The sequence below is a fragment of the Nycticebus coucang genome, chromosome 15 (genome assembly GCF_027406575.1).
Source record: "Nycticebus coucang isolate mNycCou1 chromosome 15, mNycCou1.pri, whole genome shotgun sequence".
In the NCBI taxonomy this organism is placed as follows: domain Eukaryota; kingdom Metazoa; phylum Chordata; class Mammalia; order Primates; family Lorisidae; genus Nycticebus; species Nycticebus coucang.
In genome coordinates this window covers 8,222,775-8,294,863 of record NC_069794.1, presented here as the reverse complement: position 1 = coordinate 8,294,863, position 72,089 = coordinate 8,222,775, and the positions used below count along the sequence as shown (strand labels likewise).

At 39.0% G+C, this 72,089-nt stretch overlaps 1 pseudogene; it reads right to left on the bottom strand.

The window, feature by feature from the left end:
* Positions 1-48,471: 48,471 nt before the first annotated feature.
* LOC128566409 (probable E3 ubiquitin-protein ligase MARCHF10) lies at positions 48,472-55,307 on the bottom strand (annotated as a pseudogene).
* Positions 55,308-72,089: the final 16,782 nt, after the last annotated feature.

Genomic DNA, 72,089 nt, shown 5'->3' with positions numbered 1-72,089 from the left:
ATTAGATCCTATTTTATTAATTTTTAAATTTCAGTATTTTATGCCAATTTAAAATTTCAGTTGGTGATATATGTTGATGTTTTGTTACTTTAGAAGTTGAAGAGTTTGGCAAATAGGCATGCAAATGTTGTGTATTTACATATTCTGTTATTTTCTTCATTTGCCAAAACCTTTTAGGTTTAAATTCAATGGAACGGGAAAGGCATATTTGAAGAATGGAGCAATTTTTATGAATTTTGAAATTTGGCCCATAGGAAATAAGCGGCAGCTGCAGTAGAGAAAAAGAGCTGCATATGTTTTTTGCTTGCTGTGTTTTGTCCATTGTTATTATATTTTTAAAAACTTAATTGTCTTTTGGTGACTGTGCTAGAGAGATTCATATAACTTTCAACAAATAATTAAAAATAAATGATAAATTTATCCCAAAAGTAATATTCATAATTCTTTATGAATTTTTTAAAGCTGTAATAATTTTAAAAAATAATGATAAAAATTTTACCCCAAAATATCCTCCATATTTTGAGTTTCCTGGTAGTTGGGAGTTCTGTGACAAGTTAGAGTCTTGCCTTCATATTTATCCAAATAAATGTACAGAAATATTATGCATTTAAATTTATATTTATTTATGTTATTTGCCATTTAAACTTACATAACTATAACTATAGACAAATATACAAAGGAAGAAGTTCTACAAATTTGATAAATTCCATATAAAAACTACTCAATAGATATGCACAACTTTCTCTTGTTTTTTTGTGTTTTTCTTTATAGCAGTCTACCACAGCTGAGGCCTTTCTCTATTTTTTTCTTCTCTTTTCTTTTCTTTTTTATAACTCAAAGTAACTGCTACATTTTCTCCTGGTACATTTGTTGCTTATCCCGTCTACACCCAAGTAAGGGTTATGAATTTCCGTTTTGTTTTGTTTACTTGTTTGTTTTCTCCTCTGATTTCTTTTTAGCCAACTTAGCATGGTAAGTAATCAGTGCTGAGTGACAGATATGATCAGTGACACTGCAGATGCGGCAGCCTCCCCACTCCACCCCCTGCTCACACCAACACAAGCACAGGGATGGAAACTCTACTGACTCTTCCATGAACAAGGTTTCACCATCACTGCTCTACTAACTTCCTTTTGCTTCTGTAACAAATTACCACAAACTCAGTGGTTTAAAACTACAAACATTTATTCTTTTACCTACCCTTCTGGAGGTAAGGAGTCTAAAATGCATCAGCAGAATTACTTTCTGGAATCTACAGGGGTTAATTATGTTCTTGCCATTTCCAGCTTCTATTCCTGGCTCACTGCCCCTCCTCACTCTGACCCCTGGGTCCACAGTCACGCCTTCTCCCCTGATAGAATTCTCTTATCTCAAGGATAAGGACCCTTGTGATTTCATTGGTCTGGTCAAGAAAATTCAGGAAAATTTCCTCAGATCAAGGTCCTTCTATTTAATTACTCTTACAAAGTTTCTTTTGTCTGGACCCCTACACACAGGTTCTGGGGATGGGAGACAGACTTTGAGGACATTTATGCCACCTGTCACACTGACCCATGTAATGAAGTCCAAAATTAATAAAATAACACTCAGCACCCATTGTTATCAAACGATGATCTCCCTTATTCACCGTATCTTCTCCTAATTCTTCACCAGCATTTTAGACTAAAGCCATGTCAAATGATTTGTGGTTCTCTGAAGCCACCTTGTTCTTGTAGAGTTTTCTAATGTCTTTTCTTCTTTCTGCCTGCAAAGCATTTCAGTCCTTTTCTACCAGAATAATTCCTACTCATCCGTGTTTTATTTTAATTACAAACCACTTTAAACATATGGGAAGTTACAGAAAATAACAGAGCAGACCCCTGGACTCCAACCCCCACGATTAAACAGATGTTAGATTATTCTGTATTTGTTTCAAGTTTCTAATTTTTAAAAAAAAAAATCATTAGCAATACAACTCCATCCCCTACATCTCTGAAACTCACCAACCTCCCAAGATGAACAACTAAGCTGATGTTTATTGTTCATAAAATGCATACATTATACTTTTGATTTTTATTATCATAAAATCATGAATTAATACACATCTTGAGTTATAATTTGTTTTCTATTTAACTCTCATGGAGAATATTGTACTGCATAAATGACATTTACCCAAATTTATTTACCTCAAATCCGTCTAGAATTAATTAAGAAATGTCTTTATTTTTTCTGTTTAAATGGTGCTCCAGTGACCACTACTGTGAAAATTCCCCTTTTCTCCTAGTTTTCCCAGGGTAGTTCCTAGAAGTCCATTTCCTACTCTAGTTGATACTTTCAAATTGTTTCTAGTGTCATTGGTCTAATTTATATTCCCTCATCCTACCAAAATTTGTTCTTATCCAATTATTTAAAATAATTGAATTGTTATGAAAATGTATAGTTTCGTTTTATGATTATAAAGGCCTCCACCTGGGGATAAAAATGTTTTCATTTATTGATGTGATATTCAGTTTCCTTGCTCTGTAAATTGACACCTGTTTGGACAGTTTTTCCTTTCATTTTCTCTGTGTGTGTATGTTTGAGCCTTGTTTAAGAAATTCTTGAGTGAAATCAAATAAAGATACTCTGTGAACTTTTCTTCTCAATGTTATATAGATTTGTTATTCACATGCAGCATTTTTATTTAAAAAATATGTACCTGTATTTAATTTGAGGTAAAATCTAAAGAGTTAAAATATATAAAAAGAGACATGGTTGTCTTTTGTGGGCTTCCTATTTTGATCCGATTGTGTATTTGTTTTCCCATGTGCTACTATTGTACAATGTTATTTACTTGATCTTTGTATTATATTCTAATAGCTGAGAGTAAGTCTCTTTCTCTTCTTCATCGTCTTCTTTCTCCTCTGTAAACTCCTACATTAATGTTTTAGAGTCATTTTAATTTAGGTGTAAATGGGGGAAAGTACAGTGAACTCCTATATGAGCCCTGTACCCACTCATGCACGCCTCCGCCACTTAACCACATCTCACACCAGAGTGTACATTTGTTACAACCCGTGAACCTACATCAACACGTCATTATCACCTAAAGTCCACAGTTAACATGAGGCTTCATCTTGAGATTGTAAATTCTATGGTTTGAACCAAAATGCAATTTATGATGGTATGATTCCACCACTGGAGTACCGTACACAGTGGTTTCACTGCCCTGTTGAACAAACCCTACTTGAACAATCATGGGTCATGAAATCGGTGTGCTTTAGATAGCTGGGGGCACTGTTTTATCATAGAATTCACAAGACACAATTAGGAGGCTGTCCTTTCCTTGTCCTTTTCTTTGAGCTAGACTCTCCTAAGTCATTTTTTGCCTATTGGGAGGCAAATTTTACACAGAAACTCTGCACATCCATTTTCTTTATAACTAGTGATAATAGATACAATGAAATAAAACACAGTTATGTGGCTCTTTCCTCATGTTCATGCCAAACGTTCCAGGATATGTTCCCGTGGACACATGCATGTCCCATGTTGGGTGGGATGCAAGCAGTTAAAGACTGTCAGGTGTCATGGGCCCGCCAAGTCTCAGGGATGTGTGAGATCAGTCCCACCAAAACTAAGTGATCAGGGGGCTGAGCTACCCCAGGAACAACTTGTCAATTGCAAGAAGAGAAAGGGGTGGGGTGTAATTATCCCAGTACACTGGCTACCCTGTTATTCCTACTGACAAATTCTGTAATGGCTTCTCCGAGCTCTCTCTGCTCTCCACCTGAATGATGACTCTACAAAACTGATGAGATTTCTCTGCTAAGCTATTGGTCTGGATGTCACTCCTACTCTCTGTAAACACTTCAAGAACAGAAAATATTTATTTCTGTATGCTTGAAATCTCAGTTCTTAGCCAATCATTATTGTATTACGAAAGGTTGCAGAGAAAGGGGAGAGAAGAGAAAAGGAATAAGTAAAGTGAAAAGAATAAAAGAACCTGTATTCACCAAGGTTAAAAATCTTCCCAGTGTCATAGCAAGTTCACGATAGTATTGCCAGAAGTCAATTTCCATAAACGTCGTCTGCTGCACTTGCTAATGTCTGTGTATTCCTAAATGAAAACATAGGCACCTTTATAATGATGAGGACAATGCATAATGAAACTGGAAAATGAAATAAAAATATATTTCCATTTTATTTGAATAGCTCATGGAAATCACTAGTTTTAAGTAGGTTTTATAACTTTCAAATTTTATCGTTTGGTTTCGAGCTCCATCTCATGGCATGTCCCTTTTTTCTGCCTTCCTCTGGGCTCACTGTCAACTTCAGGTTTGTCTTCTTGGAGTAGCAACACGGCTGTGGGTGCCCTGAGCCCAGGCCCCTCACATCATAATGTTTCAATAAAGAGCAAGTGTTGTCTTCAATAGCTTCTGTGCACGTACAGGTTAGCTTGACTCTCAGAATCCCCAGTAACCACCCCATAGTACCGCAGTCATTGTCTGCGTGTCCCACTGTCTTATATAAACCAGCCCAAAAGCGTGCACCCTGCTGTTTCCCCTACCTCAGTCGGGGCCAGTGTAAGCTATCAATGTGGGGAGCACTCCAAAGCAAAGTGTGGCTCAAAATGTGAGGGTTTGTTTTCCAAAAGAAAATCAGAAATTTATTAACAGGAAAAACAAAAGCATGCTGGACAGTGATAGACAGAACCTCCAAGAAACACCCTTCCCCCAGTGGAGGAGAACAGTGGCTAACTGTCTATGTTTTGCCAACACACAACCCATTCTCCTATTTTGCATGTCCACTGCATAATTGGTGGCTGTTGCTGCTACTATTAATATTTTTGTGACAAGTCAGAACTTCTTTTTTTGTTAGTCTTTCTCTTCTGAAATCATGTTATTTTTACAGATTTGTTACAATCACTCCCATGAATCCCACATGATGGAGGCTGTATGTTTTGATTGCTGGATCTAATGATATATTTAGCTTATAGCACAGAATATCCAGTTAATCAAGGTCTAGAACAATTAGCAAAGCTTCCTTTATATGTCTTTTATAGCTCTGAACATCCACCTTGTGTCCTTCCCTTGTTCACGTTCTTCCATACACACGTTGGACCCTCTTGAATTCTGCTTTTCCTTTCCTTGAATGCAGTGAGTCTGTTTTAACTATAATAGGGCTTTCTTGGTACACTGACTACTCCAGACCTTCTCTAAGATGAAGTAGTTAATAAACTTAAAACTCTGTCTCCCCTTTCGCTAGCTCCTGCTGAGCCAGTGTAAACTAAGACACTGTTTATGTCAACAGAGTAGGATCAGCAAAGGGATAATCCGCGTGCTGTTACCCAGAGTTCACTGTAACAGATTCATTTCTATACATAGTTTTGAAAACTTGTCAATACACAGCAGCCAAAGAATGTCTGAGCTTAACCAGATGAGAGAATCTGGCTGGCCCTTTTAGTCCCTGGGGAGTCCTCGGCTAAGTTTTCAAATCTTTGACCTTATTCTCACCCTTGAACAACAGAAGCAATAATCCAAAGTGTTTTATCTTTCTTGTATTTTGGCTCATGTTTTTCCATCTTTTAAATTTTCTTTCTGTACTTTTTCTCTCTGCTATCAACTTTTTTTTTTTCCTTGTACTTTGGTGAAGGAAGAGAAATGCTTTTTCTCCAATTCTTGAGAGAAAGTAGAATAGGAAGATAAGATGTCATCTTGGCAGGTTGAAATGAGTAAGGAAGTATGCATTATATATAACACCTTACAGATGTATGAAACTTCAGCCTGAAAATCTCTCTGGAGTGCATCAGCTCAAATCTCAGAAAGGCCAGTGGGATTGGAGGCTCAGAATTGGAAATAGCGTGTCTGATATCACAGGCGGTACAGGGATTTCCACAAGCACCTAGTGCCAATTCCAGCATCTTTCCGTAGCTGTCTCCCTGCATGGCTTACATTTGGTAGATCTTGTGGAATCAGGTGAAACCTGTGCTTTTATTCACTTATTTTTTTTATTTGCTGTTTCCATTTCTTTGATTTACTGTTATGTTTTCTGTACTTTGAACCAAAATGTTTTACTAAATAATTTTCTTCCATGTCCCAGTAATTTTGATAATCATAGTTCTAACTTCATTATAGACACATAATTAAGCAATTTGAGGAATATTCCAAATGCATCCTCTGAATCTGCTTGGCATAGGGTGTGGAGCCATTAGCATTAGCTACAACAGTTGGAGTTCAGGATCAGTGACCACCCTGGGTCGCGCCTGGAGAAGCCATTTTGAGGTAAGAAGACACAATCTCCACAGTCTCCACTTAGTTTGCAGAAGTGCATTGTGGTGATCCAGGAATTAGAAAAAAAATACAATGAATGAGTAGTGTTTTCTAGTTTAAAAATTGAAGTGCTCAAAGTGAAATCAGAGCTCGTAGCAAGAAATGTTTAGTTGCAATTGAATATTTCTGAGTCCAGAAACTTTGGGGCAGTAGTCTAGATAAATTGCATTGGCTCAGACAAGATGCCTTGCTGGAGTATGGGGGAGGATATATCTTACACATGGAATCCCTGGATTCCAACTTCTCCTGTGATAATAGCAACACATCAATGCCAGACAGACACTAGTCCTCAAGGCACTGAAGGGATCTTGTTGGTTTCAGCCAACAAGAGAGAGTCTGAAACATGTTTCATGAGAGTCTGAAACATCTAAGCCATTGGTTCAGCAGGGAGGACATTGAAGGTATCCTACAATATGCACAACGGTGGAGAATTAGCCCACCTCTTATTTAACATTTCTGCAGAACTACTTGGCAGAAAGGTGCTGCTTCATGTAATGAATATATAACCTCGACTTCTCTTAGAATACCAGTTATGCCATTTAGCATTCTCAGATGTAAGCTATATAAGGCATGGGTGACATATTTCAAGGTGCATGTTTACATCCATGACACAAGTTCAGCATGGCAGAATAAAATTGTAAATTTATTTCTATCCCCTCCAAAAACTCATTTAAATATCAATATGGGCCATGAACAGGGATGACTGACTGGCTATAAAACATCAATGTTTCCATCTCTTATCTCATATGCTCTTCACAATAGCGAATAGTAATTCAAATACACATTTCCCAGACTCTTGTGTGAACAGGTTTGGACATATAAACTGGTTCCAACTTAGTAGAGCATTGGAGTGAGTCGCACGCTCAGGTGGAGGGAGGGTAATCAGTGGGACCTCATCTATGGTGAGTATTGCAAGGGTACATGTCAAGTCTATTAAGAGTAGAGTATAAATGTCTTAACACAACAACTAAGCAAGTGAGGCAAAGGCTGTGTTAACCACTTTGATGTAAGTATTCCAAATTGTATATAAAATCAGCACATTCTGCCTCATAATGCATCGATGTACACAGTTACGATTTAATAAAGAAAAAGAAAAGAAAAACTGACAAAATAAGGATCAGCAATGAAAAGGCAATGTGCCAGTTATCCTCAGCCCTTGTTTTATTTATGGAAAGAGATGCCCACTCTGGCAGTCTGCTGGGTATGTCATCTTCTAATGCATTTTATACTTACAAGGCGAGCATGGCTGCCACCTGCCAGTTAGAATTCCAAAGGACGGCCCGGACACCTGGCGGCCTGGGTTTGCCTGGACACCTGGCGGTCTGGGTTTGCCTGGCTGCTGTTCACTGGCTTGTCTCAGAAAGAAAGTGGCTTCCAGCACCTGGGAAACACGATAGCTCTCATGCAGGGGATTAAAGCCAGTACCCTTTAGGAGGCTGATTTGGGGTGTGGCTTTTCAAGCTGGAAGAAGGGAGAAGCTCCAGGTTCCCACTGGCTCCAGGTGACCCAGGCTAAGCCCCACAGTGGATTTTACACAAGCCTGCCTTTTAGCTCATGACCTAGTGTACAGTCTTCAGATCAAACTTCCCTTAGGTGTAATAGATTAGACTTTGTTCAATATTCAGGGATTAGCTCTGTTCTAGGAATAAACATTTTCTTTTTTTAATTTAATTTTTGAAATTCTTGGGAGCAATTAATAGAAGTTAGGCAGTAATCCACCTTTAGTTCAACAAAAAATGTCTCTCAGAGTTACCATCTTCATTCCCTGGAGTAAAGTGAAAATTTTTGTTTTCTACCCATGAAGATATAATTGATCCAGAATGATTCCAGGAATCTTTGAAATAGCATGATTCTGAACACACAATGTAAAGATGTCAAGATTTGATTGGGCATTATGGAAGTATTAGCTTGGATAAAGTAATGATGATACTTCAAAAATATGCCCTTAATTTACGTAGATAATTTTTGTGTAATACTGTTGGAAAAGGTGCCCACGGACATGTGGGGAGTGAAATCAGTTGACCTGACAATATTACAAATATACTAAATACCCATTTTAATGCATCTCAATTAGTGAAATGTCGATAGTTTGTGAAGAAAATGAATTCCTACAGTTCTTCATGCACATTTACAGATTCTTCTAGTGCTTTCTTTCTTATTCTAATCTAATACTGGGATATGTCCAATGTGTCCGTGAGTTTCCGTTTCGGCATTACATCTATTCTTTTGCATTATTCTATTTAATGTATATGTTCATTGACGGGAAAGCAATACAAATAATTTTATAATTCATCATTTATTCTTATATTTATTATAAACATTGTGAGTACCCAAAAGATCATTAATATGCTTTCCAAGGCAGTCACGCAACTCAGAACCTAAATTAGAATGTATTTGATATAAAATGACACTGAGTCCTTTTACCTATGTATAGTCTTCCGAAGGGCACTTTTGTGGATTATACAAGCCATTTCTTTTACTTTAAGTTTTTTTTTTTTTTTAAATCATACATACAAATATAAATATACTCCTCCCTTTCTCCATCTCTTTTGCAAAGTCAGAAAATTTCAATTAGTGGAAAATGACATCAGAGGTGTGTATGATGCAAACTGGAGTTTATGTGTGTGTGGTGTGTGTGTGTGTGGTTTATGAGGCTGCTGTGTGGTATGTGTGGGGTGTGTATATGGGATGTGTGTCTATGTACCCTAATTCCCTCAGTTCCCTGGGCAGCAAATAGGTGAGCAGCACAGGTACAGGGCCAAAGGTATACGAAAATGGGTATCTGTACAATAAATTATTTAGTTCAAATTAAAGCTTCTGGGTACATTCAGGGGTGTTTTTAAAAGTACATTGTAAAGAGGTGACACATTTATAAATCCAGCTAATATATTTTAAAAACTATGTAATAATCAATTTAAAAGTCAATCAATATCAAAAAGTAAGATTGATATTTATGTCTGGTAGCAAATGTTTTTAAACATTTACATAGACATAAATATAAATATAATATTAATATATATGTGTATATATATATACATTATATATAATAGAAATATATATATACACATATACACACATATATACCAGATATACATGCATCCATATATAACATATATGTAGATTCTCTATGATTGCTATAAAATCAATATAATTTTATTAAATTATTTTGGTTTAAAATGATTAGTTTTTATTCAAAAATTCATATAACCAGAACATTTGTATTCCATAAACATTTTCTGTAAATAAACTTTAAATGCACACAATAAATTATAGTGAATTTCTTATTTTTCTTAATTCTCAAACAGTGATACTTGAAAACCACTAGTAATCTTTCATAAATCAAATAATATACCACTATGCACATTTTTAATTGCTATATATTAATTTACAAGAAGTTGTTCCAATTACTATTCTAAAGTATGACTTATTTGGATTAAAGAGAAATTTAAAATACAAACATAAAAGGCAATTTTCTTTTTTTAAAGATAACATCTCTCTATATATCTATTGTTCATATATCTTTATTACGAATGTATGTCTATACAATGAGTCTTAGAAATACTGTGGTTCATGGGAACGGTGGAGAAAGCCAGTTTAGCACCCACAGTGGTACAACTTAAATACTTCCCAAATAATGCTGATGGTAAGTGTGAAGCAGCTATAGATTCACAAAAGCCATTTCACATTTAAATATCCCAAAGTGTTGTTTTCTCATTTTCCCTGAGAGACAGTTCCTGCTGAAAGGCCTTAACTATCATTAAATTTTGGATGGCAGTCAACCTAAATTTTCTCTTTATTAACTTGGAGTGATTCAGGCTTTCTGATCTCAGCCTGAACATTTTTGCTCCAGCCTTGATATTTACATCCTGTAAGTACTTGTAAACAATTACCATAGCCCCTACTTAGTTGTCTGTTAGCCAAGCTAAACAGATTGAGCTCTTTTAATCTTTTCTCATAAATCAATCTCCGCACTCCCTTAATTACTCCTGATGTTCAGTTTTGAATGTATTCCAATATGCTCATCATATTTCTAATACCCAGTTTCTCAGAGCCGAAGTAGTTTTTAATGAATTCATGTTAAAATTGTGTTTATTCAGTTGAATAGCTGCAGCAGAAGATGCTTTCTACAGTATTCGGTTCTCTGCATGGGTACATGGAGCAGAGACTTCGCCATACGGTTCCTTATTATTAAATGTATTCCTTTTTCACTCTTTACAACCTCGTGCCAAACCGCAGGGCTAACAGATGAGAGGTGAAGGGTAATGGCTTTAAGATTGGATGGGATGGGCAAGAAGACTGTTGTCTAATTAAGGAAAAAAAGAAGATTCTGTTTCAAGACGTAAACAGGAGAATGAGTTCATTTTCACACTTTAGCTTGGCAAAGAAGTTCCCTGTACATATTGCAGGCTAAAACTTAGAGATCTCCCCACCCAATTGATTCATATCTAAGCTAAGACTATGCTTTTATTGTGTTGTTGTTCAAATAAATTCATTATCATTAACTGGGAGCCATGACTTAACTTTCAAACTAAGATCTTGTGAATTTGTCACAAACATTTATTATCATCAAAGGGAAAAATAAGAACTGGAGGATCTGACTGCAGGCAGGGTACTGGGAGTCCCGGAGTCTCTAAATCCTGTACCAGGGAAGGACAAGGCTGACGTAGGTGAAGCCCAAAATGAAGTTACATCACAAGAAGGGCTTTGGGCTTGCAGGGCAGCTTCCCAGCAAGAATATACAAAAGAGTAAAATTTTCCTATGGTTTCTTACAAGCATAACCATTTCACAAAGTCTTTAGTCTTTATCATTAAACTTGGCTTTAGAAATGGTTTGAAGTCCTAGAAAGAGAATGACATTCTATTTAAAGTTAATAGTACTCCAAGAAAATAATGAATGAAAGGGGAAATCTGTGACAGCAATATAGTGTATACAACTTTACAAATTGTAGGGGTTACATCAATATATCAACAACTCCCACTAATTATTTCTATAAGCGTGAAAAGGTGATCACATTAACTTATCTTCCCTGCTACTCTAAACATGCTGCATATTTTGCTAGAAGTTTGTGGCTTCCAAAGCATTTTCGGAGATTTCCGATCATATCCTTAACTAGTCAGTATTTATAGAATGCATGCTGAATGTTAATTATTATTCACAGGGCTTCATATAACTAGAAATACAAGCTAGGAGACAGGCAATAATAGCATCAGTTCCTCTCCAGAGTGGGAGGTGTTTATGGCAGCACATTTTGATGGCCTTTCTCAGCAGGGGGTTTTAAGGTTTGCAGGGCTTGTATCTTCACCTTCAGTTTATGACACTATTACACTTCTCACTGCTCTTGAATCTTTTAGTTTGCATCACACTGTAGACCCTGAGAGAAGGACTCACAAAAAGTCATAACTGATTTTAGAGACAAAGACCCAAATCAATAGATGATTTCAGAGATGGTCCGAGGAAACAGTAGGAAAGTTGGGGAGAAAGGCAGAGAAGGAAAAGAAGCCAACAGTGAAATTGGTTGCAGGTACTCCTGTTATCATAGTGGGCGGCAGGAGCTTTGAACCTTGTTATGGAATTTGGAAGCCAGTGTAAACATGCATTTCAGAGTTATCCCTGCCCCAGTGGTGAGAAAGAAGATCAGCCCTTAGAAAAGTGGAGCCCCACGGTGTCAAATCACCAACCCTTCTGTCTCAACATATGGACAGCCAAGTGGAGTCCAGAAGCCATAAAAACTCTCAGGAAAATAAATTTGAGTGTTGCCAACTGGAAGCTGGGTTGGTAGACACTGAAGTGGAAAATGGTCAAGGGACATGGCAGCACGGACCGTTTCGTGGCCATCACTCACTCTGTCTACGTCACTCGTGTGCCACATGAAGGTCGCTATACCCTGACATCGCTTCCTCAAAGAGGGGGTCTGTCACATAAGAAAAAATGGGAGAAAACACCTTTAGCAAGAAGTTTAGTGGGGCAAACCACAGCTTTGCTTCAGGTGTCAGTAAACACCCCTCTCTCTCCATCGCCAGCTCCAGAATCCCACCAGCACTCAGCATCCGCTGGTCTAGGTCACTTGTGGCTGCACCTTGTTAGGCTGAGAATGTGAGAGAATAATCGCACCAGCTGTCTGGCCCAGGTGAATGGAAACTGCTTCTGATTCTCCTCCCTGATAGAGATTAAGAAGAACACATTTGCCAAATCAATAGTGATGTCCAAAGTATCAGAAGGTGTGTGGCGTCAAGTAAGGAAAGCACATCCAGCTGGTTGCGGCGATTGAGCTACCACTTTAAGTTTATGGCTACGCACTGGCATCTGGTGTCGACAAGGGCCAGACAAGTAAACTAAACAGCCACATGGGGAAGCCATCACCTCTGAGGCCTGCAAGTCTCTGAACAGCTGTCTCTGCCGTCCCACTCAGGATGCAGTATTGATTCTGATTCCCTGTCCCGGCCAGGACTGAATCAGGGAAGGGGCACAGTTTCGGGGCTTCTGTGCGTCCATTCCTAGTATTATGGTTCTTATTTCCCAGGTAGAGGTGTCGGTGTGAGTGAGGACTTGACGGTGAGCACTGTAATATTTATCCTGTTCATGCAATCAGGGCTGAAGTTTAACATCTCCAGGGACTCACTCTAAACTCTTTGGACATGAGTGACATGGAAATGGCTTCAGTTCCATTTATGATCTGGCCCCCGCTCGAACCAGAGGACATGATCCAACTGTGAGTCCCCTGGAATGAGGGTCCCTTCAGACCCTGTATCCAACCTTCTAGAGACCTTCCTTGTTGTGCTGTTCTTCCCCCGGGGAACAGCTGCAGGAAGAAACGGAGGTGTTACTATTGTGCTCGTTCAGCATGCTGTTACAGGGCTGAGGAGTAGCTGCTTCCTCCTTCCCCTGATGGACTCTGAGCCTGAGAATTGTCTCAGGTCTGAAAACTAGTGGAAGAACAGTAAATTTCCCTGCAGTGGTGGGTGACATTAGCCACCAGCCCTCCTGCTCTGTTACTTTGTGTCACGTTGATCTTTCTAGTAGTGCAATGTATGTCCACCTGCCCTGCTTCTCAGAGATTACGGGAGGCCGGGGGGTCTCACCTGCCATTCTTGGATCATTGCTCATTTAAATTATGCACATACTGCCTTTAATGCTTAAGTGCAGACACCTGTCTCATCATGACCTTTCTGCAGCATGGACAGCCCTGTGGCATAGCGACATCTCCTACTACCCAGCCTGGTACACAGAGGAAGGTCTGGATGATGCCAGCGCCCCCCTCACTGCATGCTTCTTACAGACTGAGTAAAGGGATTGTTCTACAGACCATTCCAGGGAATAGGATCACCTGGTGGCTTCTAAAATATTTCATGCAGTAAGAATATTCTAGAATGCTTACTTCTTCTACTTGTTTGCTTCCTCCCACAATAGTCTTTCAAGAAAATTCCACCATCTCCCCATCACTTACCCAAGCTCTAAGCCATCTCTGTAGCACATTAAGGTTAGTTTCAAATGTCCTTTCCAAGATATTAAGCATGAGGTTGCAATAGGCTGTGTCCCTCCAAACTTCAGATGATTTTAACATCTAACCATCAAAGAGATAATACTAGGAGGTGGGGCATTTTGAAGGTGGTTGACTCATGATGGTGGAGCCCTCATGAAGGGGAATACTACTTTTATAAAAGAGACTCCAGAAAGCTTTCTCACCCCTGTTCTTTCATGTGGGGTGCAATGGGAAGGCAGCCATTGGCAACCCAGAAGAAGGCACTCTTGATTTTCGTGGCTGCCACTGTGATCTCAAACAGTGGGCAACACGTGTCTGTTGTTTATCTGCTTCACATCCTCCTGTCTCTCAATCCCGGTCCTTAAAGCTTCATCCAAGGCATTTTTTTCCCAGTCCTTGACTCCATGTATTAGCTAAAGCTGACATTCGTTTTAGTGAAAAAGCCCCTTCTTCTTGGAGCTGTGATAACACTTGGCCCTGAATCCCTGCTGAGCCTTCACACTGGTTATTGGCCTGAGCAATGAAGAGGCAGAAGGTCCAGAGGAAACGTAGGAGCAGATAATGGGAATGGAAAACATCACCTCAGAGGCGGCTGTCTCATGTTGGCTCTTTCAAGGTCTCTCCTTATGAGAAGTTCTTCTTTTCCAAGGAATGTAGCCAGCCACTTCTAAATCAGAGAGTTTGTGGGGATCTCAGTGTCCAGGGCTCTCAAGCACATCCACCCAGATGTCTACTCAATGGTTGCTGCCATTTCTTCCATATCAAGATGTCAACTTCGGTGCAGGCAGCTTGCTAGGCTTAAGAATTCAGCCTTCTGTGTAGTTATGTTCTTCTCACAGTCAAGCCCCGGAGCTGTTTTCCAAGTGTGCTCTGCCCTCTGGGAACAGGAGATAAAGTTCTTTAAATGCCATTATGGTAAACTCTGGATTTCACCTTGTTCTCCGAGTCCATATGCACATTGAGCCTGCAATTTCATTCATTCAGCACATTAATTGCATTTCACAACAAATAACTTCACAGTCCTTTGAAATACCATGGTCTCCATATGTCTTAAATGCTAAAGAGTCTGCGTAAGCCAGCAAATCCCATCCTGATTCCTCAAGATTAAATTTCTTCTTAGTTGTGTTGGTGAAACATGTTACTGTGTATCGAAACCTCCTCTTAACACCAGCAGAAGGGTGCTGCCATCTTGCCAACCAAGCAAACTCTTGAATCTCTTTCTGAGGATAAACTTCCTATACATTCCTCTGTCCCACTCCTGAAGAAGAACCTAAAACCAGGATTATAGTGCAAGTAGTTTATTCTGAAAGGGATTCCAAGAAACTTCAGCAGGGGAAATGGGAAACTGACACAGTGGTATAAAAGGAGCTAATAAAGTTTACTATCAAGCACTTTGTCACCGAGGGTGATAGGGGCTTTGTTCTCAAATGCTAAAGTTCAATCTCACCCCAGAATTATCCCACTGAAGTAACGTGGAGAACAAAGGAGGGGGCCGGAGGGGATGGGTAATGGCTACAATGGCTACAATGGCTACAATGCATACTTGCCAGGTAGGGGCTCACTTGACTCAAATTGTACAAAAGAAACGCATGAAACCAAAACATCTGTACCCTGAAAATATTCTGGGGGTGAAAAGAATGCATGTCAATTCTCATTTTTTTTTAAAGCTACTTTTGAAAGACACAAATTCCCTGGCACTTCAGGCATGAACTTAGGCTTCAGAGACCAGAGAAAGCCCACGGGCAAGGACAAGGAGGTGCTGACATTTGGAAGCTGCTGATGTACAAGAAAGTTGTAAGAACAAGGAGACTGGGCGGCCCCTGTGGCTCAAGGAGTAGGGCGCCGGTCCCATATGCCAGAGGTAGTGGGTTCAAACCCAGCCCTGGCCAAAAACCACACAAAAAAAAAAGAACAAGGAGACCTGGGTGGCACACTGGCTGTCAGCTACACCTGCAAAAAGGACAATCTACAAGGGAAAAACAGGGTGTTCTAACATTGTAACATCATAACCTTGAATATTAAATCACACTCTTCTGAAATATCTTTATCCATCCTGTTCTTATTGCTGGTGAAGATTCATTATAATCAACTCTTTTACTGGGAATATTAATAGTTACAAACTAGTTTTATAGATCTTATTTTCATTTGCATTGATCTGTTACAAAAACAATTTTAATTTAGAAAATGTCTACATTTATTGAAAGAATAATATCAAGTACAAAGATTATTTAAATCTAAACATGGTTGTTCATGGTTGTTCGATCCCAGCACTTTGGGAAGTCAAAATATTTGAGGCCAGGAGCTCCAGACAAGCCTGGCAACATAGCCAGACCACATCTGTACAATTTTTTTTTTTTTTTAATTATCTGAGCATGGTGATTCTAGCTACTCAGGAGGCTTAGATAGGAGGATCCCCTGAAACCAGAAATCTGAAGCTCCGGACACTGCTTTCCAATCTGAGTGGAAAAGCAAGACTTCATCCCAAGAAAAAAAAAAATTATATATTACTATATAGGATGCTATAAAATTTGCTATATAGGATGTTATAATAAGAGAAATCTTATGAAGACAGATGAACATAAAAGTGAAAACTTGAGTGGTAAGACCAGCCAGAAATTTGCACATGCTGGTGCACCTTTCTGAAAACACACACATACCTACACGTGGATAAATGTGTGTCTAGGTTTATATAATTATGTAAACATCAATTTTGTGTGAGAAGTTTACAATTCATCATCCACTGTTAAAAAAGAGACAAAGAGTATTACTTTAAGTTGGTGGTAACGGTGGAGATAACATTGATGCCATATAATGATTATACCCACATACACATAAACACTTATGTACACACATGTTCCAAAAAGGATGTAGTTTTCTGTTGTTAAGATGCATTCCTAAAAATATATTTGTATGCCTACATTTCAAAAATTATTTGTAGGGAGTTGTATAAGGATATGTTCCTAAAATTTTATGGATCTCTATGTTCCCTTATATAAATAAAATATAAATAAATAATTATATATGGTTATGTATATATTTATATCAAACTATATATAAGCACATAACTACATTAACTATGTATGATTACTTACTATTTTTCCTGCAAGTAGTAATTTTAGCCCTTGAAATTTATCGAATAAATTTGAAAGGACTTGGAGATTCTAATGCTGCATTTATATCCTATGACATAAGGACTACAAGGACCATTACTGGCATTACTGGCCCTCTTGTTCAAAAGACTTCCAAGTTCAATTCAGGCACCTGAATTTTATAAACCTTTCACATGTAGCCAACACTGTAGTGAACCATTGTTAGAGTAAAGGGGATTATCAAACAATATTACTTTCAATAGCTTGAAATTTTTGATGACGGGTTTGCATTTTAAAAGGGTGAATAAAACCTTACATTGGGGAAAATGTATTCTTATTCAATAAATAATGCTGGGAGAACTGGTTAATCCCATGTAAAAGACTGAAACTGGACCCACACTTCTTACTACTTACAAAAATGAACTCACAGTGGATGAAAAATTTAAACCTATGACCCAAAGGTACACAAACTCTAGAGGAAACTATGAGAAAAACTCTGAATTTTGTTGGTCTAGGAAAGAATTTATGGAGAAGACCACTGGTGATGGAAGCAACAACAAAAATAAATAAACAGCAGCCTTAAAAAAAGATGGAGACTTTACCTCTTTGATGTTTACATGGATGGAGCTGGAACATATTCTTCTTAGTAAAGTATCTCAAGAATGGGAAAAAAAGTATCCAATGTACTCAGTACTTTTATGAAACCAATTTATAATTACTCACACTTTCTGATGAAAGACAGATCACTACTATATCCCATGATGAAGGAGAGAAGTGGAGGGGAATGGGAGGAGTGGAGGAGGAGGTTTGATGGAGGGAGGGTAAACAGTGGGACCACACCTATGGAGCATATTGCAAGGGTACAAGTCAAATCTATCAAGTATAGAACATAAATGTCTTAACACAATAATTAAGTAAATTAATTATTTACTTGAAGGTGGAAGCTATATTAATTAGTTTGATGTAAGCACTCCAAATTGTATAAAAAATCCACACATTGTACCCCACAAATGCATAAATGTATTCCTGATCTATGTGCATATGACTTAATAAAAGGAAAAATAAATAGGACCTGATCAAATTTAAAGTTTCTGCACAGCTAAGGACACAGTCAACAAAACAAAGATACAACCTTCAGAAGGGGAGAAGATACTTGCATTCTGGGAATCTGACAAAGGGCTAATAACCAGAATACATAAAGAACTCAAGCAAATCAGTAAGAAAAGGGCAAACAACCCCATTAAAAATTGGGCATGGATAATCCTTCCTCATGAGAACAGACAAAGGATCAATAAACGCCCACGGATAAATGACACACTTCTTGGGTGAAGGACTCAACTCCAACTCAGTCTTAGGTATGCAAACAATGTAACCTAATCATATGTGCCCTCATATGAGTCTGAAATTAAAAAAAAATAATAAAAGGCTGAATCAGGTATAGAAACAATTCAGAATGGTCAATATAAAATATATATACATTGTCTTGAATGATTTGGAAACTTAGTGTCATGTGTTGGAAGAATTCATGCTATTAGATGATGTTATTTGGCTAAAAAAGCTGAGAAGGAGCATTGCAGAAGAATAAAATGTTAGCTGGAGGAGAGATCATAGAAAGCCCATGAAGGATCAATTTGGGGTGAGAGAAATGCTAATAACTGTGTAGAGTGTGATCAGAATTCTGGTCTTTAAGACCTATTTTCTTCTGGTTTTCAGCAAATATTTAGTGAAGGGCTACTTGCTAGTAGGTGTGCACAGTGTGAATCCATTCCAGTTCTCTATTTATATAAATAAGAGTTTTACATAAGGAAAAGATAAAGTGAATTATTTGAGACTCATTATTCATTAAATAGCTATAAAGTCACCAAACTTAAACTTAGGGCAGAAATCATCTAGAGAAAATACCAAAAGGTGAGCATGAAAATATATCAGAACAGGTATAATAAAGAAGAAAAATCAAAGAATTAGGGCAAGCTTTGTCTTTTCTAAATAATAAACTTAGGACATAGTGAAACCTTACTCTCTTGCTCTACATATATTAAAATAAGGAAATAAAACTCTAATTGAGCAGCTAGTGTTTGAAGAACAGACACTATTAAATGTAATCTTGAGGGCAGGATCAGTATGAGCGGGAACAGAACCTGTGCTTGCTTGACTGTAAGTCCAGTGACTATAGCACTAGGTGGTCTCAGGTATTAGAGAAGTGAAGTAAGCACAGAGATCAAGCTAAAATCTTCCTGAAAAACATTGGTCAAGGACAAGGATATAGAAATAATGGAAGAAAAGTCAAAGGAGATGTAAGATACACCAGGTGTTCTAAACTACATCAAACACAGTGGTTCTCAGCCAGACGAAGTTCAGCCTCGGAGACATTTGACTATGCCTGGAAACACGCCTGAGGTCATTACTAAAGGGTGAATGTAGCCACCGGCATCTCACAGGCAAAGACAGAGATGCTTCCGTATATCCTACAGAGTACAGGGCAGTTCTCAATGCAAAGAATCATTTGACCCAGAAGTCAATACTGTAGAGATTAAGAAACCATGCTAGCATAGCTGGGCATTGTGGTAGGTGCCTGCAGTCCCAGATACTAGGGAGGCTGAGGCAAGAGAATCATCTAAGCCCAAGATCTGGAGGTTGCTGTGAGCTTTGATGGTACAGCACTTTATCGAGGGCAACAAAGTGAGACTCTGTCTCTAAAAAAAAGAAAGAAAGAAACCATGCTAGCAATTCCAGAAGAAAAAATAAAATTTAAAAAGGAAGAGTAAGTGGTGAGAGTATTACAGGATCATTGGATGATGTTACAGTAAACCTCCAAATTTCAGTGGTTTAACAAAAGAGGAATGTACGTACTTATATAACCATTTAATGAAGGTGATTTTGGGTGGTAGAAATAAGGCTCTCCTCCCTGAAATGATTCAGGGAATCAGTCTTTGTCCTTTTTGTGGCAGTTCCATCAGGAACCTGAGGGAAAGAAGGAGTGATCACAGCCTTCCAGCTTGTTGAAAGCCCTGACCTGGAAGTGACACATGTCACTTGTCACAGGTATTTATGTGGACACCTGAATTGCAAAGAGACTGAGGAGAGTCACTTCCTAGATAAGAAGCTATGTCTCCATGATAATTCCATGCTGTAAAAAGAACATGGATTTTGTCAAGAATTAGCTTGTCTAGACTCCATCCACCACTCTGACCTTTCTCTCCACATTCCCCAGACTTTGTCTCTTCTAGACGAGCATTCACAATGTCCAAATCAGCTCACTCATCAGTCCTTGATGACCGATGCCCACACACCAAGTCCAAATGTAGAGTGACAGGGCCCTTGGTAATAGTAGGTAATACCCAAGAGTCAGTGAATTTCATCTCAATTCATCTCCTTCTCAATTTCATCTCTTCTTTCATTAAGGAAAGACCGTCATACACAATGGCATTCTAGCCTCATATCTTAGCCCTGTGTTCCAAGTTCACAACAGGCAGCTATAATAATGGGTCACCCCACACAAATTGGGACAAACCTTTATCTCCTCAGACCCTGTAGTCTGTTTCCTGACTGCCCATAACTTGATTATTAAAACAATATGGAGTGTTCTGGTTTTCTTGTGTATTTTCACCTTGAGACCTATGGAGTATTAAATAAGAAATAATAGTCACACCTAGACAAACTGTGGTATCATTCAGAATTTTGAACATTTAAAAATGCTACAAATTTTACAGAGGGAACAAAAATATGTCATAGTCATTGAGTATTTTCTACTTGATGGCCTATTTCTTTTAACTATGTAATTTAACTCTTGAAGTGACCCCGAAAGTAACCACTATTATTATTGTTATCTTATAGGCATGGACACTGAAAGACATGCAGTTAAAATAGCTCACTCCAGTAAGATGGATATATAGTAATGCTACATCCAAAATCCAAACATGTAATTGTTAACCTGCTCTATAATGATTTTATAGTACTTATAAAAGAGTAAGAATCAAATGAATAACATAATCTGTATCTATATTGAATGTAGGAAGACAGCTAAGAAATATTGTCAAAGTACCAAGACATGATAAATTTAATCCTATGTTTCCATACATGGATGAAGATAAATTTATGAGTGAGAACAAAATATTACTATTTTAGATATGTGAGGATTTAAAAAAATATTCCACAAAGATTGGTTTAAATATCAATATCTCTATGATTACATAGACTATACATAAGTGTAGGCTGTAAGATGATTAAATTATTGCCTCAAAATGCAAATATCGACAATATGGTACAGGGTATGGTTAGAATGGAGAACAAGATAAGGCACAAATATTTAGTATCTCAAACTACAGTTAATAAAAACTGAAAACTTAAATGTGAATTATAAGATAAGGGTAATTTCTGGGAAGTGAATGGGTATTAAATAACTACAGTAAATAAGTTAGTTAATAAGATAGATGCAAGCAAGAAAATTATCTTGAAGATGAAATTTAATAATTTTTTAATGTCTAAGTCTGTGTTGGTCAGGGGGGTTTATTATCCTTCAGAGCCCTACACATCAAGGGAATATGTACTCACCAAATTCTTACATATGTACCTTCACTGAATGTTAATGAGATGTATTGGTAGTAGAACGAGAGAACTGAGAGCGACCTCCATCCAGAAAATCTGAAGGCAGCTGATACTATTTCAGTGGTTGACATAGGTCTATTCAAAATTTCCATTTCTTTCTGGCTGAATCTAGGAAGGTGGCCTGCTTCCAGGTATTAGTCTATTTCCTCCAGATTTTCATATTTCTGAGAATAAAGTTTTTTTGTAGTAATCATTAAGGATTTTTTTTAATTTCTGAGGTATCTCTTGTTATTTCTCCTTTATTATTTCTGATTGATGATATTAGGGATTTTACTTTTCTGTTTCTGGTTAGGTTAGCCGAAGGTTTATCAATTTTGTTAATCTTTTCAAAGAGCCAACTTTTTGATTTGCTGATCTTCTAAATGATTCTTTTGTTTTCAATTTAATTTAATTCTGCTGTAATTTTGGTCATTTTTTTTCTTCTGCTGGGTTAAGGGTTGGCATGTTCTTCCTTTTCCAGTTGCTTGAGATGACCCATTAAGCTGTTGACTTACTCTCTTTCTCTTGAGGAAGGCTTTCCACATTATAAATTTCTCTCTTAGGACTGCCTTTGTGGTATCCCACTTGGGATATTATCAAAATCCCAAGGTTTTGATAATTTCTGTTTTCACTGTCATTTTGTTCCAAAAATTTGGTAATTTCTTTCTTAATCTCATCTTTGAGCCAGCTATCATTCAGCATAAGGTGATTTCATTTCCATGACTTTATTTGAGTGTGAAGATACCTGTTGTTGTTGAATTCAAATTTTATTCTGTGATTGTTGGAGAAAATAGAAGGAATTTCTATTCTTTTAAATTTGCTGAGGTTGGACTGTGACCTAAAATGTGAGCAATTTTCCAGGACGTTCCATGGTCTGATAAGAAGAATATATATTCAGGTTTATTAGGATGAAATAGTCTACAGATGTCTGTTCAGTACATTAAGTCCATTATTGTAGGGTCCAGTTTATGTCCAATATTTTTTTGTTTAGTTTTTTTCTTGGAGGATCTATTCAACACTGCCAAAAGGGTGTTAAGATCTCCAATTATTATAGTGCAGGGAGATAATCAAATTGTTCATGTCTGCTAGGATTTCCTTATAAATTGAAGAGCATTCTGGTAGGGTGCATAAATGTTAATAATTGAAGTCTCTTCATATGTGAGTGTTTCCCTTGACAAATATGAAGTGATCATTCTTATCTTTCCTTACCTTTGTTGGTTTAAAGCCTATTGTATCTGCGAATAAAATGGAGACTTTACCTCTTTTACATTTACACAGATGGAGATCAAACATAGTCTTCGTAGTAAAATATCTCAAGAATGGAATAAAAATTATACAATATACTCAGCACTATTATGAAACCAATATATAATCACCCACACTTTCATACGAATGATAAAACACAACCATAGTTCAGAATGAAGGAGGGAAGAGGAAGGTGAGGGGAGGGGAAAGGGAGGGTGGAGGCCAGGTGGAGGGAGGGTAATCAGTGGGAACTCACCTATGCTGCATATTGCAAGGATACATGTTAGATTTATTAAGAGTAGAGTGTAAATTTTTTAACACAACAATTAAGTAAATGAGGTGAAGGCTATGTTAACCAGTCAGATGTAAGCACTCCAAATTGTATATAAAATCAGCACATTGTACCACATAAATGCCTTAATGTACACAGCTATGATTTAATAAAAAACTAAAATAAATAAAAAGAGTCTAAAAAAATTAGGACACACGAAACAAAACAAAAAAAGACAATCCGAAGGCAGGACTGGGAACTGTGAAAGGTCCTTCAGAAACTCCAGGTTTTACACTGAGCATGTGCAGTGGCCACTGCTTTGCAGAAGAATGCACTTACCAAGAAACACTCCCAGAATGAGCCTCTGGGCCTTATGCACTGCAAGAGAACTCAGATACCCTCCCGGACACTAAACCCCAAGCTGTAATAAAGAGAAGGCCCTGAAATTAGCTTCAAAGTATATGAATTCAATCCACACAGTACTGAACGAAATTTAAAGCTACTCTAGAGTCCCCAGTTAGCTCAACTATAGACTAGCGAGGCTCACATCACCACTTTATTTAACTTCCTACTGTTATTTATTTAACTTCCTACTGTTCTTAAAACCATTTAATTAACAATCACAAGGCCCTTAAAGAAGAAAGAACAAATGAGCAAGATATTAGAATTATCAGCGAAATACTTTGAAATGACAACGCTAAATATTTGAAAAGATTGAGTGAAAAAAGATGGACAATATGTGTCAATTGATGGAAATTGTTAAGAAAATCTCTTTCATCATGCTGGATGTCGAATAAACACTTTGTAAATCATTGTTGATTATATTGAAAATCAAGATTAAATTTGTTACCCTTTGTAATTCTCTGATCTAAGCTGATATAATTATATGACAGGTAACTATCGAACATACAGAAAATACATTATTTTAAATGTAATCTAATTAAAATGATACATATGTATGCACACATATTTATCAACATATAGACAGAAATATAGGTACGGCCAAGGCTAGATTTTGTTTTATTCGAACTATTTTCATTTATAAAATAAGAGATAGGGAGAAAACATATAACCATTAGGTAATATTATAAGTATTAAAAAGGCAGAGACAAAAATTTTTCCAAAATATCAAGCCAATATATACCCCATATTCTTACTACTAAAAATTGAAATTCAAATATTGGGGTCTGTACAAGACTGCAATATTACCAGCTATTCTTTTCGCTAACAATCAAATTTTAAATGAAATGCATTGATTTATAACAGGGAAAAAAATATAAAGAAAAGGGAAATAATCCTAATAAACGAAGATTCAAAGATGTTATGTTAAAAATCAATGCGTCTTTATTGAAAGACAGCGAAGTCCTAATTAAACAAGAACTGTATTGTTTTGATGGATAGTAAAATGTTGGAGTGATGAAAGTTATTGAGTTAATCTCTAAATACTGTTTGAAATCAGTCTAAATGATATATGAATATTTTTAAATAAATTTGAAGTGCTTGTGTTGTGTAACAGAAATACGTGAAAAATAGATAATTTTGAAAAATAACAAAGAAGTTCATATGACTTAGGAAAGATATTAAAACATAAGATAATTCATTAAATATTATTTGGTGCCCTCAGGTATCAGTGAAAAGAAATACACTAATAGATTTCATGTAAGAATCATAAAAATACTGAAACTTATATAATAGGGCTACATTTTTAAATCACGAGAAAGGAGTGAATTAGTCAATGGATGCTAAAGCCACCAAAGATCTACATACACTGGATTTCCCAAGAAAAATAAATGACAGACTCTTAAACACTACATATTTGCAATGCATTTTTCTCATTATATAAAGTTTTTACTTGATAGTTATTGGTTCTTCAATTATTTTTGTTAAAATGCTCTCCTCCTTTCTTTAATTTTGAGCAAAGATTTCCCTCTCACAACAAACTTCTCAATTTATTGATGATTTTTTTGTGATTTTTAAATTAAACTTATTTTTAAATGTCTCTGATTACACCAGACTAAAAATTAGGCACCCACCTATTTTTTCACACACAATGAGTATTTTTATTTAGTTTCTAAGTTCTACTGCTATGCTCTCCAAATTCCTTAATTACTAAAATCTCTACTTTTTTTTTCCTTTGGATGCAGTAGTGTCTGTTTTTTGCTGCTTGAATTTTAATGTAACTTTTTTTTTTTCAGTTAATATTGCCAACGACAATTATGTGTGGTTTTGTTCCACTTGAATTTCCATTTGAAGCTCTAGTTTATCTTCTGTGAAATTGTTAAGGCCTTTACTTGACTTGATCTCTGTACATTTTTCAAGCTAATTCAAAAAAGCTTTTATTCAATTTAAAATAAGCACATTTTTATTTGGAATGGAGATGAAGTTTTGGAGAGAAAGCAACTGCGTTTTTACCTTGTTATTATTCATTAAATCTTTCACAAAGTTAGGTAAAACTCTGTAATCATTACTTTTCTAAGAACGCTTCTTCTTTTTGGCTTTTTAAATGTTATTTTTCCCATAATATGTAAATGTACTCCACCTTGTACATAAAGGACAGGCTAATCATAGGTTTCATACCTTTATATAAGGCTAGTAAAAAAACAATGTTAGATAACAACAATTTGTATTAACTTGTTGAAAATAGTTTTATTTAATATAGAAAGAATTTAAAGATGCAATATATTAATAAGATGAATTTAAACCACTCTAAACAAGGCATACGTTTTCACATAGGAAGGACCACAGTGCGTTGATCCTACCTCATATGTTCTCCTTTCCTATTTCTATTTGCTATTAAGACCCTTCCCCATGCTACTCTGGAATAAATGTTACCCAGACAGATTCTACAAGGAAGACACGCTGTTAATGTTAAGTTTCTCAAAAGACAATAAAAAATCAATATTTTAGAATAAGACTCTGTCTGAGATACTGCTTTGGTGATGAGCATAGTTTGAGTTTGTGCCTATGTGAATGTGTATGTGTGTGTGAAGACTTACTTTAAGGGGAATTTGAAAGGAAAGCTCCAAATAATTTTGCCATTAAGTAACTTAATTATTGAAAGAACATTCCAAGGTGATGATTTTCTACTTTCCAGTAGAAAGAGGACAAACTTCAGTTACTAAGTTACATGGAGTCAGATCCCTGTTGTACAGTAGACCAGTTGTTTGACTTTGCACATATGACGTAACCTCCTCATGCCTCAAATTCCACATTTACAGCATGAGAATCATGCTAATATAACATAATGTCTGGCATAGGGAGGAAGGTCCTTGGTAAATGTTAGGCCTTTTCCCTTTCCAGCCCAACTTTCACCTTTACAGTAATGGGGAAATCCTAGCAGGTTGGTTAAAAAATTTTGGTTCCAGTCATTTATTTCACTTTATAAAAATACTTAGATTCTTTCTGGCGCCTAAATTACTCAGTGAATAATAAGAAAGTACCGCTGAAGCTGACATTACATTTACAGTTCCTCAAAGTATATGAGCAGTACAGTTATATATTTATTTACAAAGATGCTATTACTCTGTTTCCCCCAAAATAAGACATCCTCCGAAAATAAGACCTACTGACAGGAAAGAAAAGACGTCCCCTGAAAATAAGACCTAGTGCATCTTTGGGGAAACAGGGTATTAACCTACTATAAATCAAGCTTGCAATGACTCATTCTCCACTGTACAATCTAACAGATCATGGGAAGAATTATTAAATTTTTTCTTACATTAAGATAGAAAGATCACATGGTTTGTTTTGGTTTTAACAGATGATATTGAGGGGTACTGGAATAAAATTCCACCCTTTTGCATGTGTACAAATCAGGACCTGGTGACACTGTCACCTGCTTTGATTGGGGGTCAGTCTAGCTACAGTACAGCCAAGTTAAACATAAGCCTTTTTAACTAAAAAAAAAAAAAAAGTTTTGAGAAGTGAGAGAAAACTTGGAGGTATGAAAAAATCTGACTTTACGTATAAAGATCTGGAGTCACAATAAGTAAAAAAGTATTATGGAAGGTAATTCCAGCAGGATCAGGTCTCAGACTCCTCCACACCGGGTATTGCTTTTTTCCTACTATATCATAAAGAAACATTCTCATTCTTTTTGTATTCTTCTGATTCTGTATGCTAGGGCTGCAGTTCCCAACCACTGGGCTGCAGGTCAGCACTGATCCCTGGCCTGTTAGGAACCAGGTCACACAGCAGGAGGTGTGAAGCTTCCCCTGAGTTCACAGTGGCTCCCATTTACTTTCATCACTGCCTGTCAGCTTAGTCAGGACACTGGATTTTCATAGGACTTGTACCCTACTGTCACCTCCACCTGTGAGGGATCCAGATGATGACTCCTTGTGAGAATCTGAAGCCTGATGATCTCAAGTGGAGCTGGGGCAGTGATGCCAGCACTGGGGAGTGGCTGCAAATGGACTATCTTCAGCAGAGAGGTTTGACTGCAAGGCGACTGTAAGAAGTCAATTGCTTCCAGACTAATATCAAAACTTGCCCCCATTCCTTGATCCACAAAAAAGTCCTGTTCCATGAAATTGGTCATTTGTTCCAGAAAGGGTGGGGGCCTGCTCCACTTAGGTGGATATCAGCACCAATTAATCTTCTCTGACTATAGAAAACTTGAACATTTGTATTTTTGTTCTGATCCATGGTTTAGCTCCATAATTGGGAATCATTATGGGCACTGTAATTCCTCTTACTCTGTAAAATATGTTTTATATGGTGAAAATTTCATACAAAAACTCCAAGTAGGGAATCAATAAAAATATGGCCTCTCAACTCTGAAATGGACCACAGATCAAATTATTACCTAATAACCAAATGCTCCCATAATTCCCCAAATTATTTTCATGCATTGGAAGTTATTGGCATTGACTCTCTCATGCCAAATGTGCCACTGGCAAGAGTTTGGAAGTCTTTGTTATATAGGGAGCTTTTTAATATTTGTTGTAATGGTATTTATAGACAGCAGTGTGCTTGTAGAATATTACTAGCTTTAGGCTTTCTTTACCCCCGAACAAACTCAATTCCCAAGCTCCCAGAGCAATTTTTAAGCAGAAAGGGAGAAGGAAGTTCTGAAGACAAATGTAGTAGTGATCCCGTACTAGGTGGAAATCAGAATTGAAGATAGTAAGGGCCAAACACAATTTCATAAATAGGGTGGCCCAATTTTCTGGCCACTGTTTCTCTGACATGCTAGGGTGGAAGGTAAGAAAGACCAGTTAGTGGAAAAGCATGCCGTCATTATGATGTGCTCCAAGCCAGACAGAGCTTACACCATAGCCATGTTAATAGTAAGAATACACAGTATTTATTAATCATTTACTATGTACCTTTTAATGGGGTAAGTGTCTTACATCTAGATTTTATTGAATCTTTGGAAGAATGTATTAGTTAATACTACTAATTTTCCCATTCTGCCCAATATAATATGACTGTTGATGGACAGATCTGAGTTAAAAACAGAATTATTTGAAACGTCACAGTATTAGCTTACATATCTTTCCTTATAAAGTCCTAGAAATTATTTACGATAATGTAAATATTGGAGAGAGAATCAAAAAGATCAATAATTAAACCTGCAAAGAATAATATTTAACACTAGCAAGTTGAGAATTTTTTATATTTCTAAACACATTATGAAGTTACATAACCTCTCATCACTGGCCTGTGTTCTATTTAGAGTGAATCTTATAAAACTCATAAAAATATTTGTTTTATGGAAGTATTGAGTGTAAGAAAATTTTGTTTTTTATTATGTTTTATAATCTAAAATATAATAAATGTTTAAAGTTATTTTAATTACCTACATTTTTCTGTGTTTTCTGAAAATGTGTTTTCATTACATTTTAAAAGCTTCCAGACATCACATTTAATGAGAGAGAGATGTTGAATTAAGTAATGAAATTTTGGAAAGATATTCATTCATTGAGAAAGCAGTTCCTTATTTCTCTGAGATTTCACAGGTCCCGTTTAAACTTCAGTCCTATAGTCCATGTCCATTTTATTTTCAATATTTAAGAGTTTTAATGGGATTAGCAGGTTAATAAAATCTGTTTTCCTCTAAATCTTTTAACCTTTGTCTTTTTATTGTGTGGTGCAGCGCCCACCGTTTTCACATAGAGGGCAGCTTCATCCCTCTGAATTGCAGAATCTCTACCATTTGTACAGCCTTCCCCACACAGACAAAACTGAGCAGAGTCCAAAACATTATAATAACATTTGTCTCCAATGTTGATGAGGGCCAACACATATTAATTTGTCATTTGCCACATATTTATCAACCAGATTGCAGACTATTTCCAGACCGAGGCAGTTAAAAGCCTTTATTAAAAATGACGCTTTTGAAATCTAATTTAGTTCAGCATGCATATATTTTTGTCTATTTTTTATGTTTATGTTTTACAAGCTAATAATGTTTCAAAAGTATCAAATAGGAATGTTAGACTTTCTACATCTATTATTCTTTATTAATTTGTTTTAGTACAATGTTACTTTAAATCCCATCTTTTGCTATTGAAGCTCTGAATATTTTAAGGAAACTATACCATTGGTGGTATGAGTACAGTGGCAGGTAGTAGTTACCATGACAATCATAAATTTAAGGAACTATTCTTCACACATTTATAGTGGGAAATTATCAAGCAGGTAGAATGCATAAAGCAATCAAGGTAAGTAGTCCACTAAATATTCGAAGAGAACTTTTCACATCCGACAAGTAGAAACTCAGGGTAAGAGTGAAGTTTGTGCTTACATATGTGGCTGTGCTAGTATCGACAATGACAATTCCTGCAATATTAAAAAATGTAGTCCTGTGGCTCAAGGAGTAGGGCGCTGGTCCCATATGCCAGAGGTGGAGGGTTCAAACCCAGCCCCGGCCTAAAAAAAAAAAAAATGTACAAAGGTTGTTTAAGGTTAAGTGTGTAGGTTGCAAAACACAATGCAGGCTCAGTCTTCCTAGATCTCCTCGGTCTACGTAGGAATTTAAAATAACATTATTGGAAGATCTTTGCTAAAAGAAGAAAAAAATAGATAAGAAAAAAGACCATTCTATATTAAAAGAAATAAAAAGAACTTTAAAAATTGAGGAGATGTGTATTTGACAAAACTTTTCATAACCAAATTATATGAGAACATCTTGATATGTTGCCCTGAGTTTATTGTGGGATGAATAACACATACCAGTGGTTTTTTATTGCCTTCGTAATAAGTATTCAGCCCTCAAAAGTTACACTTTGAAGTATGGTCTTTGTTGGATCTTTCTCAACTTTAAGGCATTGTTCCAAATGCTCTAGGAAATAGAAAGATTCAGAGCTATAGTCTTTGCCCAGTTTGAGCTTAAAACATAGTATGGAACTAATGCAAAAAGAAAAATGAATGGCAGTGTTAACATTGCCCAAATTGATGGTGCAAATAAGAATCAGATGAAATTATCAAAGTAGAATCTTCCAGGTAAGGGCATGACAAAATAGAAAGGTGTGCACGGGAACTGAGTGTGACTCCTGAGACGGCTGCGAATTATCATGGTGTCATTTGCAAAGGTCATTTTCCACTCTAAGCTTCACTTATGTATCAGAAAGTAACTCTGTTGTAGTTGTGGCGGGCGCCTGTAGTCCCAGCTACTTGGGAGGCTGAGGCTAGAGAATCGCTTAAGCCCAAGAGTCTGAAGTTGCTGTGAGGTCTGACACCCAAGCACTTTATCCAGGGGGACAGAGTGAGAGTCCATGAAAAATAAAAAAACAATTTTGTTGGTTTGTTGAGGTTTTTATAACAAAAACTAGGTAGATTACATAATAAAAATGTATTTTCTTATAATTCTGGAAGTTGGAAGTTTGAGATCAGCACGTCGGTGGCGCTGGTTTCTTCTTGGACCTCGCTTCTTGGCTCACATGTGGCCACCTGCTCCTCTCTCTGTCCTCATGTGCCTGCCCTCTGCATCTGTGCCCAATTTTTTCTTGTATAAGAATATAAGGCTTTTTTTTCAGTTAAAAAACCTCATTTTAACTTAAGTGCCTCTTTAAAGAGCTTATCGTCAAATACACTCACATCCTGTAGAACTGGGGGTTAGAGCTATAAGATATACGTTTTGGGGTGATCCAGCCCATAACAGCACCTCACGATACCCATGCCATATGCCTGCTTTATGTTACATCCTTCGTATTAACCTGGATGGACGTGGAAGATATTATTCTTAGTAAAGCATCACAAGAATGGAGAAGCATGAATCCTATGTACTCAATTTTGATATGAGGACAATTAATGACAATTATGGTTATGGGGGGGGAAACAGAAAGAGGGAAGGAGGGAGGTGGGTGGGGCCTTGGTGTGTGTCACACTTTATGGGGGCAAGACATGATTGCAAGAGGGACTTTACCTAACAATTGCAATCAGTGTAACCTGGCTTATTGTACCCTCAATGAATCCCCAACAATAAAAAAAAAAAATAAATAAAATATTCCCTGTGAAAGTACGTTGAAAATTGAAAATGACTAAGCAGAGTTAAAAGGTGATCTGATGCAGGGCATGTAACACCAACTGTTGAAACAAATACATCTCCTGGGTTTAAGACAAAACCAAAGCATGGAAACAAACTAAAGAAAAATCCAATAAACATGATCCCCATCTAGATGTGACAAATTGAAGGTAGAGATTAGTTTCATCATTTCATATGGTCTTAGTTCTCGTCACTGGATTCTGTGCGTTCAGCCCAGAGAAGAGTCTCCAGGAACAGAGATCAGGACTGGAAGGCGACCACCGCCCACACCTGCATTTCACAGATGAAGAACAGTCGCGCAGTCCTAACGAAATACAAAGAGGCTGGGAAACCTTGTCTAGTGAGCAAAGGAGGAAAAAAATGTAGATAGTCTCTATGCTGGTGAAAAAATTATAAAAATAATTCAAGTGTTACTAAAAAAATATTAGCCAAAGCCTGCCCCCAACTTATCAGTATATTTATTTTGATTAGACTTTGAAACATAAGTAGGTAGCCAAAGATAAAAATGAGAGCAGAGATTGCATTACAGTTAAAAGGTTATGATCCATGGATAGAAAGTTTATTACATTTTACATGGAGGAAATCCAATGTAGGGGCGAAAAGTCTATAGCCAGGGGGCTTAAAGTGATTTTTTTGATTTTTTTTCCCACGCTTTAGCTAAGACGCAAGCCATTGTTAAATTATCTAACCTTTCTAAGTTTAAATTCCTTCAGCAGTGCATTTATAAGAATACTTACATAGTAGTACCTCGTAAGTATTATTGTATAATACCTTATAGGGACCTTGTTAGCATTAAAAGAGTAATTTGCATATCTCCTATGGCATTATAAACACCCAATTAAGATTCAATAACATTAGAGATATTAAACGCCAACAAGTGGAACATAACCACTTCCCAAAATAATGAATAGCGTTTTTTAAATCTCTTCCTATTTCCTGATTTGGTTTAAGTTAACAGACAAAGTTAATACACAAGTTAATAAACAAAAAAAAGTTAAAAAGAAAGTTATACAGATGAAGCTAGAATAAATAGTATGCATTGTCTTGTTAACTACTTAGAAAAGGAAGGGTTGGCCATAGTACCTGACCGAGTCTGCTGCTTTCAACATCTTTGTTAGTTTACGGTTCAAGATTCATAGGGCAATTTCTTGAGACTTTTGTGCAAAACGGTTTCCAAAGTAACTTGGGTATAAAGAGGAAACCTTCCTACATCATTCACTCAGAACTCATTTCTATACAAAGATTGACTCACACAGAGTGACACTTTTGCTCTAAGCTAATCTACAAGTCCAGTTGAATCCCTGACAAAATTCAAGCTAAAGAAATGTTAGAATTTAATTATGAACAACTTTTTTGGCATTAGAAATAACTGTTGTAGACTAGACCTTTATCCAAAGACTGATTAGAAAGTAACTCAACTTCACCAGATTTATTTGCTGGGGCATTTACTAGAGAAGCATTCAGGCCTCCACCATCATTATAAATCAAAATGTCAACACTATGAGTTGTACTTAGACACAAATGGGCAGCTAGCGTGGCGCTAGAGCACAGCTGGGGTGTGCTTTACAAATCCACTGACCTTAAGTATATTGCCACTGTGGTTGATTCCAGCCGGAGCTTCTGGGTGTCACTCAACATTATTATCCCAAAAAGATTATTATAATTAGCCCTCAATCATTTAAGGTGGAAAATTCAGGCAATATGAATTAAGAAATGAATGTATATCTAGAAACTGTATAATTTAATACAACACCACTTGTTGTGTGCCAAATATTTCAAAACAGACCTATGTAAATTTCCCCAATTTTGTGTTGTAATGTAAAATGTAGTAACTTTGATCATTTTTTTGTCTACCTCAAAACCCACCAATGCATTCATATTGTTAACTGAGTTTGGCATAACTTCTGTAGGTCCTAAATTTAACTATGAATTTGAATATGGTCATTTTTGTTTTATTCATCCATGCCAGAAATAAGGTATAGTCAAACTAACTAAACCAAGTTCAGGAGTTAAAATAATCATAATAAGTATTTCTTCCAGATAGCAAATATTAAATGTACTCTCTGATTATGTATTATATGTTAAACATACCATGTAACATATATCACATGTTAAATATAGTAACATATTCTAAGAAATAAAAAAAGGGGGGGGGAATTTCAATCATGTTGACTACATTGATTTCCCCTATTAGAAAAGCCAAAATATGGATTTTTAAATCCTCTTTTTGTTTTGTAGGAGGTGGTAGAAAATATATTCTGGAGAGGCGCCTGTGGCTCAAAGGAGTAGGGCGCCAGCCCCATATGCTGGAGGTGGTGGGTTCAAACCCAGCAAAAAAAAAAAAAAAAAAAAAAGAAAATATATTCTGAATTTGAAGCTTATTCAGCAAAACCAAGTATCAGGTTGTTGCAAAAGTACCTGCATTTTTTGCAGTGTTAAAATTTGCTATTTGATACTGGAATACATTCCTAAATAAATGTGTTTATCTTATATCTCATTTTAATACACATTTCTTGCTTTTGGGATAATGACTTATTGTTTGATGTATATTTTATTTATTTTTTTGAGACAGAGTCTCACTTTGTCACCCTTGGTACAGTGCCATGGCATCGTAGCTCACAGCAACTTCAGACTCCTGGGCTCAAGCGATTCTCTTGCATCAGCCTCCCAAGTAGTTGGGACTATAGGCACCCGCCACAATGCCCGGCTATTTTTTGAGACCATGTCTTGCTCTGGCTCAGGCTGGTCTCGAGCTGGTGAGCTCAGGCAATCAACCAGCCTTGGCCCCCCAGTGTGGTAGGATTACAGGTGTAAGCCACCCTGCCTGGCCTTTTATATTTATTTTGGATTATGAAAATGATTTTAGACAAAAATCAAACTCAAGTGATTTTCTTATTCAAGTTCAAAATGAATCATATTTTTGACAACATCAACAGTGCATTTGGCCCAGGAACTGCCAGAAAACATCTGTGCAGTGGGGGTTCAAGAAATTTTAGAAGGGATACAGGAGCCTTGAAGGTGAAGAGCACAGTGGCCAGCATCAGAATTGGACAACGACCAGCTGAGAGCACCATCGACCCTGCTCCTCTGACAACTGCAGGAGAAGCTGCTGAAGAGCTCAGCCAGGACCACGCAATGGTTGTTCAGCATTTGAAGCCAGCTGGAAGGCTAAAAGAGCTCAACAAACGGTTGCCTGGTGAGCTGACCAAACATCAGAGCAATCATTTTCAAGTGAGACAACAGGGAAACATTTCTCAATGGAATTGCAATGTGTAACAAATAGTGGATTTCATAAAACCCCCAGCGTTGACCAGCTCAGTGGCTAGACCAGCATTTCCCGAAGACAGACTTCCACAGCAGAAAGGTTATGGTCACGGTCACGGTCCTGGGTCTGCTGCCAGTCTGGTCCCCTGCAACCCTCTGAATCCCCATGAAACCACACATCTGAGAAGGCTGCTCAGCAAATCGATGAGAAGCACTAAGAACTGCAGCACCGTGTCAGCACTGGTCAGCAGAATGGGCCCAGGTCTTCCCCGCGAAAACCCCTGACTGCCCGCCACAGAACAAGCGCTTCAAGAGTTGAATGAACTGGGCTATGAACTGAACTTTCCCCTCATCCACCACATTCACCTGACCTCTCACCAAGTGACTACCATGTCTTTAAGCCCCTGCACAGCTTTTTCTAGGGAAAAGAAAAATGCTTCCACAACCAGCAGGATGCAGAAAATTCTTTCCAAGAGTTTGTCAAATCCCCAAACATGACTTTTTATGCTACAGGAAGACATAAATGTATTTCTCCTTGGCAACAATGTGTTGATCATATTGGTGCCTGTTTTGGTTAATAAAGATGTGTTTGAGCCTAGTTATAATGATTTAGAATTCATGGTCCAGGAGTAACCACAATTACTTTTGCACCAACCTATAGTATTAGCAGGATATACTACCCTGAATGTTAAGATAGCTTCCTCTTCTAGTTCAGGGAAAGCTATTTTTAGCCCAAATAAGCATATGTGGTTCACAGTGGTTCATTTGGGAAATACTTTTTGAGTACATACTTGACTTTTGTCAAGGCATTAGGAATACAGAGTAAATAAGTCTTCTTAATGAAGCTTCTAATAATGGCAGAGGAAATGATAAACTAATTTATTTCTTTTTAAAGTCATTATAAGCAGCAAGCTTCCACCAAATTTTCTTTTTTCTTTCAGATGTCCAAGAGAGTGGCCCTTTCTCCATAACCAGTTCTCACCACTGCAACGTGAGCAGCAGCTCTGTGTGACCACCAGTCCTTGGGATTTACAAGTGGTCCCCTTCTCTCCCTTTTTATCCACTGCCCTGACAAGGCCTTGAAAATGGGCACATTGCAAGTGAAATGAGCTTCTAACCCTGAGTCCCCAGGGAAGGAACAGCCCGTAGGGACTAGGAGGTTCACTAAAATGGGAGACTAACATGTGAGAATGGCCTTCACTTATTCTTGTACCTTTATACACCAGCTGGCCTATTTTCACTGAGGTTGAACTCATGAAGCCGACAATTTAATTCATAAACTCATCCTAGAAAAAGTGCTACATCCTTCATTGCTGAATATCACTATGACAGTCACTTTCAAAGCCCTCCCCTCGGGAAGCTGTGCACCAAGGCCAGCATCCACTCCATTCTTGAAGGCAATTTTGGAACTCTTTCTGCAATGGCCATCAGAGATATTGTTATATTACTCTTGATGTCCTGAGTGTCATTAAAATTTTCCTTTAGATAGTTTAGTTATCTTTAGTTAAGGAAAAACATCATTGGGGGCAGATCAGGGCACTAAGAAAGATGTTCTAAGATAGTTATTTGTTTACTGGCTAAAAACTTCCCCAGATGGTGCCCTGGGAGCTCTCTGCTTTTGTTCATGGCTGAGCTCCTTCGGGACCACTTTGGCACACAGCTTTCTCATGCCAAGATATTCAGTTGAGATTTTTATTTTGACCCATCTATGTTTCCTTGGTCTGCTATGCTTCCCATAGTCAGACAATTTTAATAGACAATCTGACTGATTTTTTTATTAAGTCATTTGTACATAGATCATACATATATTTATGCCATTATGGGATTCGATATGTTGTGTGTTTGTACAAATTGGAGTGCTTACATCCTACCTGACTGATTTTTGCAATTTTTCATCAGTTCTTCTTCTCACTGGCCAGTCTGGCCTCTCATCCTTGGTAACCCTTTCTCTCTCCTTAGAAAAATGTTTAATTCGTTTGCACACTGCTGTTTCCTTCATGGCCTACCCCCATAAACCTAGAGTAACACCTCCCTGATGTCACTTCCACTCTTGGCACCTTTAACAAGAAATGTAATGCTTATTTGTTGGGCTAACTCAAGCTCCCAACATTCTTGCCACAGAAACAAACGAACAAACAAACAATAATGAGCCCTACTCAGCAAGACACCACCACACCTAGACAGGAGCACATCTGTGAAGCAGGATGGTGTGTCCGTGAACTTAACTGTCAGCACTCGTATGTTAATTATGACATGTGGGAAAATATGAGAGTGTAAGGGTGTAAGGCACACCGTGCACTGGGGTGAGGGGGCATTTAAGTTGGTCCAGTAAGCCCTTCTCATGTAATAACCGAGGAGTGATGGAAACTGACTTGACTGAGGGCAGGACCCGGCTCTGAGGCCCCTTCCCCTCCTGTGTTTGTGGGGCATCGTTCCCTCTCGGGGCATCGTTCTCATGGGCATCTTTCACTGTTATTTAATTCACTCACATGTTCGTGCATGTCTGCACCTTTTCCTCCGGGTACCTCCTTGTATTTGCAAGAGAACTTCAAGAAAACTCCATCCAGATCCTTTGCTTGTTCCATCCCTGTGTAGATGCTAAGGTTTTGCCCTGAATCCACTGAAACAAACCACTATGTCGAGTTCACCAAAGATGATAGAGCCCTATAATTATTTCTTGATTCTCTCCCTGTAGGACCTCTATGAGCCATTTGACAAAATTCTTGACCTCGAAACCCTCACTTCAGATGTGGCATACTTTCAGGATCCCCCGGTGACCTGGTTAGTGCCCCATTTTTCTTCCTATTTCCTCTCTGGTATCCCCTGCGTTTCTTCACATCTCCTTGTCTTTTGACTGTTCCGTGACACCAGTGCTCAGTCTTTCATCATCTCCATCCTCACTTTCCGCTTCGCTTCATTCACTCCTGTAAACAGGGATGCCCTCCTGACATGGATCACTTCCCAGTCAACGTCTCCAACTCAGCTCTTGCCCCTGCAGTCGAGATCGGTACAACCATCTCTTCCCATAGCCAAAATTCAGACTCCCAGTTTCCTCAGGCTGATCCTCCTGCAGTTTTTTTTTTTCTTTTTTTCTGCAGTTTGTGGCTGGGGCTGGGTCTGAACCCGCCACCCTCGGCATATGGGGCCGGCGTGCTACTCACTGAGCCACAGGCGCCACCCCACTCACATATTTTTAATGTATTCTTATCTCGCTCAGAGTAAAAAGTAAAATACTGTAATTCTGAGTCCTACATTCCCTCCGTCCCTTTGTCTTCTTCCTCCAACCCCTTGGGCCCCAGGCATCCTGGCCTCCTGGTTGAGCTTCAGAGGTGAGAACGCCCTCAGTGTGCACTTCTCCTGGAAGCCACCAGTGTCAGCAGGGCATGTGTGCTCACTTTATTTAGGTTTATTCAAAATTTATTTTCTCAGTGACGGGCTCTTAGCCATCCTGTGTAACTTGCAACCCTGATGGTTCCTACCCCTGCCTTCCTACTGATTTATATCCAGTCCTGATCACTGTGTGCAATGTAAAATCCTTGTGTGCAAACATATCACTGAGTCTCGTTCATTTGTTTTACTTGTTTATAAACTGTGAGAAGGCACGGTTTATTTTCTGTCTTTTTCTGCATCTGTTTTCCAGTACCTAAGACCAAATGTCATACCAGGAAGATGCATGGAAAATGTTCATGGAATGATTGGCTGAAGGAATTCATGGAATGATTGGCTGAAGGAATCAGAGACTGCTATACATTTTGCATACTGTCATTGTAAATATTAGATTAATGTAATCAAACATAACTCCCTCAACTATAGTTTTTTCTCTTTTTAAGTTATAATATACTAAAATATCTTTTGAAAAATGTAATAATATATAGTTTCAGTCTGCTATGTTAAATTTTGTGTATCAAAATATCTTGAAAATAGAGCAAACATTTAAGATGAACTTTTCCATTTTCTGTGAACAATTTTCCAACCTAAGGCAATAATGCAGTTATGCCAGTGCTAAAATAATAGATCTCAAACCTCAAAGAAATCTTTTAAAAGGTGAATGACTAAAAGGCTCCCCTTGGTGAGCTTTACTTCAAACACAGAGTGACGTTACACGTGGCCTGTACCTGTCTTTTTGTAATTGCGTGCCAGGTTACATCCAATCACAGAGGAGTCAAAACCCTTCTAGGACAGGAGGATTCACTTTCCTATTCATCCACAGTGACGCTCCCACCTTTGTCTTTTACAGTGGTCCTTGATTTAAAAATTATGAATTAACTGTATGAAATGATCAGGAAGCCATGGGTGTCAACAGGACACATGTGCTCACTTTATTTAGGTTTATTCAAAACTTATTTTCTCAGTGACAAGCATTCAGGAATTACATTTTTCTTTTATTGAACACAAAACATTCTGCTATTGGGCATTTCCTAAATACATATTTGGAGATGAAGGCAGTCTAGTCTTTTTGTTTCAAATATGTGTTCTAGCTATGGCTTAAAACGAAAGCACACTATTAAAATATTCCATATAAAATCCATCGGCTCAAAATGTATAAACCAATCACACCTGTGGAGATGTTTTAAAGACATCTTCATGGGTTGTTTCCCAGTCATAGGTACATACGAATAAATACCTGACATTCAAGGAGATTTTATTCTGTTTTTAATTCCTTTTGATGTTGAGGTCCTATCAAGTAGAAAAACTAAAAAAAAAAAAAAAAAAAACTAAATGGATTTCACTTTAAAATCAAAATGAGTTGTGTCTGAAATTTTGTTGTGTCTGTGACAGTTTAAATCCCCCATGGACATTCTATATTTCTCTGGTTTTATCAAAAATGAAACATGGCAAAGTGGTTAGAATATTTTCCCTCAATTAGCCTATGGCAGTGAAAGGGAAAGAGTAGGACCTGCCCCCAGGAGAGCTGTGTTTTACTGCTCTGTGGGCCCTGCGCTCATTTTATGAGGGCCCCGGGAGGCAGCGGGCATGCAGGTGGCTATCAGAAGCCCTCAGCAGTAACCCAAGCAGTTAGTCTGAAAAGGAGGCCAGGTGGTCCCTAGGGAATTATAGAAGAAAACCACGTAAAAGTTGAAATAATAAAACCTGGGGAATAAATACAAAATCCTGTGTTTGCAAGGCTGAGCACCGCAAGGAATGCCACCTCAGCAGAAACCCCGTAACCAGGCCAAGCAGAGAACTGTCTTCCTAGGTTAAATTATTCTTGCAAAAATCTCCCTTATTTCTTCCTTAACTTTCAATTCTGCTGTATTTTCTAATAAGCAGACAAAAAAATACTATAAATTTTGGAAACAGACTCAAATTTAACCAATTTAATGTTACATATTTACAGAGCCTTTGTTTGCAATTGCCCCAGCTGGTAAATCTATTATCCTCAGTATGAAACTGGGAGAGAATTCGTTTCCAGTTTTATCATTCATCTTAGTTTCAGTATAATTTAGACCAATATATATAACTGTATTAACAGTTTTTCAATCATATTTTAATTTTTTATGTTCAGGTTTTATAAAAGCACATTATAGAATATTTTCTTTTAATTTTCTTAGATTTATGGACATGATATTATGTGTCAGCAGACAGAAAACAGCTCACCTAGCTTGACCTATGCTCAAGGGCTCATGCTAATTAATGGAGAATAGGCTGCAGCTCCGTTTGCTAATGACCTTATCTACAATGGTCAGGGTGGAAAACACAAAAGGTACATCTGATTTTTTTTCAGTATTCTTTTCTCCTTCAACAAGTGTGGTAAGGCTTTGGCAGCAGACCCTGTATTCACAGCCTAATAAAAATATTTATTGAACTTTTGTCAATGTCAGGCACTATATGAAACACTTTATAAATGAATAGTTTAATGACATGCTAACTTGAAGGAACTATTACTATCCTTTTTTCACAAACAGACTGCATCTTAGAAAAGCTAATTCACTTGTCCAAAATAAGGCATTTAGTAAAAGGTAATGTCAGGACTCAATCTCAGACATTCTGGTCTGAGTCAGAAAATTGGCCTCGAGTTGGGCACTGATACATGTGAGTTTCTTTCTAGTGATACAGGTTTTAAAATGCTTTTAAAAGCAAGGTGCTTTTTCCTTTCAAGATTACTTTTCATTACATAAAATAAATTGCACATATACAAAAACTGTCTATGTGTATTTACACTTTTATTTATTATCCAGCTGGGCCTATTTCTGTTCTTCAACACACAAGGTTAAATCGGCTGTGCGTCTTTCCAGGCCCTGTTATTTGGCTATAAATGTGCATGATTGTCCACAGTACATTAAGAAACGTGCATGTCCTTCAACTCACTTTCCTGGTTTATCATTATGTTCCTGAGATTTACTTTAGTTATCTAAATTGCATATATATATCAAAATTTGTATATTTCACTATTAGTATAAAATTAGATGTTTCTACATTTAACTGTAGTAACTGATTTTGTAATGAGCCTACTGTCACTTTAAGAACAGGTGCAAATTGTAGTCACAGGTTACAGCCACTCAGTACATCCTTCCTGCAGGATCATGTCTTAAAGGCAGACACATGATGAGTCACAGGCACGTGTATTTTTCTGTTTAATGTTTTTCCCTTGGTGGTTCTCCCAAGAGCTAAGAGTAAAGAGCCTCTTTGGACTTAATTTTCCCTGCATAATCACCATGACTTTATATGTCATGTTGCTTGCTTTTTATTTATTTGTTTATTGATCGATTTTGAGACAGACTCTCACTTCGTTACCCTGGGTAGACTGCCTATTTTTAATACAGATGGTGTCTCACTCTTGCTCAGGTCTCTAAACTCCTGATCTCAAGCAATCCATCCACCTCGGCCTCCCAGAGTGCTAGTATTATAGGAAAGAGCCACCACACCTGGCTGATTGTTTGATTTAAAAAAAAAATAAAATAAATAAAATTCTGCCACTGTAAAGATTGTGACATGGCATATTGTTAGGGAGTGAATTTATATCTTCCTGGTTACAATGGAAGTTAAGAATCTTTTCTATTTGTTATCCAGGATTTCTCTTCTATAGATTATTTATTTGAGTTAAGATCTGAAGAGTGCCAAGAGGAAGTGTGGTGGAAATGATTGAACATCTGGGTGGTGAATTCAGGAGTGAGGTTGAAATCAGAGCAGTAAATGTGGAAATTATTGGCATAAAATGGCAATTATTGCTAATGAATTGGTTGAGATAGAGGAAAAAATGTTGAAGGATTGAAGCCTCAGTACTTGGATATTGAGAGATATCAGAAAAAGGAGGGATATCCCCTAGAAAGGGCAAGAATCCTAAAAAAAGAAGAGAAATGAGGAGGTAAGGAAAGTTGTTAGGAAGGCAGGAAAGGCTTCGCATCACCCTCTGTATAAGACAGCTGAGAGGCTAGGAAAGTGGAAGACAGGCAGGCATGCGACTTTTGGGTTGAGATTTTGAATATTATTGATAAGAGCAGCTTGTTGGAATGGTGAAATTGAATGAGTACAGACACATTTTTACATTCTTTCATTCATTTATTTTCCAGCTGTATTGAGACATCATTGGCAAGTAAAAACTGCAAATGTTTAAGGTATATAATTACTACCACCAAGCTAATTAACACATCTACCTCCTCACGTAGTCACATGTATGCGTGAAAACTTAAAATCTTCCCTCCTAGCAAATGTCAAGTACGTAACACCGTATTAAGAACTTTAGTCACATAGTATTATGAACTTTAGTCACACACATGCTGTGTGTTAGGATCCCAGATTTATTCATCTTACAGCTGGAAGTTTATGGTGTTTGACCCACATCTTCCCAGCCTCTGGCCCCCACCATTCTGATCTCTGCTTCTGTGAATTTGACTCTTAGATTCCACATGTAAGTGAGATCATACAGCATTTGTCCTGGCATGTCAAGCTTAGTTCACTTAAAATAATGCCTCCAGGTTATAAGCTCCTCATTTCCATTATCCATCCATCCCTGGACGCTTAGGTCGTTTCCCCGTCCTGGCTAATGTAATTGAGCATGAGAGTTCAGAAGTACCTTGAAGAGACTGATTTCACTTCCTTTGGATACAGACCTAAAAGTGAGATGACTGGATCACACAGACGTTCTATTTTTAATTTGCTAAGTTACACTCCCATCAACAGTGCGCAGAGGTTCTTTTTTTCCTCTTTGTCTTCTTGACAAGAGTCACTGTAACATCTGTGAGGTGCTATCTCATCATGGTTTTAATTTGCATTTTCCTGAAGGTTAGTGATGCTGAACGTTTTGTTTTATGTATTGGTCGGGCATTCGTGTGTCTTCTTTGCAAAAATGTCTATTCAGGTTCTATGCCTATTTGTTTATTGGCTTATATGAGATTTTGTTTGTTTATTTGTTTGTTTGCTAATGAGCAGATATTTCAAAAATCAGTCACAGTTCATGGGCATCCTTCTGCTCAGTAAGCCTTACCCATTTCTCAGGGTAAGGCAGGCACGTTGAGCTCAGATACCTTAGCTGCTCCCACAACCCCGGCGACAGCCTCCTGGATCATTCCTCACATGTCTAGGGCACTAGCTCTTCCACCAGGATAAATGCCAGTTGTAGGCAATATTTTCTTCTCTCCTGATGCAGAGGGAGCTGAGGCCATGCTGCCACTCTGCCTCTACCTGAGGAGGCTTCTGGTGACCCAGACTCCTGCCCATACTGTAGGATTGACATAAAGTGCCATTTGTCAGGATACGATTCCTCGGCGGCGACCCGAGGGTCCTGGCCACACGACACGTAAGTGTGGTGTCATCAATGCTCTGCAGGAACAGTCTTGGGCAATGAGAAACCAGGGCTGTCAGGGCCCAGGGATAAATTCCTCTCCCTTTCTCCTCAGATGGGTGGTTCTGACACATGGTGTTCCGTTTTGGCCTTCCGGAGAACTTCTAGACAAATAAGCCAGCAATTATGTCTTCAGATTGCACCTTCCTTCATAGCAGTCGCCCTAAATCTTCGCCTCAGGTCCAATGGAACATCAAGGAGAAAGAGATTTGGGGTCAGAGTGTTTGTTTTCTTTTTTTGTATTCTCAGGCTGTTTGCAGGGAGGTTGATCTCAGATATTTGTTTCTTCTATGGTAGAGGGTAGTATCACATAACTGTGGCCTCACGTAATGATACAGAGGAGAGAAGAGGAAGTTCGTTTGTGGGAGCAATACTCTCAGTAGGTGAGAGAGCTTGGGAGACGCTAAAAAAAATAATAAAGTGAAAAATTGTGGATATGCACCTGGAAGGTGATAGGTTAGGGATGTGCGCGGAGGTTCTTTTCTGATTTTCCACAATCACATTCATTAGTCTCAGTATTCCAAATTGTTTCGCATCAGATCCCTATTATCCATTTATAGATTTATAGTCTGGCCGTATTTCCTTTTCCAAAAGAGCGTTCAATGAAAAAGGCTCTGAACCTTCTCCAGGTGGAAGACATAAGAATTGGGAAATCCTCTTAGTTAAAAATCTGCCTTATTCCCGCTCTCTCTGGTCTCTCAGTCTCTGTCTCTCCCCGCCCCTTCCTCTCTCTCTTTCTTTTCCCCACTCCTCTTTTGTGTTGTCCTGCAACATCCCCCCCCCCAATAAAGACTTTTCAAAAAAAAATCTGCCTATTCCCAATACTTTTTCTGAGTAATGCAGTTTTTACATACTAATACAAACTTGGCTCTGCTTAATTAGTAATAAATAAATAAATAAAATGAGGCATTGAACTGAACACTGTTACTAACACGTATTGCAAAATAGTGGTATATTTTAAAATAACATCAATATAGTTTACAATTATAAATAGGATTTAAAAATGATATCATTACTTTTTTAATCCCCCTGGAGGAATGTAACTATGTTTCCTAAGCTAATGGAACATCTTTGAATTTTCATGTTTATTCAGAATTAATTCATATTTTTTTCCTGCGGTAGAATCAGTTTCATAATGTGGACCGAGTAATTATTTTAGATTTTATCAAAGTACTACAAATAATTATTTTCAAAATAACTTTTCAGATAGGATATAGTTCTCAAATGAACACATCAGCGCCACAGAGTTGTCTGGGGAAAGGCGCAGAAGCTGGGAGGTAGCAATGACTCTGTTCAGCTGCCCCCGTGTGCACAGGAGCCCTCATTTCTCTGTGCCAACCTGCCTGACATAACCTTGTGTAATGAATGGCTCCAGATACAAAGGCACTCTATTCTTGCAGCATCAGCCCTCTGCTGACATACCTTATCATTGCAATTTGTCTCACCTTTCCTTGTGTGTACTATCTTTCTGAAGTTTTATCTAGTCAACTGCCACAAACTGCTGTTCTCAAACACATTTTTCAAATCTAATGAGAAAGGTGATTTTGAAAAAGAAAGTTAATGGCCTGCATGGTATCAGTGTCTCTGTCCCTGGGTTCCGCACAGCTGTAGCATCCGTTGTCTAGAGATGGATGCAGAGGATCTTACGTTGGCTTGGGTCCTTCTAGAGCAAGAAAATGAGACCCCGCCCTAGAGAGGGATAGATACATGTCAGGATTGCTGGGAGCTCTGGGAGGATGAAGGACCAGCTCACAACTGAAAGTGGCAGGGAAGGCACTTAGCTGCTCAGTGTGGAGAGGTGTCGTCTTTCACATCTACGTGAGGATGGGAGGACTGAGGGGCGCAGAGGGCCCATCTCCTTCCTGGGGTGCAGGAGAGACGAGGTGGGTCAGCCCAGGGGTTTCAGCTGACGCCCCTCTGTACCCCCCTCCTTTCTACGAGGCCAGCATGGAAGGGTGTCAAGCAGGAAGGAACAGCCTGGGCGAGGAGACCCGACACTCTGGCGAGGGGTCTCTGAGGAGAGTGCTATTTTTGAGCAAACACAGAACATTATACCCAAATCCCTTTGCTCACTAATTGCTCACAAGTATCTACAGAACAAACGTGCGGGCATTGGACTGTCTTCATTGTTTTCAGAGGCAATTCCTTCACCCAGTTCCTTTCATCTCTGGAGGGTCTGTGCTGGGTGGATGTTGTGTGGGATGGGGACGACCCGGAGATGTGGTCACCTGTTCAGAAGCTCTTTTTACTTTGTTCTCCCTGGCTAATCTTCTGAACCATCTGGGCCACCTTCGGCAGCCAGACCTAATGAACCTTACTGTGTCTTGCTGTTCTTTGCAGCCTTGAGTTTCTGCTTCTTGGGGATACTGAAGCCAGCTTTGTTGTGGGGTCCTCAGAGAAGGGCTTGGGACATCCCTGCGGTGGGGGGAGCTGCCTGCTCCACCCCTTCGTGCTAAGACCCAGCTGCACGCCTCTTCCTCTCAGCTCTACCCCCACTCCAGAGGTTTGACAGACAGCCCAGGCTCACGTTGCTCTTTGCACGGAGGATTCCTCTGCGACACACCATCTCAGCGCCTTCATCTTAATATGTTTTATATTTAGGCCTTTGTTCCATCTCTGTCACTTATCTTTAATATTCTAATGAAATTTAAAGAACAATTTATGGCTTTATTTGAGCATCAGAGTGTTCCCAAGGGTCATGCAAACAGTGAATGACGCCTATTATAAGGCAGTAGATTTTGTAATGTGGTTCGTTTGTGGAAGCATAGTATTGTCCAGAGAACCAGAGATCCCCGTTATTTAGGTTGGAATGTCTGCTTACCAGGTTTGATCTTGTCCCTATCCTATGTAGGACAGCAAGCACGACCTTGTTATTTGTGATGAAAAGTATGGCATATACTTTTTATGTTTAATTAAATAATAGAGTACTTGAGTAGGTCTCTTGGATATCTGTATGATTCCAGAGGGACAATTTGAGGAGAGTTTTCGATGCTTGAAAAATGGTAACAGACTTTGTGAAAAAATCTGGCCAATTTCTAGATAAAGGGGCTACTTTCAAATGCCTCTGTGGGAGACATGCTCTTCTGAGGGTGAGGGAGTCTCACTGGCTTCCTGAGTTTGGATCCATCTGGCAACAAACTTCTTTTTCCAATTGAAAATGAAGATCTCATCATTTAGTCAGGAGCATAACTGAGGATTACAAACATACTTTAAAAATAAGTCTCACGAGACATTTGGGAACATTTCAGGTAAAAAAAGTAGATATCATAAAAACATACTTTAATGTTTTGGAAATGACAGTAACTTCAAGCATTGATGTAATAAATATGATATGAGTGACAGAGTATTGTACTTCAAGATGTTGTTCTTATATTTCATCCTTTTTTTTTTTCCTCCAAGGATAAAACTTGCACAAACAATAAACGGCCCGGTGGCTTCTGCAAGATGGTACCTGCCACCCCATTACTTGTTTTCCAAAGTTGTCACCAATTCCCTTTCAGCGTCAGCTTTTTGGCTCTCTCGGTTGGTGAATGAGTTGCATTCCTTCCATGTTCACAGAGATAGTGCCTTTTATCGGTGACTTGATGGCTCTACATATGAAGGTTAGAGGGTAATTAGCTGGAAATTATTTACTTCTTCTTGGGAAATGGCATATGCTTAATTAATGCCTGCTACATAGCCCATTTAAGTGTCATTCAAATGCCTCAAACTCACTTTACTTCAAGAAGATGTCATTAGATTCTAGGAGAGGGGCAACAAAAAACTGGTCTCCAATTTCTTGCTTAACTCTGCTGTCAATAATTCACCTGACTCTGAGAAGTTTTGTATCCCTGGAAGCACTGTGGTTCACCATCAGTATTTTGGGACTTTCAAGATTTCTGAATATTGTTTGTTCTACATTTGGCTACATAAATTTTTGCACATCTTGCCATCCCTGGGTAGTATCTGTATGGTGTAGGCAGCTAGCATGGGTAGTCAGGGGTCATCCTAGACGCTAACGAGGGGCTAAGTTGGCCAGTGTCACAGGCCTAACAGTCCCTTCATGCTCACCGGGGGTGGTACGGAGTGAGGAACAGGGTTCTGGAGTGAAGCCACCCCAGGGCCACATTTGGTTCCAATACTTCCTTAGGGTCTTATTCCCAAGAAACAGGTGCTGTCTCAACATCTCACAGCAAGCGATTTTGAGGGGTTTCTCCTGGGAAAACCAGCAAGGGAGTGAGAGGAGCAGGAAGGGAGAAAAGAGAAGGAACGGAAAGAAGGCGATCGGCTGTGTGCAGGTCAACTCCCTGCCAGCTTGCTCACAGAAAGCTCCAAAGCACAACTTACCTTTCAGAATTTGTCTCACCTTGTGTCAAGGAGTGGTTAGCATCCTGTTAGTTAGAAGACATCCTGGAGGAGTTGGAATCCCCCGGGCATCTTTATTCGTATATGTAGGTGACTCCCATTGCACAAACGTATCCATTGAATAAAGTGCGGGGTGCTAGTTGTCAGAAGCAGCGTGCTCAGAAGATGGGAGGAGGAGGGTGCATAAGTGTGCATGTACACATGCATTCCACACACATGTACACACATGTGCACACAAGAATGGAAAGCATCTGGGACTTTTTTTTTTTTTTTTTTTTTGGAGAATAAAGTCAGTTTACTGAATGCACGGCTCCCTTCCACTCCGGGTGGAGTGAGGCCTGACAGGTGCCCTCAGCAGTGGGACATCAGGCCACTGGGCCCACCAGGGCTCCTGGGTCCCCTTGGGCTTCTGGGCTGCTTGACCTGAGCTGTCTGGGACTGGACTGGTCACTGTTGTTGCCCGTAGATGCTCAAGCTAGATCCCCACAAGAAAGTAGCACAAGGTGAAAATGGTGACTGTGAACACATTGGTTTCAGTTTCAGTAAAGAGAAGGAGGGAGGTGGGCACATGGGGACATGAAAGGGATGGCTGCGTCGAGAGGTCTCCGCTGAGCTCCACGGCCAGCTCTCTTGCTAGACGACCCGGCTTTGAGAAATGCTGCTTTCCTTCCCATCTCCCCACTCAGAACTTTCATTTTCTTCCCATCTGGGTTGTGAGTAATTTCTTGACAACCTCTCTCTTGCGAACCAGCTGTAGTTGAGTCTCGTGAATTCTGCAAACCTCTGCTCACAGAGGTGAAGGAGCAGTCCCAGGTACAAGCCTGAATTCATCAGCTCATTTTGTGCCTGGGACTGCTGATGCTTCTGGTAGAAGTCAGTCATATTAAAGTCGTCCAGGTCGACCAGCAGGCTTTGTTTACACATCTCACAGGTCTTCACAGTGCCAAGATCTGCTCCTGATGTTATTTTCACTTTCAGCCACTTTTTCAGGCACTCCTGATGAACAAACTTCAGGCTTCCCACACAGCCACAGGGCTCCAGGAGGGGGTTGCTTGGGGAACCCCCAGCTATCTGACAGATGCGACACAAGTCTCCTTCTTCCTCGGAGTCCTCCTCCAGGAGACTTTCTTGCAATTTCTTGAGTTTCACAGGGACTGTCTTTATCTTAGTGGTCTCTTGTCCATCTGTGTAACCAAAGGATGCCATTATGTTCCCATGATCATTTTGATTTGGGAAATCTGACACTGCAAAGAAAGTAAATGGTATATTTTCTTGCAGGGACCCAGGCACATGCAAATGGGCTTGTATGCTCATTCCTGGTGGAGAGGAGTTGGAAGAATTCAAGGACAAATTGCTTTGTGGATTTAGTAAAAGATCATCTGGGTACAGCGGAGCCCTCTGAAGTCGGCTTCTTAAAGTAATATCTTCTGCTCCCCCAACATCAAATTCAGGTGTACTGTTTACTGGAAAATAATTGTGGTTTTAAGTATTGGCAAATGAATTCCTATGGCTCAGTCGGTAAGGCGCCGGCCCCATATACTGAGGGTGGTGGGTTCATACCCAGCCCCAGCCAAACTGCAACTAAAAGATAGCCGGGCGTTGTGGCGGGCGCCTGTAGTCCCAGCTACTCGGGAGGCTGAGGCAAGAGAATCGCCTAAGCCCAGGAGTTGGAGGTTGCTGTGAGCTGTGTGAGGCCACGGCACTCTACCAAGGGCAATAAAGTGAGACTCTGTCTCTACCAAAAAAAAAAAAAAAAAAAAAGAATGGAAAGCATCTGAAACAACCATCTCAACTAAAACCATCTACTGTGTCCTATTAGTCCAGTTATTAAATTCATCTAAGTTTAGTATTTCAATTAAAATCAAATATAAAAGCACACATTAGCACATATTGCCAGTCTAGCACAGAGTTGTCATTCAGTACATGAAAGCTGCTATCCGTGCTGTTATCAAGGACCACTTTGTTTCTGTCTTTTTTCTTGTGCCGACTTTGCTATATTCTTTCCAGAATTTTTCCGTTCCAACAATTTCTTTATACTTTTCTCTAGGATCCATCCATCCCTTCCTGTTGCCACAGACGCATTCCAAGGTGCATTCTTGAAATCCTGCCGCAGAGGCTCCAGGATCCCTCCTGACTCATCCCCACCTGCCCAGGGTGCTTTCCTAATTAGCCTTGGGCACCATCGCGTGGCCAGGGAGCACCTCTGTAACCTCTGCCCCTGAGATTAAATCCTGCGTTAATTGTCCAAGCCATGCAGTCCTTCCACATCCCTTGTTCTTAAGAACCAATTCTTTCCTTAGTCAGGGAGCATGAAAAATGATCTAATTGAGTATTTTGAGATTTCAGCCTCAAATTTCCCCAATGCTAAGTTTATTTCGATTCTTTGACCAGGTCCCGGCACTGTGCGTGTCCAAGACTGGCTCAGTTGGCTTGTGGCCCTGTCGTCCTGTAAGCCTCAACCCTCCATTTTGGTCTAGGCAGTGGTTCTTGACCTTCCTAATGCCTCGTGTTGTGGTGACCCTCAACCATAAAATTATTTTTGTTGCTACATCATAACTCTAATTTTGTTACTTTTATTGAATCATAATATAAATGTCTGATGTGCAGGATGTGTTTTCATTGGTGACAACCCACAGGCTGAGAACCACTGCTCTAGAGTCTGTCTTAGAAACTCAGGTCCGTATGTGGAGGCCCTGCTGCTTGAAGGGCTGTTTTACTGAGTCACCTGTGCAGCAACTGCATAAAATCAGGCATCCTAGGATAAAGGAGACTCCAACGGGTGGATGCCAGGAATCCCCAGGTAGAATTCACATGCGGCTTTGCTCACTCACCAATGCCAGTCCTCACACCAGTTCCTCAGCCTCCTTGGCAGCCTCCCAGCATCTTCCTCTTTGGTCTGATTCCTTCCCTAATCTGGCGTGTCATTTTTCTTTACATTCTTCCTTAGTGATTCAGTGCATGTTCAGACTGTTGTGGCTGAGATGCATGTGTGATCACTGAGGACTCTTGAACTTGCTTACTGGGGAACTGTCCGAGTGGGCCACAGTTCCCTAATGGACAGGACTAAGAAATGAAGTGATGACCACACCTTTAGCGTTAGAGCCTCTATCCATGAAATCTATCAACGGACTTATGTGTAGGGGGCATTTAGGAAATGCCCTTGGGAAACTAAACTTCAATTTTGTGTGAAAACAAAAAGCATAACTCTAACTTCTCTTCCCCATCTGCAGTCCTGATCATCTGCCTATCCAACCGAATGTTGCATCCCCAGCTTCTTATCACGGAACCCACATGGCACATGGAGGATCTCAGTAAATGAAGAGTGTGTTTTGACAGCCTGCTGTACAATCCTGACAGCTCCTCTTACAGAATGTGAGGCCATTTACTTCTTAATTCTTTCTTTGGACTCCAGTCAGTTCACCCACTGTTGGACTAGCCCACTCTGTTTTGCTTTCTAGGGTATCTTCAGAATATGAGAGTAGCTTGACAAAGGCATTTTCCCCAGCTGACATCTGCCTGAAGGTTAGGTGTTGGAGCTCTCTGGCCTTTATGAACTCTTGGACTCATAAACTCATAAAGGTTCTGAACATTGGCCTCTTCTGATGTGTTCTCCAGATAAAAACAGCACTGTGAGCCTAATGACTACCTCAGTTTTTATTGTGTGTGATTCCCACTTTGCCATTTTCATTTATGATCCTTCACTCTACCAATATTTTCTTAACCAAACAACCTATACATACTACATAGTGCCACCTGCACAATTTGGGACCTGTACGGTGTCAGTATATCACTTTCCTTCTCTCTTTGTACAGCTAAATTATAAGAAGTTTTTTCTGCCAAGGTCATATAATATTTTTTTTCCTTTTTTGACAGTCTCTCACCCCTGAATCACACTATGATTTTTTCTTTCCTTGACCTTGCAGTTTTATCTTGTTGTTCTGAAGTTCACTGTGTTCTTCTATTCTTATTGTCTCCATCAATCATTTATTTTTCTTTCTTTTGAGAGCAAGGATCAAGGTGTTTTGCTGGTTGTTAACTATCTCATTCATTCATTTTAAGTGAATGCTGGCAGGCCCTCAGTAGATATCCATGTATGCATGAATAAATGAATAAATGATTCTTCAGGTACTCTAGATATCCACAATATGAGAAATACATTGAATACTTAGTATTAGAGCTCATTAGAAATTTCTCAAATGGAGGGAAAATTGTTTTGAAACAAAAATCACAAAGATGAATAGACCAGACCCATTTTGCTTAATTTATAATGAAGTTTTAAAAACTCAGGCAATATCAACAAAAATAATGAAAATATACAGTGAAATATGTCCTGATATTATATGGCTCAGCTAGCAAAGCAGGTTCCAGGCTATTGAGATCAAAATTTTTATTGGTATAAAAGAAACAGGTTTATGTCCTTCCGTTAAGATTTCCTCACTTGTCAGGATCCTCTGTGGGCTCCAACCTGGGTTGGGTGTAGGCAGCGGAGATGACGCTGGGGAAAATAACAAGATTCTGCAGCATCTTAGTGTGTAAAGTCTGGGAAGCCTGGAGAGGCTATGTTGACTCACATGCCGTGTGGCAGAACAAGACAAGCTCTCTGACTGCGCAGAAACCTTTTATTGATCTACAACGTAAAGGGTATCTGAAAAATACAAAGGTGCCAAAATAAGATTGAAAGAATTCCACACCCCCGAGAAGACTGATTAAAGAAGAAACGGGTGGGTGATTGGGAACATACGGTGGTGAGTCATCAAAATGGAAGATAATTTATTTAGAAAGGGAAAGGAGGGCGGCGCCTGTGGCTCAACGGGTAGGGTGCCGGTCCCATATGCCGGAGGTGGCGGGTTCAAGCCCAGCCCCGGCCAAAAAAAAAAAAAATAAAAGAAAGGGAAAGGAGGAGAAAACACATTTCAACTATCTAGGGCAAGCAAGGTAGTCCTAATCCAACTGCCCACCAGGAGTTTAAAGGGCTTCACCCAGACTGCCTGCTGAGACTCCCTCCAGGGATGATTTTAACACCCTTGCCTTATCTGGAGCACCTCTGGGCTCCTTTCATCGTGGGTGGTCTTGATGAGCCCCCAGGGATGGGCTTCTGTGCACTTTGCCCTGGATTGAGGAGAGGCATCCTACAGATAAACCAGCCTATCTGCCTCACACAACCATTCTCACATATTTAGCTGTTTCTGGATTCTTTATGGGTTTCAAACTAGTTGAGGTGGTCTAATCAATTTTATTCCATGCTTAGCTTAGCAAATCTAATAGCTGGTGTAATCCCACCAATCCACCTCCCTCTACCCACTTCCCCCTCCCCCCTCGCTTTCCCCCTTCCCCCTATTGTTAGGTTGTAACTGGGTTATAGCTTTCATGTGAAAGCCATAAATTAGTTTCATAGTAGGGCTGAGTACATTGGATACTTTTTCTTCCATTCTTGGGATACTTTGCTAAGAAGAATATATTCCAGCTCCATCCATGTAAACATGAAAGAGGTAAAGTCTCCATCTTTCTTTAAGGCTGCATAATATTCAAGGGTATATTTGAAACTTAGTAAATGTGGAATGTAAATGTCTTAGCACAATAACTAAGAAAATGCCAGGAAGGCTATGTCAACCAGTGCGATGAAAATATGTCAAACGGTCTATGAAACTTGTGTATGGTGCCCCATGATCACATTAATGTACACAGCTATGATTTAATAAAAACAAAACAAACAAACAAAAAAAAACAAATCTAATAGCTGTTTTGATTATTTTAGTACAAACTTACATGGCCAATTTATGAACATTAGCAGGAATATAGGTATTAATCCCCACAAACGCATGCAGAATCCAAGCAAGACATGTGTGCTGGTGGTGTTTTTGCTACACTAATGATCTTCAGGTTTCTTTTGTTTTTTAAAAGAACCTAGTTTCTTGATTCATGCAACAGAATCCTATACTGATTTGAAATTCAGTCTAATATTATTGCTATTTTTAGCCATGTATTCTAATTTTCTGTGTTTTTTGTAAGTGATGTCCATGATTTAATTTTTAAACATCTTTGTGAATTTTGTCCTCATTTATTATTTGTCAATTTTTTCTTTACTAACTGAATCAAATATCAATTAATTGTTGCCACAATAACACCATATAACAAACATCCCAAATTTGAATACCATAAAACACCAGACACGTATCCCATGATGATGGGCCTGCAGGTTGGCTGTGGTCCAGGGGAGAATGTCTGGGGTCTGCTCAGTGGACTATTGCAGATTTTAGGTCAAATGCACTTGTCAATTGTCTTTCTTACCTTTGGTGAGCTTATTTACATAAAATAAAAAGGTAGTATGCTGTGAGTTGGCCTTCAAAATGAACCATATATTATGAGGAGAAAGAGTCACTATAACATTATGTTTGTTTCCAGTGTCAAGAGCAAGAGATGTGCTGGCTAATTTTCTATCTACTAATCTTCCACCAGGATTAGTAGTGAGAAGGAATTTGGACCCAACTACATCATTTTTAAATGTACTGTTTCTAATGCATGTCAGAAAGACACTTTATTCTCATAAGCAGAGTACTCCAAACCAGGTAAATTGGAAAATATTTGCTTATTTGTTTTAATGATTGAAATTTATTAAAGAAATAAACACATTATTTCTTTCAGAAACAAATCTCAGTGCCCTAGGAAGTACATCACTATTATACACCCTCCTGTGATAGGTCGCCTGGAAGATGGATTGCCTTGATGTTACCAGGTTCAACTTTCCTCTAGACCATTCACCCCATACATTACTGGCTCTCATGAAATTTGTGAATAATCTATACTTCCAAGTACCACCATTGCAACTCTGCAGTAGACTGGATAGATTCCAAGTGAACTGACTCCTTAGGTATTGATAAAATGTCACAATGTCTCCATTTCTCATTTTGAAACTGTCTTATGATACACAGAGCTTGGCTACATATTATTACATCCCGGTGAATGTCAGTTTAAAACACATATTGTAACAGAGGTGGCTGTTGCTCACCCTGTTAGTACCACTTCAGGCATATTTAACCCTATTCATCTATGGATCACTAGTTAGCTTTCCCAGTATTTATGTGGCCTTCATAATAGAGCCCTTCTCTAGCTGCAGAGCAAGTGGGACTGAGGATTGTATGTGCCTTTTTCCTAAGACTGCACACTCTGGGCTAAGGTGCAGAGCTCTGCAATCCCACTTATCCTTCAACTGCTTATTGTGTGTAATTTCTCTTGAGGGAGTTCTTATACCTTAAATCTTTCACAATCACTCTCCAACCACATGTTCTATTTCCTCTTGGTGTTAAGACTTCTCTAGGACCACCTGGGATGTGCTTTCCCCGCTTTCTAGATGCTCCCTCTTGTATGACTAGCCAAATATTATTCATGTTCAAATGCAAGTGAAATTGAGCATAATCCTGGGGGTTTTCACTGTTCACATCAGTCTTCAAAGGCAGCTTCTCCTTCGACATCCCTTGGCAAGTGTCTGTCTCTGCTCCTATCACTTCACTGTGTTTTGTTGTTGCTGTTGTTTTGTGTCTCTCTAACTCCAGGGAAATGCTGTGTGTGTGTGTGTGTGTCCACCTCAGCATGTGATGCATTGTCACGTTGGTTGTATTTGATTATTCACCAAACTATTCCAAAATGAATGTTTTCATCCAGCCTCTGAAAGTGGTAATGACACAATTTTTCTGGAAAACATCTTTCTCTGGCAGGAAGAGAGAAGGGTATGTAAAGTTTTTCTTGAAATATCTTTCTAAATATACATGGGTAACCACAGTTTTATAATTGTAATGAATCCTTTTCTCCTCATATTACCAGCTCTCTTGACTTTTACTAGATATCACAAGTCCTTACTAGCTACCACCGATAGATGGTCCCTGGATATTTTGACTGAGGGATCAAGGCCAAAATAACCTTTTACATTTTTCTGCCCCTACCCTCAGTTCAAGAAATGTCCCTTCATTTAACTAGTAAATGTCTGATGTGGCCCAAGGAAAAAAACCTCAGGTGTCATTACCTTTGTTCAATTCTAGTGCCTAAATGTTTAATGTTCTTCCCTCTTTTTCTACGCTGCTACTATCACACTGACTCAGGGCCTGATCATTTTGAGACTATTTTAACATCAACTCAAATAAGGCTTCAGTCCTTCTTTACATTTTACTTTATTATTATTATCATTATTATTATTATTATTATCATTGGTAAAATAAACTCAGGCTAAGGGCAGCAATATCCTCATAGCCCCCTCTACTCTCAAACTCATGGGCTTAAGTGATCCTCCTGCCTCAGCTTGCCGAATAGCTGGGACTACAGGTGCACACCACCATGAATGGCTAATTTGTTCTATTACAATTTTGTAGAAGTGGGTTTTGTCATTGCCCAAGCTGGTCATGAATTCCTGACCTTGTGTCATTCTCTTGCCTGAGGCTCCCAAAGTGCTGGATTATAGACACCACACCCATCCTATCTGCCCTCTGGCTCTTAAACATTTCCTACTGATTATCACTGTTTGTCTACGAATTAAATCTTGAATTGTGTATAACTACCTGCTTTTATTTGAAGATTAATATGATCTTATTCAGATTTTACCTTGTTTTCTTCCCTTGGCAAAGCACTTTGGTACTTGTATCTCTAAGGGTGCCCTAACAGTGTACCGGAGACTGGGTGACTTAAATACTGGATATTTCCTTACAAGTCTGGAGTCTGGAGTCCACGATTAAGGTGCCCGTTAATCTTCTTCACTTTTGATACCTTTATTAAGATGCAATTTCATATATGAAACTCACTCTTGTAAAGCATACAGTTTAATGCTTTTAGTATGTTTATAAAGTTGCAGAACAATGACCAAATCTAATTTCAGAGTATTTTCATAGCCCTCAAAAGAAGCCCTGTACCTATCAGTAGTCATTCACAAACCCCACCCCTCTCTCCAGACGGACAAAAATCTCTAATCTACTCTTTGTCTTGATGGAACTTACATTTGACAAATGTCTATTCAGATCCTTTGTCCATTTTTTAATCAAATTATTTGATCTTTTCCCTATTGAGTTGTTGGAGTCCCTTATGTATTCTAGTTATTAATCATTTGTCAGATAAGTAATTTGTGCAATTTTTCTTCCATCCTTAGGTTGTCTCTTCCTTTGACAGTTTCCTCTGTGGGGCAGGAGCTTTACAGCTGGATGTGAAGATAGTTGGTCCAGCTTGCTGTGCTTGCCTGAGCTTTGGGGGCATTACTCCAAGAATCATCACCCACACTGGTGTCCTGAAGCAATTCCTCAATGTTTTCTTTTATAAGTTTCATGGATTCAGGTCTTAGATTTATGTCTTTAATCTGTTTTTGTTTGATTTTTATATATGGTGAGAGATAAGGGTCTGGTTTAATTTTTCTGCGTATGAATATCCAGTTTTCCCAGCACCATTTATTGAAGAGACTGCCTTTTTCTTGCACTTTTGTCAAAGTCAGGCTTGCTATAGATGTGGGGATTCATTTCTGGCTTCTCAGTCATCTATGTGTTCACTTTTATGTTAGTACTATGCTGTTTTAGTTACTACAGCTCTGTAGTATGCTCTAAAGTCAGGTAATGTTATTTTTACTTCAAGTGGCTTTGGCTCTTCTGGGTCTTTTTCGGTTCTATATAAATTTCACAATTCTGTGAAGAATGTTATTTTTTTGTTTTGTTTTGTTTTTTAGTTGTAGCATTTTTATATCTTTTTTTTTTTCTTTTTTTGATTGTTGGGAATTCATTGAGGATACACAGGACCAGGTTACATTGATTTTTTTTGTTAGATAAGGACCCTTTTGTGTCCTGCCCCCCAAAAGTCTACCACACCCCTTGACCCCCACCCCCTCCCTCCTTCCCTTTTCCAGCTCTCCCCACCCCCCACCTTCCATTGTGTACTGGGACCTCACTTGTCCTCATATAAGAATTGAGTAAATAGGATGTTTTTTTCTCCATTCTTGTGATGCTTTACTGAGAATAATGTGTTCCACATCCATCCAGGTTAATACAAAGGATGTAACGTCTCCATCTTTTTTAATGGCTGAATAGTATTCCATGGCATACATATACCACAGCTTGTTAATCTATTCCTGGGTTGGTGGGCATTTAGGTTGTTTCCACAGTTTGGCGATTGTAAATTGAGCTGCAATAAACAGTCTAATGCAAGTGTCCCTGTGGTAAAAGGATTTTATTTTTCCCTTCTGGGTAGATGCCCAGTAATGGGATTGCAGGATCAAATGCGAGGTCTAGCTTGAGTGCTTTGAGGGTTCTCCATACTTCCTTCCAGAAAGGTTGTACTAGTTTGCAGTCCCACCAGCCATGTAAAAGTGTTCCCTTCTCTCCACATCCATGCCAGCATGCACAATTTTGAGATTTTGTGATATGGGCCATTCTCGCTGGGGTTAGGTGACATCTCAGAGTGCTTCTGATCTGCATTTCTCTAATAATTAGGGACGATGAACAAATGCATGGATTTGTGGCAATTGTGACTCCACTTGTGCAAAAAAAACTGAAAAAATTGAGAAGTCTAACATATTTCCAGGCCACTCTTGAATCTAATGCTCTTGGTCTGAACCAGTGATCTCTGTCAATAACTAATCTGCCTGTTCTCCATAGCATCAACCGTCAATCTACACAGAATGTCTTCCAAATAATTTCCATCTAGAACACTTTATGTAAGACAGGAGGAAAATGGGGAAAGGTAGACTGTGTGGTAATGCCTGGTTGAAATTCAGAATTAGCTATTCTTGTTCTTGATTTATTATTTACCACCAACTACTTTGCACTGCTACACCTGCCTCTCTCCCTCCCTCTCTCTCTTTCTCTCCCTGCCCCCTTTTCCGTACACACATCTTCTTACTCCCAGGACCAATAAATTCCTCCACCATTACTATTCCAATAATTTATAATTTTTTTTTGATTCCTAATGAAAATTCCAGGTTTCACTTGGTGCACCAAAATGTAACCATATATATTATTAAAGAAAACTCACTCTGACTCTTTCAGTACCACCAACATTTTGGCTTCAAATTCAAATTATAACCTTTCTTTGCCTTAAAACAAATTATGTTGTTAGCCATGGCTTCAATGCTGGCAAGGCTTCCTAGCTGTAAACAACAAACAGTTCAGACTGATATAAATATCCATAGTTTTGTAAAAACTTCACAAAGGACAAGCAATCCATGCACAATATTTATCCAAATTCACAGAGAAGAAAACCAATTAACTTATATTGACTGTACAGAGATATTCAGTTATAAGTAACAAAAGTCTAGACTCAGCCTAGGTGTTCTGACTCCATCAAATACACACAATTTTATGCAAATAACATGATAATACAACACAGAAAAGAGTACAGATAAGTCTGTGGATTGAGTTGGGTGTGGTAGGAATGATATATATATATACACATAAATTTGAATTTTCTAGCTAATTAGAATTTGGACAAATTTATAGGTAGAGAGATTTTTTTTCATTTCTATCTTTTTATTTATTTATTTATTTTTTATTGTTAAATCATAGCTATGTACATTAGTGCAATCAAGGGGTACAATGTGCTGGTTTCATATACAATCTGAAATAATCTCATCAAACTGTTCAATGTAGCCTTCATGGCATTTTCTTAGTTATTGTATGTACACATTTGTATTCTGCATTTGGTAAGTTTTGCCTGTACCCATTCTAAGATGCACCATAGGTGTGGCCCCACCCATTACTCTCCCTCCACCCTCCCTTCCCCTCCCTTGGCCCTTTCCCCATAATCTTGTGCTATAGTTGGGTTATAGCCTTCATGTGAAAGCTATAAATTAGCTTCATAGTAGGGCTGAGTACATTGGATACTTTTTCTTCCATTCCTGAGATACTTTGCTAAGAAGAATATGTTCCAGCTCCATCCATGTAAACATGAAAGAGGTAAAGTCTCCATCTTTCTTTAAGGCTGCATAATTGGTAAGTCATGGAAAAAGCTCAAGTGCCCATCGATCCACAAGTGGATTAATAAATTGTGGTATATGTATACCATGGAATATTATGCAGCCTTAAAGAACGATGAAGACGCATGATCTACAAACACATGAAGAAAAGCTCATCATCCTTAATCATCGGAGAAATGCAAATCAAAACTACTTTGAGATATCACCTAACCCCAGTAAGAGTAGCCCACATAACAAAATCCCAAAACCAGAGATGTTGGCGTGGATGTGGAGAAAAGGGCACACTTCTACACTGCTGGTGGGAATGCACACTAATACGTTCCTTTTGGAAGGATGTTTGGAGAATACATAGACATCTAAAAATAGACCTGCCATTCAATCTTATAATTCCTCCAGTAGGTAGAGAGACATTTTTAGGTATAGAATTCTTATCACAAATTACTTAAAATACATATTCACTGATTATATATGCAAATCTAAAGTTGCCTAATGATCACAGAAAAGAACCTAGAGATGTATATTAATTATATAAAACTAGTAATATTGGGGCTCGGCGCCCATAACAGGGTGGTTACGGCACTGGTGGGTTCAAACCTGGCCAGGGCCAACTACAACAAAAAAATAGCCAGATGTTGTGGTGGGCACCTGTAGTCCCAGCTACTGGGAGTCTGAGGCAAGATAATCACTTAAGCTCAGGAGTTTGAGAGGTTGCTGTGAGCTATGCTGCCATAGCACACTACCAAGGGTGACATAACAAGACTCTGTATCAAAAAATAAATAAATACATAAATAGTAATATTGGAATTTTAATGGAATAGTGAACCAATTAGAAAATAATCAGTACATTTGAGTTATTTTATTATGATTTAACTGAACACGACCTTCCTATTTTTCAAGGGAATGAAGTCATTGGATTTTACAACTGATATGAAAGTTATAAATAAAATAAGATCTATCCACCTCTGTGTATTTGTGAAGATATTCCTAACTCTCATTTTTGGTAAGAAAAAGATGTAGCTGCCTCTCCCTTACCAAAAAAGATATTCTACCTTAAACATGTAATACCAATATGTTTAAACATATTAGAACTCATATTAAAATATATTTTTAAAGTTTCTTATGTTTGAGTGACTGGAATTAGTAGGCTGTGGTAGTTTTATGAAGAACTGGGTAGGCTGGGCACAGTGGCTCCTGCCTGTAATCGCAGCACTGTTGTAGGTTGAGGTGGAAAGATCACCCGAGCTTGGGAGTTCAAGACTAGCCTTAACAAGAGTGAGACTCTGCCTCTACTAAAAACAGAAAAATCAGCCAGGTGTCCTGGAGGGAATCTGTAGTTCAAACTACTCAGGAGGCTGAGGTAGGAGGATGGGTTGAGTTTGTGATTGATGTGAGAGAGGCTGATGCCACTGCCCTGTAGCCTGGGCCACAGAGTGAGACTCTGTCTAAAAAAAAAAAAAAAAAACAAAATAAAGAAGAAGAAGAACTGGCTAGATCTTTAGACATACATATTTGAAAAAGAGAGGGACTTTTCACTTTGTATTCAATATTGTATTAATAAAACATGTTCCATTGTGAATATAAATTTTGAATATTTCATTAAAATAAAACACCAATCCTATGTCTCAAAAAAAAAAAAAAAGTACTGTTGTCTTTTGAAACAGCACAGGTACATGAAGAAATTTTGTTTAAATTAAAAAAAAAAAATCTTCTTTTCTCCTCCAGCCTCTCTTACTTCACTCCCTTCAGCAAAGCTGAAAATGAAACAGGCGGCGAGCTCAGGAGGCTCCAGAACAAGGAGCTCAGGCTCAGACCCTGCCCTGCAGGCTTCACGCCTTATTCTCCTCCCACCAGGAGCAGTTCTGTCTTTTCCAACAAAATCAATCAATTCGGTTTTGGCTATTTTCATCCCCACCCTTCCACCTTTTCACCCCAACTGTGCCAGTCTGCCTAGTGGGAACTGCAGTGAAGCCGGCAAAAACAGAATTATCTGTAATGGGGAGTGAAGGGAGCCAGGCTACGAAACGCACATGTTAATGCTTTCCCCGTCACCCTGGATTTCAGTTCTCAAGCCTTTGTAATGCTGCCCTCTGAAACTGCTGGGTTGGTATCTGTCCGCCTTTGGTGCCAAAACGCCGGCCCTGCAAAGCCAGCCCCTGACATCAGGCAGAAACTCCGCGCTGCGCTGGAGAGAGAAGCCTGCTTTGAAAGATGAACTGAGCTCAGACTTTCTGGAACTCCTGCTTTGGTTTTGATCCAAGTATGCAAGTAGAAAATACCCCTTACAACATCTGAAACAGTAGGGACGTACTTGCATATTTGTAAAATGTCCAGGATACGTGTCTCCAGCCTTCAGAGGCTGCTGGGTGGTCGCCGGCCTCGTCCACCCACCTGCTTGGAGACTGAGCCGCTGGGGGAAAGGCCACTCGCTCAGCGAGTTCAGTCCTGGCCACACGGTCCAGCCTCCGTGGGGGGCTGACACTTCTGCACCCCCACTTGCTAACTGTGAGTCTTGTGGGGCAGAACACCGGCGTACATGTTTGTGATAGAGTGGCAAACGCGCAGTTACCATGGCACTGTGGGAATCAATGACCAGCGCTGGGATTTCACCCACCATTCACAGCAGCCCATGACATCTGCTCCATGATTTATATTAGATTACTCTTCAGCTGGAATTGAATTAAGTTACCAATTTGTATTTTATAACAAAAGTTGCCGGTTAGCATTTGTTCATTCAGAAGTCTTCTTTTTTTTGATTTCATTAACTTTGACATTTACATAAATATGAAAAAATATGGTGCATATTTCTCTTAAATTAAAGCAGATTGCAAATACGACTGGGGGTTTTACTGTTAATTGAGATTTCATTCTCCCCGCACTGTCCGGTGCCTACTGTGGCGCCCTCAGGGAGGCATGTGAACAGTACTTACCAGGCTTCACTCTGAATTCATTCACTGCTTGATCTTCCATCTCCCTAATAGCACTTTTTTTCTTTTTTCTTTTTTTTGTCACCAATACCTTCATGGCCTACAGTTGACTGCTTTTATGGCTTTTAATTAAAGTCTGAAAAAGAAAGTGTCTATTAATCAGTGTGTGGAGCCAATCATGAGGAAGGGGTTTCTAAACTCTTTGCAAGATGGACAGTGGGTACATAAATTGTTCCACCTTTGTCATCTTGGCAGAAAGTTAATTATAACATGAAGAACACCTGTAACTGAATGCTTGGAAGGCAGCAGCTATTTTGAGAGACTGGCTAGTTTTTGTTGCTGTTGTTTGTTTGTTTTTTAAGTAGGAGCAAAAGATCTATTTAAAAATGTATGAGGATCATGCCGGAGGTGGCGGGTTCAAACCCAGCCCCGGCCAAAAATCACAAAAAAAAAAAAAAAAAAAAAAAAAAAAACTGTATGAGGATCACTGTGTTCATGTCCGCAGTACAGTTGAGGAAGGAGAGAGGAAAAATTTTGTGTATGTGGCTCTTCAATCAGAATGTAGCCATCTGTTCACTGAAAATGAATGGGAGGTTTCCAGGGTTCTTCCCTCCCCCTCGTCCTCATATGTTTTAAATGGCTTGATTGTCCACATTCTCTGCTCAGACATATAGAAGGTGAATTCCTCATGGTAAACCGCTCAGCAACCGATTCCTTTCCATTTCTAAGAGGGAAGGCAATGAGGCATTTTCTCCTGTCTTTCTTTTTATGTGCCGGAAAGTCTTTTCAAATTCAATTTACATTTAATTCAGGGAAGAGACACCGCAGTTCACTGGGAGGAGAGCATCAAATCCCCTCCATACGTACAGCTGTGTGCATTGAAATACTGTCATCGAGTCACAATTCAGTGCGATTTATCTGAGACCCTTAAGTAGTTACACACATCTCAACTTATTTTCAGTGGTTCAGGTAAAATGGCAGGATTTTATTGGCAGTTTTCCAAATAGTTTATTTCCAGAAATAGCATAAACAAAAACACCCCAGAGACATATGTGTACATCATTACTTAGGGCCAAAAGTCACCATTATTCCGTGGTGGGACTGGGGGCGGGGAGAGGGTTGTTTGTCTGCCGACCAAGATAACACAGAAATCCAAGGATTTGGAACTCTCCAGTTTGAGAGGTCACCATCTATAATACCTTCTGTCTGTGCCTTTCATCCTTGTTCCTTGATTTTCTCATCTAAACAGAGGAAGGGGCGAAATAAGTTATTCTGAATTCCTTTCTGCCTCTAAAACATACTAACACTTGCGATTACTGTTATCACTAACTCTTTCTTTCTCTTGCTCTTTTTTTCTCCCTTACACACACATTCCTATGAAGTCAAGAGCTGTAGGAAATGGGCATCCCAAGATGGAGAGGTGGGCAGACTGTCCAATAAACCATGTTGGGGGGCACTCACCAGCTTCACCCTCGAGCTGCCTGGGCTCCGCACGCCCTCTGCTACCCCAGCACTGCACAGCCTTGCTCTTCTCCAGCCCACCTGGGGGACTCTGCACGCCCTCTGCTATCCCAGCACTGCACAGCCTTGCTCTTGTCCAGCTCACCTGGGGGACTCTGCACGCCCTCTGCTATTCCAGCACTGCACAGCCTTGCTCTTGTCCAGCTCACCTGGGGGCTCTGCACGCCCTCTGCTATCCCAGCACTGCACAGCCTTGCTCTTGTCCAGCCCACCTGGGGGGCTCTGCACGCCCTCTGCTATCCCAGAACTGCACAGCCTTGCTCTTGGCTAGCCTGTCCCCCATAGTTAAAATGTACTTACCTTTCTGTCCACTGTTAGCTATGTTCTTACAACTTGTTCTGTTTAGTAGAATGTGACGAATGTCAGGTCTATGCCAAGACTTTACTGTGACTGGTTGGTTTGGGTCATCCAAGTTAATGCCCTCATTGGAGGCTGCTCCAAGTGTGAGGGAGGCACACCTGGATGCAACACCCTCTTCAGTCTGCAGCCTGCAGGCAGGGAAGTCTCATGCCAATCTCTGTAAGTCAACTAATTCATGACACGCAATAAAATTTTAAAGGCCCACCATACATGGAAACAGCCCAAGTGCCCATCAACCCAAGAATGGATTAATAAATTGCGGTATATGTACACCATGGAATACTATGCAGCCATAAAAAAGACAAAGACTTCACATTGTTTATGTTTACCTGGTTGGAGCTGGAACATATTCTTCTTAGTAAAGTATCTCAAGAATGAAAAAAAAAAAAAGTATCCAATGTACTCAATACTACTTACACATTCATAGGAATGGTAAAACATAACTATAGTCCAGAAAGAGGAGAGGGGGTGGGGGGAGAAGGGAGGGTATTTGGGGGGACCTCACCTGATGTGCGTGATGCAATGGTACATTTCAAAACTACTGAGAAAAGAGTATAATTTCTTACCACAACAAATAACTAAGTAAGGTGATGGATGTGTTCATCAGTTCAATGTAGGCATTTCACACTGTGTGTCAAATCAGTACACTGAACACCATAATGCATTGGTGTACATAGTTATGATTTCATTTAAAAAAACAAAAAGGCCTCCTAGATGCCTGCCTCTCTGCCAGGGATTTCCCATGCATAGGTAAGGAGGAAGAAAGCCCAGAGCCTTCCTTCAAGGATCAAGAACATATGTAATAATAGTATGTAAGCAGTGCTGACTCAAGTTCCTGCTGCCCAGAGTGTCCTTCCATATAGCAGGTGTGGCAGCCGAAGCAGATGGGGCAAAGGACACCTGTGGAGCTCTACCCTCCTTCATAGTCACTAAATAGTCAGCAGTAGGTTTAACACAACTGCTCTTAATTTTCATTCCCAAGCAAACCTCTCCTCAAGCCTCCCTTGTTACTCTGACTAGGAGGACCTGACCTCCATGGATAGTAACACCAACAACCATGAATTTATTTTTTGATGCTATTTACCTCACAGGTGAAGCTTCTTTCACTTTAATATCATTATAATGTTGACAAGGACCCTTCTTCTATAAGCGGAGGGGCCTGGTGCATTTTTTTGTCAACTATATTATCTGCTCTGACCAAATCTGTCTGTACATTGGGCTCCCCTTGGGCTTGTTGTTATCACACATTCATGTATTTTTATTCTCTAGTATTCTTTACCTTGCCTGATTTCTCTCATCTGGATGATTGGCATACATTTTTCTGAATTTTCTCATGTTACATATTCCAATTTTATTCAAACAGGGAAACGGGAGGGAAGTGTAATCCAACAGATACTTTTCTAAGCTAATACATTATCTTATTAATAAGTAGTACCTGCAAGCTCCAAACAACGTATTTTTCAAAATCTCTTCTCTTTCACAGAGAAAAGCCCACTATGTATGAAATTGGTTTGTGGCCCTCATGAGAGGGAAGATGTGAACAGAGAACCTACATTTGATTTCATTAGATAAGGTAAGTTGACATCAAACAAGGTTCTGAGAAAAGGAGCAGGGTAGATGCTAAGGTGCAGGGAATCAGAACAGTGTCAGGAGGATGAGAAGTGCGTGGCGCGGCAGACAGTGAGGACCCATCATTACCGCTGTCTCCTTAGTAACGAGGTCAGAATGAACCCAGAAGGAACAAGCATGGACATTCGATTTTTTTTTTTTACAAAACTAAGGTTTGGTTTAATTGGAGCCCAGTGTAGAATTATCAACATTTTCTGTGTCGGAATATAGAAACAGAGATAGATGTAGGTATAGACATAATAGTAATGTTTTTCCTTATGCTACAGAAGAGTAATCTGTGGACTAGCATTGGGGAAATGCTTGGGCAGACTTCTCAGAATGAGGAGCTAAATAAGCATTAAACTTAAAACTGTAAAAGTAAATCATTATACAAAGATCTACATCATAAGTTCTGGTTTTCTAATGAAACAATTCAGCTCATTCGGAGAAATTATTTCTAAATTGGGTCTTACTTATATAAATCTCTTTGAAGGTATGCACTCAGATCAATCATTTCTGTGGTTATTGGGTCTTGTTCATTGAGTGAATTAAGCCCAAAGTAGGCAAACCAGAATATTAATTTAAAAAAGCTTTCACATTTGCTAAATAAATGCATGTTACGCCTCTCCTATCAAAGCTGTGCCCTTGTCACGTAAAAGCAAAAAAAGAGTTGTTCTTTTTTATTGTAACAATTTACGAAAGGTCTTTGATAACGGTATGGTCACTCATCAGGAAGATGCCAGTCCCCGACGGGGATCCCTGTAACCAAAGAACTTGGCAGTAGGTGTCTAATACGTCTTATGTCAGACTTTGTTATTCTATGGCATGTTCGTTTTCTAGATGTCTTTTATGTCCTTCAACACATCTTAGAACATTTTCAGGTCAAAGTTCCTTCTTTAGTAAATGATAGGTAACATCAAGAAATATGACCCTTAGAATCCGTGTAATGAATGAGTCTGATGCACCATTGGATGTATGACATGGAAACATTAGTCACAACTCTGCTAGTCACTTGTTCACTCATTAAACATTCCACAGAAAGTTACTGTGAATCTACCACATGCTAGTCACTGTTCTCGGCACTGAGGATGTTACAGTGAATAAGTGTATAAGCCTCCTGCCTTCAATATTGTGTTAATAATTAAGCTATGGCAGTCTAGGTTCAAGAGTGTACTTAGAACGTTTTAAGGCCAATGTTACTTCTTTGGTAAATAATAGGTAAAAGCAAGAAATATGACCATTAGACTCCATATAATGAGTGAGTTTGATGCTGATGCTATTCAGCCCTGAAAGAGTGTACTTGCACACACCACTTCAGTAATGAGGCGTTTAATAAAGGGTCACAATGTGTCCAACCCCTTGCCAAATGCCGGTGGCATGAGGATGAATGTGTCATACCCCGATTCTTCATGGGGCTCCTAATCGTGTAGGCTTAGAACCATCATCACAATCCAATGTGCTGAGTAGAAAAATCAACTTACGTGCTCAGTCCCGAGCCAGCATAAGAGAGAAAGGGAGGGATTCTCAGAAATCGACTTCTTAAAATTCTAAGGATCTTTTAAATTTTTTTCAATTGTGTAAAATATCTTTATAGTTGCAAAGCCAAATAACAAGCAAATTCATAGAAATATGAATTCCATTTCTGTCCCGTCACCCACCCACACAGAAAACTTGTGAAAGTTATCGGAATCAAAATGGAGTCACTTATGTTAAAAACTCTGCCAAATGGATCTAAGGAAGGCCACGAAGGAGGGGTTCTCGGGAACAAGTGCCTGGTTGCAAGAACCATCACAAAAATTCTGCATAACCACAACCTTGGAAAAAAAAAACAAAAAACAAAAAACACTGGAGCCTTGTAGGAAAAATACCTTTGCAACAACATCTGCCCAGCAACTCTCTGTCCAGGGAGCAGACTGATGCCATCCTGGTTATTGATTTTGTAGCCAAGAATAATTATTTCAAAACAATTATGCAATTCTTCTCATTTTTTTTATCCCTGTCTGCCTTTACCTCCCTGAATACGTTTGCTATGACCCTCATTTTCCCATTACAATGCCCATTCCCTAATAAACATCATTTTATTGTAGAGAGCTTTGTCTCTGTCCGTTATTTAGGGTAACAAACTTAACTTTTACTCCCAAATATTAAGGGAGTACTTCACAGTTTTCTCACACAGTCATGTGGTATTGTTAACAATTATACTTCAGGGCTCAGTGGAGACCTGCTGGATTTGAAAGTCTGGGCATAAAGCTTCCAAATTTGCATTTCAAATGAGTGTCTTATTCTTAAGTACAGGGGACCCTAATATCCCTTGTCTTCAGGTTTTGGTGAGATAGTTTGGACAAAGAAGTGATATAGTAGCAATGGGGCAGAGTGATCTAGAAAAGAGGGTTCCCTGAAAGTGTATTTAAGCAGAAGAATAAGGTAGGTTTGCAGTTTAGAAGCAAAAATTACAGGGTTCTTTGTAAAGTTTAACACAGGACCAGAAAAGTGGTGGGTTCTACAGTCCAGGGAGAGATGAAGGCCCCATACAGAGAAGAAAGGGGCATCTATTCCTGGTATTCTGAGGCACAGAAGTGTCCTTCAACCTGAGATTTGCAACTGACAATTCCAAATTTAAAATTATCGGCAAAGCCTAGGATGAAGGAGGGAAGGGGAGAGAGAGGGGAAGGGAGCGGGGTCGGTCCATAGAGACAGAGGTAGGGTTAGTAGGGGGACCACACCTATGGAGCATACTGCAAGTACAAGTTGGATCTATCAGGTGTAGAACACCGATGTCTTAACGCTGTAATTGCGTAAATGAGGTAAAGGCTATGTTGAATAGTAGGATGTAAGCACTCCATTTTGTACAAATAATCAACACATTGAATCCATAATGGCATAAATGTATTCATGATCTATGTAGAGATGACTTAATAAAAAAATAAAATAAAGAAATTATCAGCAATCATTTAAAGTGTTAGTGTTCAGGCTAACTTTACAGGTCTTTTCTTTATCTGCTTTTTACAACTTATTTTTTAAGGGGTATTTTCAATAGCTAGAAAATGAATTATTTGATCGGCACATGTAAAATGGACTTTATCTTAGATACAAGGAAAAAGTCAACAGTTTCCTTTCACCAATAGTTCTGCCTGGTACATAAATATGCTGTGATTATAATTAGGTGTCTGAAGCATGTATTTGATAATTATTCCATGCAAATATGTATTCCAATCATTTCATCTTTTAAAATAATGTGATGTTAGTATATTAACATTTGGACATACGTATATATTCAATTCTATTTGGTATAGGTCCAGTCGATATCATTTTTTACATCTATAAAGTTATTCTTGAATTTGTAGGTTTAGCAAAATGTGTAGGAGTTAAATATGGGTAGGTATTGATCAAGATGGCCTTAAAGTCCCTCTCAGTTTGACTGAACTTCCAACAGGTTTCTTCCTGACCATGGGCCTCTGACCTCCATTTTCTTATAACATTTCCCAGAATGGACAATTAAGTTCTTGAACTCATCCTAGACAATGTGCCGCATGCCTTACAGCTGACTATCCCTACTGTCACCTTCCAAGTGCTGCCCTTGGGAAGGTGTGCACAGATGCTGGCACCTGGTCCACTCGTCAAAGCACTTTTTTCTAGGGTGGGTTGAAGAACATAATCATCCCACCTCCTACCTTTAAAAAAATTGCAATTGTCATTGTTTTTCTTTACCCTTTTGAGATGTTAATCTTCTACCAAGGCTAGATGCCTTTTCAAAGAACTGGGAGTCTCCAGTGAAATGCAATCATCACAAAAGGCAGGAGTCCTTATCACCTGGTCTCTAAGGAAGGCTAGGAGTCTAAACTCAAGGAGAGCCAATTAGCAAACACAGGTGGACTAATTGTTGATCTCTCTTCCACACCCCCAGCATCTTCTACCATTTTCCCACCAGCTCATGTCACAACTTAAAAACTCTCTCTTCTGGGCAGCGCCTGTGGCTCAGTGAGTAGGGCGCCAGCCCCATATGCCGAGGGTGGCAGGTTCAAACCCAGCCCCGGCCAAACTGCAACAAAAAAATAGCCAGGTGCTGTGGCGGGCACCTGTAGTCCCAGCTACTCGGGAGGCTGAGGCAAGAGAATCACTTAAGCCCAGGAGCTGGAGGTTGCTGTGAGCTGTGTGATGCCACGGCACTCTACCAAGGGCAATAAAGTGAGACTCTGTCTCTACAAAAAAAAAAAAAAAAAAAAAAAAACTCTCTCTTCTTCAACTCCATCCAGGTAAATACAAATTTATCACAATAATAGAAAAGCAAGTATCCAATGTACTCAATACTAACGTGAAACCAATAGTTAAAAAACTACATCCCCTCAAGGAACAAAATCACAATTAAATCAAATGGTGTGTGGGGGGGAGTGATATTGGGAAAAGGGAGGAAGGGGGTGATTGATAATCCCTTATCAAAATACAACGTAGGGATATTTACAGTACATCCAAGGGTGAAGAGCTCAACTATAACTTGAACTTCACCTAAGAAATGCAAACAATACATCCTAATCCTTTGTAACCTCATATGAATCTGACATAAACAATAATAAAATCAAAGGAAGGCAGTGCCTGTGGCTCAGTGGGTAGGGTGCCGGCCCCATATACCAAGGGTGGAAGGTTTGAACCCCACCCTGGCCAAACTGCAACAAAAAATAGCCAGATGTTGTGGCAGGTGCCTGTAGTCCCAGTCACTCTAGAGGCTGAGGCAAGAGAATCACTTGAGCCCAAGAGTTGGAAGTTGCTGTGAGCTATGATGCCACAGCTCTCTACGGAGGGTGACACAGTGAGATTCTTTCTAAATAAATAAATAAATAAAAATAAAAATAAAGTAAAACGAACACATTAAAATAAAAAAAAAAAAAAGATCATCCCAGGGATGCAAGGCTGGTTTAACATACGCAAGTCCATAAACGTTATCCACCATATTAACAGAGGCAAAAATAAAGATCACATGATCCTCTCAATAGATGCAGAAAAAGCATTTGATAAAATCCAGCATCCTTTTCTAATTAGAACACTGAAGAGTATAGGCATAGGTGGCACATTTCTAAAACTGATTGAGGCTATCTATGACAAACCCACAGCCAATATTTTACTGAATGGAATAAAACTGAAAGCTTTTCCTCTTAGAACTGGAACCAGAAAAGGTTGTCCTCTGTCACCTTTACTATTCAACATAGTGCTGGAAGTTCTAGCCAATACAATTAGGCAAGACAAGGAAATAAAGGGAATCCAAATGGGAGCAGAGGAGGTCAAACTCTCCCTCTTTGCTGACGACATGATCTTATACTTACAGAACCCCAAAGACTCAACCACAAGACTCCTAGAAGTCATCAAAAAATACAGTAATGTTTCAGGATATAAAATCAATGTCCACAAGTCAGTAGCCTTTGTATACACCAATAACAGTCAAGACGAGAAGCTAATTAAGGACACAACTCCCTTCACCATAGTTTCAAAGAAAATGAAATACCTAGGAATATACCTAACGAAGGAGGTGAAGGACCTCTATAAAGAAAACTATGAACTCCTCAGAAAGGAAATAGCAGAGGATATTAACAAATGGAAGAACATACCATGCTCATGGATGGGAAGAATCAACATTGTTAAAATGTCTATACTTCCCAAAGCTATCTACCTATTCAATGCCATTCCTATCAAAGTACCTACATCGTACTTTCAAGATTTGGAAAAAATGATTCTGTGTTTTGTATGGAACCAGAAAAAAACCCCGTATAGCTAAGGCAGTTCTCTGTAACAAAAATAAAGCTGGGGGCATCAACATACCAGATTTTAGTCTGTACTACAAAGCCATAGTGCTCAAGACAGCATGGTACTGGCACAAAAACAGAGACATAGACACTTGGAATCGAATTGAACACCAA